The sequence below is a fragment of the Triticum aestivum genome, chromosome 4A (assembly GCF_018294505.1).
Source record: "Triticum aestivum cultivar Chinese Spring chromosome 4A, IWGSC CS RefSeq v2.1, whole genome shotgun sequence".
NCBI classification, from domain to species: Eukaryota; Viridiplantae; Streptophyta; class Magnoliopsida; order Poales; family Poaceae; genus Triticum; species Triticum aestivum.
In genome coordinates, this window is record NC_057803.1 from 143,051,382 (window position 1) to 143,123,470 (window position 72,089).

The following is a 72,089-nucleotide window of genomic DNA, read 5'->3' on the forward strand; positions in this document are numbered from 1 at the left end:
AAAACATCATGTCCCCTGCCTCCCGTTACCATCCGCCTTAGATGCACAGTTCGGGACCCCCTACCCGAGATCCGCCGGTTTTGACACCGACATGGGCGATGGCCATGGTGGGATAGACAAGGTTGCTTCTTCGTGGACCCTTCGTGGGTGGAGCCCTCCATGGACTCGTGTAACCGTTACTGTCGGTGTCAAAACCGGCGGATCTCAGGTAGGGGGTCCCGAACTGTGTGTCTAAGGCGGATGGTAACAGGAGGCAGGGGACACGATGTTTACCCAGGTTCGGGCCCTCTTGATGGAGGTAATACCCTACGTCCTGCTTGATTGTTCTTGATGATATGAGTATTACAAGAGTTGATCTACCACGAGATCATAGAGGCTAAACCCTAGAAGCTAGCCTATGGTATGATTGTATGTTGTCCTACGGACTAAACCCTCTGGTTTATATAGACACCGGAGGGGGCTAGGGTTACACATAGTCGGTTACAAGGGAGGAGATCTACATATCTGGATTGCCTAGCTTGCCTTCCACGCCAAGGAGAGTCCCATCCGGACACGGGACGAAGTCTTCAATCTTGTATCTTCATAGTCCAACAGTCCGGCCAAAGGATATAGTTCGGCTGTCCGGAGATCCCCTAATCTAGGACTCCCTTAGTAGCCCCTGAACCAGGCTTCAATGACGATGAGTCCGGCGTGCAGTATTGTCTTCGGCATTGCAAGGCGGGTTCCTCCTCCGAATACTCCATAGAAGATTTTGAACACCAAAATAGTGTCCGGCTCTGCAAAACAAGTTCCACATACTACCACAGAGAGAATAATATTTCCACAAATCTAATCTGCTGACGCGTTGTGACAGCACGACATCATGTCATGGCTCGGTCATTATTCGAACCCTTTTTCTCAACCAGCACCGCACATAACATGGGGCGGTTTTCTTGACACATCTTGTCAAAGCAGAGATCGTGTCCCCCTTATTACGAGATTCTCATCAATACGGACGTGGGTAACCCAACCGCGCCATCAATTACGACGCCTGGGGAATAAGCGGTTTTACCAGGCAAGTGGGGAGACGCATCGCCTCTTTCGCCCTTATAAAGGGACAAGGATTTACCCCCTTTTACCCACGCCTTCTACCTCCTCGCTTATCCATTCTCACGCACTTGAGCTCCAGCGCCCAAGCTCGCGTTCTTCTTCTCAAACCACTCCAAGCATGTCCGGAGCAGGAGGCAAGTGGATGGTTTCCTCCGTCACGGAGGAGAACATCACAAAGTTGCGGGCAGCCGGATACCTGGCCACGGATATCGTGCACCGGCTGCCAGACGCAGGGCAGATCGTCCCTACGCCCGAACCCCATGAGAGGGTAGTTTTTCTTACCCATTTTGTCCGCGGACTGGGATTTCCCCTCCACCCATTTGTCCGCGAGCTGATGTTTTACTATGGGCTGGATTTTCATGATCTGGCCCCCAATTTCATCCTCAACATCTCGGTGTTTATCGTCGTGTGCGAGGCCTTCCTCCGCATCAGGCCCCACTTCATCCTATGGTTGAAAACCATCAATGTTAAACCGAAGGTGGTGGGTGGCCAGCAAGCAGAGTGCGGAGGCGCCATGGTGGGCAAGATGCCTAACGTCACCTGGCTCAAGGGCACCTATGTGGATACCATAAAGGGGTGGCAATCGGGGTGGTTCTACATCACCGAGCCGCACGACTCCAACTGGGTGGCGGCCCCCAAATTTCGATCCGGAATCCCCATGCGGCTCACCTCCTAGAAAGAGAAGGGCCTGTCCTGGGGTTCTTCGGTAGAGTTGACCGGACCCCAGACCTGCATCAGGAACATGACAAGCAAGAAAATCAAGCTAGTCAACGTGGTCCAGGTCATGCTCTTCCACCGGATCCTCCCGTGTCAACGACGGGCATTTGATTTGTGGGAGTTCGACTCGGCCAAGCACTAGATGCTGCGAGAGGTCTATGACACGACGCACGAGGACCTCTGGAGGGTGCTGTTCAAGGGCGCCGAGGTACCTCCTTCCCTCACCGAGGACCGCGGACTCAGCGCAAAGTGCCGCGCCAATCCGGTAAGTTTTTATATTTCTCAGGGTATTTATTTGCCCCGGTTTAGTCATATGCAGGATCTAAGCTTCTATGTCAATAACAGGACTGGATAGAGACAGTAGAGCAGCTTGATTAACCAGCCCCTGTCAGGTGGTAGATGCGACATATGCCAACGGGTGGCTTATCATTGTGGGAGCCAGAAAGACATCGCCGGTGCCTGGAAACGGGATAAGGCGAAGACATGCACGCCGGCGGATCTTACCCAGCTTCGGGGCTCTTCGTGGAGATAACACCCCTACTGCTGCTCTGCGGGGTCTCCGCATGATCACTAGATGAACAAGTAACTACACAATGCTCCTTGAGCAGTTTGGTGGGAGGAGGTAGAAGGGCACGGCTAGCCTGCTTCCTCTCCTTCTGTGGTGTTTAAGACTAGCAGGGGGTCGAACCCTTTGCATGGGTGCCCCGAGGGATTTATATAGGCCTACCCCCCGGGGGTACAATGGTAATCCGACTGGGCCGACCGCTGGGGCCCGCCGGCTACCAACTCCTTGGCAGTAGACAGGCCCCACCGCCAAGGGTCTTGTCAATGGCTGGTCACTGTTGACTCATCCTGATGACGAGGGCTTCGTCGAGGTAGGCGTGGCTACAGTGCCGCCGTCCGGCAGGCGATTACTGTAGCCTCACCGCGTCTTGTCTCCTTAACGGGGCGTCTTCTTTGAGAGGGGAAGCGAGTCGGCTGCGGGGAGTCGGCCCCGTCTCGGGCCGACTGGGGGAGGCCAGGCCGCCTTCAGGCCGACTGGGGGAGGCCATGCCGCCTTCAGGTGTCTCTCTGCCCGAAGGGGCCCACCGCCCGTAGGCCGTACTGGTAGCCCATCGTGGATGACATCAGGGTCAACATGGCAACAGTGCCGCGCCGGACGGGTCATGACCACTCCGTACGGCGCACTGTGCCAGGCGTGCTTCGGGATTCGGGGGTGGCAGGCTTTACTGTAGCCACGCCCCATCACACCGCCGTTAGGTGGGTGCAAACTTTGAGGGTACGGCCTCGACCACTTTATGGGAGCCGGCTTCTTGGAGTCGGCCTTCTCATGGCTGGCTTCTTGGAGTCGGCCTTCTCATGAGGGCTAAAGTCGGACCGCCTTCCGAAAGCCGGCCTGGGTGGCAGCCAGCAAGGGGGAGTCGGCTCCATGTCTTGGATTCTTGAGAGCCGGACGGGCTCATGATTTTTTCAGAAGGGCCAGGGGAAGCCGGCTAGGCTACCCATGGCTATTTACTCCGACAGTAGTCCCCGAAGCTGATCAAGCTCCGAGGTGAGCAGGGGGACGAGAAGCTTGGTCAGCTTCCCATCCTGAAGAGCCGGCTTTGCGGGCGTATGCCGACTTCAGAGAGCCCCGCGTCTTGTAGGCGGGAGGGGGGGGACCTGCATGCTGACCGCGGGCCCTCCCGCGGCCCCGTGGCAGCGAGATCCTGCGAGCGCACGCGTGCGACGGGACACCGCCGCAGGCCCGGGCCCGCCACTCACGAGCCTTGGTCCGGGCGCGCATCTTCCATGGCCCACAGGGGCCGCTCGCCTTCCCGAGGCAGTTTTGTTTCGCCGTTAAGGCTCAATAATCGCGGGAAGTGGGGAGTGGGCACGATCGATCCCCACGCTGTGCCTCCTCCGCTCCGCCACGCGAGCCTATAAGTAGGGGGAGGAGGGAGAGCGACAGAGGTTCGCACGCTCTCTCTCGCTCCGCCCCTCCTAATCCTTGTTTCTTCCTCTTGTTACCACCGCAGCCTCCCGTCTCAGCGCCGCCGCGTCTCCACATCGCCTCCCTCCCATGGCGTTGTCAAGCTCGTGGGATGGCTCCAACGTCCACGAAGACCATGTGGAGTTCCTCCGACAGACTCGGCGCCAACCTCGTGCAGGTCCGCCTGGCGCCGGAGTCAGAGATCTCGCCGGCGCCGGAGGAGGGCGAGCGGGTCGTCTTTCGTTCGCACTGCCTGCGCGGCTTTGGCCTTCCGGCGAGCGGATTTCTGCGCTCCTTCCTCGAGTTCTACAACCTCCAGCCGCATCACCTCACGCCCAATGCGGTTATGCTGCTATCGGCCTTCGTCTCCCTCTGCGAAGGCTTCTTGGGGCTGCTCCCCACGCTGGAGCTCTGGGGAGAGTTCCTCCAGAGCAAACTCGACACCGTCGTCGCCGGCGTGCCCGCACCCTGCGGGGCCTTCATCGCTATGAGGAGGGCGAGCGAGAACAATCCGTTCCCATCCATCCCCCTAATCCAGTCGGTGAAGGTCTGGCAAAAATTGTACTTCTACGTGAGGACCGTCACCGAGCAAGGAGACTACATCAACCTGCCGGCTTACGTAGCCGGCCCGCCGGCCGGGAGGCAGCCCTCGTGGGGTTTCCGGTCCCGGTCACTGTCTCCGGCCGGGAACGCCGCCGTCTCCCGGCTTCGGGTGATGATCCAGTCGGAAGGCCTGCGCGGGGCTGACTTGGTAGTCGCCTTCGTGGAGCGCCGGATTCTTCCTCTCCAAAGCCAGCCCCATATGATGTGTCAGATGAGCGGCCGCTTCGACCCAAGCCGGCTGAGCACATGGGAAATGCCCCACACGGAGGTGGCGCTCATGGTTAATTACATCGCCAACTGCAAGCTCGCCGGGGACTGGCAATACGGCAAGGCGCCGTATTCTCGCGCCAATCCTCCGCCCGTGGTAAGCTTCTCTCTCTATCTTCTTTTTGTCGTCAGCCGGCTTAGTGACGGACGGCTTCTGACCAGTCGGTTCTTTTGAGCAGAACCCTCTTCTTCCGCCACCGGCCGGGGCGGCAGGGATTGAATGCCAGTATGCCCCTGACCGCATAGTGGACGATGTTGACGACCCGGACTTGGGGGCGGCCGCCATGGAGGACGCCATTGTGGGGGACAATGCCGAGCCCGGAGGCTCAAGGTTCACCGCGAGCTTCGAGGACTGGCCGGACGATGCTGAAGCCGAAGTCGCCCCGCGTCGCCAGCCGGCGGCCGACTATCAGGGCGCGGGCTCGTCCATCGCACCGGCCGCCGGCGGCACGCAGAAGCGCCGGGCCGCTTCAGGCCTCTTCGGCAGTCGGCCGAAGAAGTCCAAGCCCTGCACCACGGCGACAAAACGAGACGAGGCGGCCGCGAAGGCGGCCCGCTTCCGCAAGGCGGTGAAGCAGCCTCAGGCGGTTTCAGCGTAAGTCGCTGATTGCCTGGTCGCATGCCCTTCATCATTCTCTTTTTCTTCGGATATTCTTCTTAACTTTTTCTCGCTTGCTGGACAGGGCGCCGTTTTCCCTTGAGCAGGGTCCGGGCGGCTCCGTCGTGGGGCTGGCTGGAGGGTCTTCGAGCTCCCGCCGCGTGGACCCCCGCACCGATCTCAGGGAGGCCACAGAGCGGAACACCCGCGAAGCGCGGGAGGAGCGCGAGGCGGCGGAGAAGGCGGCCGCCCAGGCGGCGAGGGAGTAGGCCGATGCGGCAGCCAAGGCCCAGACGGAGGCGGCTACCGCAGAGACGGAGGCAGAAAGCTCGCGCAACCAGCCTCCGCTGCTCGCCATTCCTCTCCGAGCTGTAGCCCCCGACACCCCATTGCCCTTGGCGGAGGAGATCGTCCAAGACCCGCCGCTGATGGAGAGGGGGGAGGACCCCGTGGTCTTCGCGAGGAGGGCGCCGCCAGCAGCGCTAACCGGAGAGGGCCAAGGCGGCCAATCGTCAGCGGTGCTAGAGGGGCCGACAGCCGGAGAACAGAGCCGGCCTCGAGGTGCAACCGGCGACGAGCCGGCGCGCAGGGGGAGGCGCCGCTCCGCCAGAGTTGCGCCGAGTCGCAGGCGCAGGCCAGTCGGCGGAAGATCTGGAGGCGGCCAGCACTGCCACGTCCGAGTGGACTCCCAGCGGGGGGACTGGCGAGCTGAATGTGGCGGCCCAAGGGGTCCGGAGCCGGCTGCAAGCTCAGGCCGCCCTGCTGCAACAGTTCACCCAGGAGTTCTTGTCGACGCGAGCCACCATCCGGGTGAGTCCTTCATTCTTGGCCGCTTTTGACTTCTTGATTTCTTCCGTGGGGGCGCGTCAGCGCACCCACTGGGTGTAGTCCCCGAGATTCGGGCCGACTGCTGCGCAGTCGGGTCGGATCTTTCTCGACGACTATCTTACTTTGCTTTGGGTCTGAACTTTCAGGAATATCACAACCTCCGTGCTGCCGCCTACAACTCCCAGGCTCGGGAGTTGAGCCGGAGGACCGACGACCTGGCCGACAGCCGAAGTAAGTACTCGATCTTGTCTGTCTCCTGTGGGGGCGCGTCAGCGCACCCACTGGGTGTAGTCCCCGAGATTCGGGCCGACTGCTGCGCAGTCGGGTCGGATCTTTCTTGACGACTCTTTCCTTATTGGTTTTTCTTTTTCTTTGTCTTCAGGGGCCAACGCCGACTTGAGGAAGGAGCTCGGCGAAGCGAAGGCCGCCCTTCACACCAAGGAGGCCGAGTACGCCGCCTTGGTCCAGGAACGGGATCGCCTAGCCAAGGAGCTGGCCGACCAAGAGGAGGGCCACAAGGCGGCCCTGCAGGCGGCGCAGGATAGCGAAGCCGCCTTGAAGGCGGAGTATGAGACCGAGGCGGCGAGCTGGTCTGAGACCCGGCGAGCCCTGGATGAAGGCTTCGGCCGGATCGAGGATTTGATCGACGGTAGGCCGCCTTCCTCGCCCCTCTCCTGCCCCTTGCCGCCTGGGTTTTTGGCTTATCTTGAGCTACTGCTTGTTTTTTGGTGCAGACTACTTCCCCGGCTACTCCGCCTTCGCCGCCCAAAGCATTGAGGCCCATCGCGAGGCGCGTCGTCAGGCGGGGGCCAACATCGCGCCGGATGCGAACCGGACACTTGAGGAGCAGCTCCTGGCTGTCCAGGCGCGGTTGCAGCCGGCTCATCGGATGCTTCGCCGGCTCCAACGTGCCGGGGCGCAAGTGTTGGCCGCCCTCTGGCCCGGCGAGACGATCCCCCGCACCCCAAGCCGAACTGCCGACTGGCTGGAGGTCGCAGTTGGTCGCTTTGAGGCTTGGAAGGCGTCGGCGGCCCGCCTCGGAGCCGGGCGGGCGTTGGAGTTCGTTCGGGCTTGGTACCCAGGGCTGAGCCTGGACCAGCTGCGCACTTGGCGGATGGAGGCCGACGCGGAGCTGGAGGAGGTGAGGCCGGCTATCGCCCAGCGAGCTTCGACGATCGCCGAGTGCACCGACATCAGCGTTTTCGCACCCGAAATCGATGATGACGGTGTTGCTCAGCCGGAGGAGTGGTTCGGGCTGAACCCGGCGGTGGGCGAGGACTCGGCGGAGGAGATTGCCTCCAGCGACGAGGCGAGGATGACGAAGAGGAGGACGGTGAAGACGTCGAGCCGGCTGGTGGAACAACCGGCCGACCTCAGGCCGACCGTGCCTCCAGCAACGAGGCGCGTGGAAGCGCGCCCTCTGCGGGAGGCGGCGACCAAGCCGAAGTTCGCCAGCCGGCCGCTCCTTCAGCCGGCACGACCGTCTCCGCCAACCAGTCCGGCTCGTCGGCCACTCCGCCAGCTTGACCTGCCGTCTTTATCTTTCCTGCTTGTTGTCTTTTGAACAATCTTCATTAAGTTTTCGCAGTTCCACCCACTGGGGGTGTATCCAAACTATGTTGAATGCTGGCCTCTCGGAGGTCTTTTATGTAAATATTATTATGTGCATGTTTGGTTTCCATTCGCGTATGCTTTTTATCCTTAGGCTTTTTCCTTTGCCGCCTTCCCTCTTTGGGGAGGCAAGTACTTGAGCTTTCTTGGATTGAAGTGAAGTGAATGGAAACCGGCCGGCCGGCTACTCTGGTAGCCAGTCGGCGGTGGGAGAAAAAACCGGCTTTCGTTATATTAGTTCGTTAGTCCCTAGCCGTTTTTCGTGTGGGCGCCCGTTCCTGCCTTTAACTCTTGCCAGCCGGACAGCCGGTTCTTCGAACTGCGACTTTTGGCAAGAGAAGGCTTGGGAGCCGGCACACTACTTGTCTGACTGCGGGTAGGACTTCTAATATAACTCCAGTCGGCCAGTCCCCGAGCCGACTAGTCGAACCCGGTGCCGGACGGAACAAGTAAATGAAATGACGAGGTCATAAGCATGATACTTTTCATTCATAAATAAGGGATGGCAGTCCCCGAGCCCTCCTCGGGGGGCCTATTGTCTTGTACTTAATACAAAAGTTAGCGTGATACATACTGCCTTTCAACTGTAAAATCTTCGAAGGAGGTTGGCGTTCCATGGTCGTTCCGACTCCTTGCCGGAGTCGTCTCTCTTGCGTGCCTTCGGCTTCTGTGCGTCGATCAGGTAGTAGGAGTCGTTGCCTAGAGCTCTACTGATGACGAAGGGGCCTTCCCAAGGGGCTGAGAGCTTGTGCTGGCCGGCTGTTCGCTGGATCAGCCGGAGCACAAGATCGCCTTCTTGGAAAGATCTTGGCCTGACCTTCCGGCTGTGGTAGCGGCGCAAACCCTGCTGGTAGATGGCAGACCGGCTGAGGGCTAACAGCCGGCTCTCTTCCAGCAGGTCAACACCGTCTTCTCGTGCTTCCTTGGCCTCCGCTTCCGTGTACATGGTTACTCGAGGCGAGTCGAACTCGATGTCAGTTGGGATGACCGCTCGGCACCATATACAAGGAAGAAAGGGGTGAAGCCGGTTGACTTGTTTGGTGTAGTGCGCAGACTCCAGAGGACAGCCGGCAGCTCATCGAGCCAACAGCCGGCTGAGCGCTCCAGAGGTACGACCAGTCGAGGCTTGATGCCGGAGAGGATGAGGCCATTGGCTCGCTCGACCTGGCCGTTTGACTGCGGGTGGGCAACAGATGCTAAGTCCAGTCTGATACCTTGGGCTGCGCAGAAACTTGCCAAGGCTCCTTTGGCAAAATTCGTGCCATTGTCGGTGATGATGCTGTGTGGCACGCCGTACCGAGTTGTTATGTCTGCGATGAACGTCACAGCAGTCGGCCCATTCAGCTTCTTGATCGGCTTTGCCTCAATCCACTTGGTGAATTTGTCCACGGCGACGAGCAAATGCGTCATGCCGCCGCGCGCCGTCTTGAATGGGCCCACCATGTCCAGTCCCCAAACGGCGAAGGGCCAAGTGAGGGGAATGGTCTTGAGTGCCGAAGCCGGCATGTGTTGCTTGGAGCTGAAGAGTTGGCATCCCTTGCAATGCTTGACTAATTCTTTGGCGTCATCCAAAGCAGTCGGCCAGAAGAAACCATGGCGGAAGGCTTTGGCGACAAGTGACCTTGAGGCCGCATGGTGGCCGCATTCTCCTTGGTGAATGTCTCTGAGGATTGCAATGCCCTTATCTTGCTCGACGCACCGTTGGAGGATTCCAGTGACACTGCGCTTGACCAGTTCTCTGTTGACGATTGTGTATGCTCCGGCTCGACGTTGGACTTGTCTTGCTTCTGTTTCGTCGGCCGGCAGGTCTTGGTTTACTAGGAAGTTGAGGATGGACTGAGCCCATGATGGAGCCGCGACTTCTTCTACTGCCAATGTGGCTATTGCCACCAGGGTGGGCGGGCTGGGTGGTGAAATGCTGGAGTCGGCCGCCGGCTGTTGTGCTGGTGCAGTCCCCGGGCCGGCTACCGCAGTCCCCGAGCCGGTTGCCGAAGTCCCCGAGCCGGGTGTGGCAGTCCCCGAGCCGGTTGCGGGAGTCTCGGGGTCGCCTGCTTGGTTCTTCGAGCCGGACCCGGCCGCATCGGGGTTAGGCGGCACGAAGATGGAGTCGGATTCTGGAGACGGCTTGATAGACGGCTTGAGGAGGCGTTGTAGAGCGACGCCGGTTGGAATTGCTTGCCGAGTAGAGCCTATTCGAGCCAGGGCATCGGCTGGCTCGTTGTCGGCTCGCGGTACGTGGAGGAACTCGCATCCTTCAAAGTATCCGCTAAGTTGTTGGACCAGGAAGCGGTAGCTCGCCATATTTGCGTCCTTGGCGTCCCAGTCGCCGGATGATTGCTGGACCACCAGGTCCGAGTCGCCATAACATAGGATCCGGCGAATGCCAAGTTCTTTGGCAAGCCGGAGCCCGTGTATGAGCGCCTCGTACTCGGCCACGTTGTTGGAGGCGGCAAAGTGGATCTGTAGCGTGTATCTGAGCTTGTCGCCTTTAGGGGAGGTAAGGACGATGCCGGCTCCCAAGCCGGTGCGCATCTTGGACCCGTCGAAGTGCATGCGCCAATGGGTGGAGTCGGGAGCCGGCGGCAGGTACTGGGTCTCGGCCCAGTCGACGAGGAAGTCGGCCAGTGCTTGGGACTTGATGGCGGTGCGGGGCTGGTAGAAGATTGTGTAAGGGGCCAGCTCGATGGCCCATTTCGCCACCCGGCCGGATGCGTCCCGGCTGCCTATGATCTCGGCCAGCGGGGCGGTGCATACGACCGTGACGGGATGCTCTTGAAAGTAGGGCTTCAGCTTCTTGGCGGTGAAGTACACGCCGTAACACATCTTCTGGTAGTGCGGGTAGTTCTGCTTTGAGGCGGACAACACCTCGCTCAAATAATACACCGGCCTTTGGACCGGCTGGGCTCGGCCTTCTTCTGGGCGTTGGACTACGATGACGGTGCTGACCACCCGGCTGGTTGCGGCGATGTAAAGGAGCATGGGCTCTTTCTCAGTCGGCGCCGCGAGGACAGGCGGCGTGGCCAGCATCTTCTTCAGCTCGTGAAAAGCTTGGTCGGCCTGGTCGTTCCATTCGAAGTGAGTGCTCTTCTTCATGAGGCGGTAGAGGGGGAGAGCTTTCTCTCCGAGCCGGCTGATGAAGCGGTTCAAGGAGGCCAAGCACCCGGTGAACTTCTGAATGTCTCGAAGCTTGGTGGGGATCGCCATTCTCTCGATGGCCTTGATCTTCACCGGGTTGCATTCGATGCCGCGTTCGGAGACCAGGAAGCCTAGGAGCTGGCCGGCTGGCACTCCGAACACGCATTTCTCGGGGTTGAGCTTGATTTGAAATCGGCGCAGGTTCTCAAACGTTTCCTTGAGGTCTCCCAGCAAGGTGCCGCGCTTCTCCGTCTTCACCACGATGTCATCCACGTAAACGTGAGCGTTTCTGCCGAGCTGCTTGAGGAGGCACTTCTGCATGCAACGCTGAAAAGTGGCACCGGCATTTCTCAAGCCGAATGTCATAGTCAGGTAACAGAAGGCTCCAAATGGCGTGATGAAGGCGGTCTTCAGGCGGTCGTCCGGATCAAGCTTTATCTGGTGATATCCGGAGTAAGCATCCAAGAAACTCAACAGCTCGCATCCGGCTGTGGAGTCTATCACTTGGTCTATCCTTGGCAGGGCAAAGGGATCTTTGGGGCAGGCCTTGTTGAGGCTTGTGTAGTCTATGCACATGCGCCACTTGTTGTTCTTCTTTAGCACGAGGACCGGGTTGGCGAGCCACTCCGGAAAGAAAACTTCCATAATGAAGCCGGCTGCCAAAAGCCGGGCTATCTCCTCCCCTACAATCCTGCGTTTCTCCTCCGACAGTCGGCGAAGGGGTTGTTTGACTGGCCTTGCGTCTTCTCGAACGTGTAGTTTGTGCTCGGCGAATTTCCTCGGAACACCCGGCATGTCCTTGGGGGACCATGCAAAGATGTCCCGATTCTCACGGAGGAAATCGGCGAGCTCGCCTTCCTATTTGCTGTTCAGGCTTGCCCCGATGACGGCGAACCTCTCTGGATGCTCGGGGTCAAGAGGCACCTTCTTCGTCTCCTTGGCCGGCTGGAAAGACCCTTGAGCATCATGCTCCTTGGGGTCGGGGGACACGGCCAACTGCTTGCCGGCTATGGCCACGACTCGGTCCAGCATCTTCTTTTCTTCGGCAATCACAAGGGACTCGGCCAGCCGGCTGCTGGCTGCTGCGCACTCAGAGGACTTCTTGTAATCGCCGGCTATGGTGATGACGCCTTTGGTGCTTGGTATCTTCATCTTGAGGTATGCATAGTGGGGAACTGCCATGAATTTGGCCAAAGCAGGTCGGCCAAGCAATGCATGGTAAGGGCTCTCCAGGTCCACCACTTCAAACCAGATCGCTTCCCGGCGGAAATGCTCCTTGTCCCCAAAAAGTACATCGATCTTGATCTTGCCAATGGGGGCGCAGGATAAGCCGGGTACGATGCCATGAAACACTGTCCGAGTAGGCATGAGCTGCTTCGTCTTGACGTTCAGCTTCTCCAGGGTGTCACGATACAGGATGTTGATGCTGCTCCCGCCGTCTATCAACACACGGGAGAAGCGGGCGGCGCGTCTGTCCGTCGCAAGGGTGGCTTCCAGGACCAAAGCATAAGAGCCGGGAGACGGCATCACCTCTGGATGGTCGGCCCGGCTCCAGCTGATGGGCTTTTCTGACCAATGCATGTGTCCGGCAGGGTTGGCAGCGACCACGCTAACTTCCTGGTGCTCTCGGCGTTTGCTGTGCCGGTCTTCGGGCTGGCTTGTAAAGATGATGTAGGTTGCTTGCTCGTCAGGGAATTCGTCGTGCACGGCTCCGACTGCGGGCCGAGCTGCCGGAGGCGGCGGGGCGGAGGCGGCGGGCCGGCAGGCGGAGGCGCCGAGCCCCTCGCCTTTGGAGATTCGGGTGAGCCAATGGCACTTCCGGGTCGTGTGGTTGGACGGCTTCGCGCCGCTGTGGAACTTGCACGGGGCGTCGAGAGTTTGCTCGTAGGAGAAAGCCGGCTGCCAAGCCGGCCTGCCGCCCTTGGGTTTCTTGGGCGCCGGACGTTCTTCAGGCGGCGCGTCTTCAACAGTGGCCACCTGTTGACTGGCGGAGGCGGCGCGGGGCCCTTGCGCTTGTGGTCGTTCGAGTGGGGGTGTCCGCCGGAATCCCCAGCCGGCGTCTTGGGCACCGGGTTGAGTACCTTTTCGGACGCGTCTACCCGAAGCTCGGTCTTCATCGAGGAGTCGGCGGTGGCGTACTTGTCCGCTATGTCTAGAAGCTCGTCAAGGGTAGCCGGCTTGTCGCAGAGGAGCTTGTGCTTGAGGAGGGTGCCTTCTCGGCATCCGGCTGTAAAGTACTCGATGGCTTGCACCTCGTGCACCCCCTCGCAAGAATTGTGGAGCTCGGCCCAACGCGTGAGGTAGTCGCGAGTGGACTCGGCGGGGCCTTGTACGCACAAGGAGAGCTGTCTGGGCTTAGGAGCCCGCTTGTAGGTGCTGGTGAAGTTGCGGATGAAGGCTTCTGTGAAGTCCAACCAGCTGTTGGTGCTGCGCGGCTTGAGGCTGTTGAGCCAGGTCCGCGCCGTGCCTTGCAGCATGAGGGGCACGTACTTCACGGCAACGCGCCGGTTGCCGTTGGCTATGTTGACCGCCGTGGAGTAGTCGATTAGCCAATCTTCCGGCTTCACGGAGCCGTTGTACTTGGGCATGTCTCTTGGGAGCGAGTACCCTTTGGGGAAGGGCTCGTCGCGGATGCGGGGGCCGAAACAAGGCGGGCCGACATCGTCTTCTTCCAACGCCAGGGATTGCGCCAGGCGGTCGATCCGATGGCGGGCATCGTTCTTGCCGACTCCTTCACGGCGACCTAGTCGGCCGCTGAGAGTCGCGTGTGCCACTGGCGGCGGGGTGGGATATCTCTCTCCATGGGGTCGAGGCGGAGGCAGGTTGCCCCGCCATTCCATGGCTCGGGGACGGCCGTCCGCGTCTCGCTCGATGGAGATTCGGGTCTGGCTACGGCTGGCAGCCGGCTCTTTCTCGCGCCGCGCGCGGGTGTTGCTCGTAGCCGGCGTCCGGGGCGTCGCGCCGTGGTCTCGGCGCGGGGGAGGGCTTCCCGCGCGGGCGTCTACTTCATGTCGCTGCGCGGCTGCGTCAATCAGTTGCTGGATGGGCCAGGTCATGTGGGGGAGGTCTTCGGCCTCCAAGCCGTCCAACTCGTCTACGGCCGCCTGGGCGGCACGCAAGTTCTCGAGCGGAGTGGCATAGACCGGGCGGTCGACTCCCAGCGTGTCGGCGATGATGGCGCCGCGTTGCTTGACAAGGCCGGCCCGACTTGGCCCGCCCGGGGCCGGCGTGCCGAAGGCGGCGCGGTCAGCTTCACACTGGTAGGCCTCTGTGAGGCGTCTCACGGAAGCCAGCCTCCGGCCCTCTGCAAGGAGGGCGAGGCGGCGTGCCTCCAGTGCTTCGTCGTCGGCGTTAGCCGGGAGTGGGGTGGACAAGTCGTGGGCCGCCACGTGCGGGACGCCGTGGGCGCTTTCGCCGGCCGGGCCGCCGTGGCCGATGACCATCACTTCGGTGGTGACAGCATCGCAGCCGTCGGCTCGGGGAAGCGGGTCGTAGCAGATCGTGACGCTGGTGGGGAAGGTGTCGTAGGAGGCCGTATCGGAGTCGACAGGCACCGGGTCGGAGGAGCAAACCGACTCCAGGTCCGCAGCGGGCTCGCTGGAGACATGGAGCTGACCGAGAAGGTTGGCAAGGTGGTCGGTGCCCGCATCGGAGGCGAGCTCGTCGGAGATGAGGGTTTCGTCGAGGGGATCGGCGAGGCTGCTCGCCGCGCAGATGCTGGTGACGCCTTGCAGCGCGTCATGGCAAGCGCCATCGGGCGTGCCGGGCTGGCTACGCTCGCTGGGGAGGAAGAGGGTTCCCGTCCAGAATAGGTCTCCGGACGATGGTGCACCTGGCCCCACGGTGGGCGCCAAATGTCGGGTGGTAGGTGCGACATATGCCAACGGGTGGCTTATCATTGTGGGAGCCAGAAAGACATCGCCGGTGCCTGGAAACGGGATAAGGCAAGGACATGCACGCCGGCGGATCTTACCCAACTTCGAGGCTCTCCATGGAGATAACACCCCTACTGCTGCTCTGCGGGGTCTCCGCATGATCACTAGATGAACAAGTAACTACACAATGCTCCTTGAGCGGTTTGGTGGGAGGAGGTAGAAGGGCACGACTAGCCTGCTTCCTCTCCTTCTGTGGTGTTTAAGACTAGCAGGGGGTCGAACCCTTTGCATGGGTGCCCCGGGGGGTTTATATAGGCCTACCCCCCGGGGGTACAATGGTAATCTGACTTGGCGCGGGGCCCAGCCGTCTGTGATCGCGCTCGCCGGCTTCTGCGCCGACTGCTAGGGCCCGCCGGCTGGTGGGTCCCACCGGCTACCAACTCCTTGGCAGTAGACAGGCCCACCGCCAAGGGTCTTGTCAATGGCTGGTCACTGTTGACTCATCCTGATGACGAGGGCTTCGTCGAGGTAGGTGTGGCTACAGTGCTGCCGTCCGGCGGGCGATTACTGTAGCCTCACCGTGTCTTGTCTCCTTAACGGGGCATCTTCTTCAAGAGGGGAAGCGAGCCGGCTGCGGGGAGCCGACCCCGTCTCGGGCCGACTGGAGGAGGCCAGGCCGCCTTCAGGCCGACTGGGGGAGGCCAGTCCGCCTTCGGGTGTCTCTCTGCCAGAAGGGGCCCACCGCCCGTAGGCCGTACTGGTAGCCCGTCGTGGATGACATCAGGGTCAACATGGCAACAGTGTCGCGCCGGACGGGTCATGGCCACTCCGTACGGCGCACTATGCCAGGCATGCTCCGGGATTTGGGGGTGGCAGGCTTCACTGTAGCCATGCCCCGTCGCACCACCGTTAGGTGGGTGCGAACTTTGAGGGTACGGTCTCGACCGCTTTAGGGGAGCCGGCTTCTTGGAGTCGGCATCTTGGAGCCGGCTTCTTCGAGTCGGCCTCCCATGGTTTTCTTCATGAGGGGTAAAGTCGGGCCGCCTTCCGAAAGCCGGCCTGGGTGGCAGCCAGCAACGGGGAGTCGGCTCCATGTCTTGGATTCTTGAGAGCCAGACGGGCTCATGATTTTTTCAGAAGGGCCAGGGGAAGCCGGCTAGGCTACCCATGGCTATTTACTCCGACAGCCCCCCTGCCCGAAGATCCTGCAGATGCTCTCCTAACGAAGATGCTGACTCCGGCACCTTACGAGGTGCCGGTGAAGAAGACCAAGAAGAAGGCCACGGGGACTGGTCTCCGGCGCAAGGTTGTATCGGACTCATCGTCCGATGGCTCCGACGCGCACTCCTCCCACGAAGACGAGGAGGAGGAAGAGGAAAGTTCTCCCCCAGCCGGGGGAGACCAGAAAAGGAAGGCTGACCCAACCGGGGAGGCCGAAGGGTCCAAGAAGGGAAGGACCCTCCATCCGGACTGCTCCACTACGGCTGCCCACAGCGACGATGAGTGGTTCCCCAGGGACAAGCCCCTGGCGAAGTCGTAAGTATCAGGATACCATAGTAATTGGTATGTTTTGTTGCACTGCTTCTACTTATGCCGAATATGATTATGTAGCCCGTCCCGAGCCCGTATCGACGTATCTTCGTCGGACGGTTCTTTGGACTCGTTGGATATGAACAACAATTCACTTCTAACCGCCTCCACCACTTGTCCTGCGGACAACGTCGAAATGTTGTCTCAACAGGCACTGGGCCAAGGGGAGGTAGTCCTGGGGGCACCTCGAGGCGACCTTCCGGACCCTGGGCGCAAAGGGAGCAAAATCTCCACGGGCTCCAAGTTCAGCCCCCAGCCAAACACTGCGCCGGAACCTTTGATGGTTCCGGACTCCGGCAGGCAACCCCTCGTTAAGAGGGGCAAGCCGCCCGTGCCGGTGGCCTCTGTCCAGCCAGATGCGCCGGAAAACTTGCTGGAAGCGCTTCGCGGTGCTTCCATCGAGGAAGAGCACCGCACTGTCATGAGTGCGGTGATCGAGAAAGTTCAGTCCACCAAGAACGGATTGACCGAAGCTTGCACCAGCCTCCTAACAGGCTTTGAGGTAAGCAATGAAGATATAGGAAAATATGACCGCATGGGCACTAGCCCCTGATGCTCTATTCGGCGTTCAGAAAGAAAGGCCGAATAGGGGATCAAATGATAACTCAGGAGTCTAATCAAAAAAATGTCTATGTGTATGTGCAGGCCTCACTGCTGGCCAGTGCCGCACGTACTGCAGAGGTCTCTGCGCTGAAGCAGGACCTGGAGCGGTCCGAGGACGAGCTCGGCCTTACCAAGAGGCAGCTCGAGGAGAGCAAAGGTAAGCAATACCCTTGTCTATATATTTAAAAAGAAGATCGGGTGTAAAGTAATAGGATCATCATGGATTTTGCCAGGGCCCACGACCAAAGTGGCAACCCTGAGGAAGGCGCTGTCTGAGGCCGAAGACAAAGCGGCCAAGGAGCACATTGAGCGGGAGAAGCAAGAAGCCCAAGTAGGCGAGGTGCAGCAAGAGCTCGAGGCTCTCGCCAAAAAGCACGAGCGCTTGGAGCTTGACTTGAAGAGGCGAGAGTCCGAGCTCGCGCAGGCGCTTGAAAGCACCCGGAGCGCCAAGGCAGAAGCCCACAAGGCCCTCCAGGAGATTGATGCGGTGAAGAAGATAGCAGAGGGTAAGGCATTCATTATGCAAAGCAAGCATGTGAAGGAAACTTTCCTTTTTCTTACCCGAGTTCGGAGCTCTCCAGGAGCATTTGTAGATCTTCCCCATAGTGTACTAGATGCCGTGGAGTTTTACCGAGCTGACGAGCTTTCCTTTGTGAAGCTCGACGGAGAAGTTGTTTTGGTCTCAGTATACTGGGACCGAACACCCCATGCCCTCGAGCGACCAACTGAAGTAGTTTGTCGAGCTTCACAAGGCGGCCGAACAAGCCATGAGGGGCCTTATAGTCCGGATGTGGCCTGGCGAGCCCCTGCCCGGCAGCTACTTCGGTCTGGTGAGGTGGCTGGTGGATGCCTGCCCATGGCTTGAAGTTATAAAGCAGTCCGTCTGCATCGAGGGTGCGCGCGGGGCTTTTGCCCGGGTGAAGGTGCACTGGGCGAAGCTGGACGCCATGAAGCTGGTGAAGGAGGGGCCGCCGGAGGGCAAGGAGCATCGCTGCCCCGAAATGTATTATGAGAGTGTCCTGAAGGGTTCCCTCCTTGTGGCGGATGAGTGTGCCAGGGATGTAATTTTTGAATGAACATGCTCATGTGTTCCTATAATATGAAACGAGTTCATTTGCGCCATGCGACGCTTTTTAATTTAAAATATTACCTTTTGTGCGGCCGTTTACAAAATTTGAGAGTTGGCCAGTCGTCGGCTTCTGCCCCCATGTAACTAGTACTGGGGTGTTCGGGATAAACCTGAGCACTCTTTACCCCAATTTTGGGTCCTTCAAGGGAGGTGTTCAGCGCAACGAACTGGGTAATCAGACTATAAGGCTTTATCACTCTCACTTAGCCATAGAAGTCTACAATTTTAAATTTTGGCGAAGCTCCTAGTATTCGGATAGCCAAATTTGGGGCGCTATACACGCCTAAGCCGGACAAGGCCGACTCCTTGCCCGAAGCGGGAAAGTCTTTAAGGACTTGAGACCTCTCGAACAGTGACCAATCTCTCGCCTTATCATGATAGTCAGTTTTCGGCTTTCTCTACTGAGGTGCTCGTCCGGAAGAACCGGGACACAGTCGCAGTAGTTCTCCCACCGCTACCTTAGCCGATATAGCGGAACGTAAGGTACCAAAGCATGGGAGCCGAGCAAACCCAACTATTGACCCAAGACATGATTCGGAGTTGATGCATATAATGCTATAAGTTCGGGGTGCCGCACTGTCGAAAGTGTTCGGACTTCTCGCGCCGTATTATGGGGTAAACGAAAGCCCCTGGCATACTGACCGTGCCTGAATTTACGGGTGCGGATTGCTGTAAATGGACAAAAAGGAAAAAAAGAATGAATAATGCAATAATAGACTAATGCTATGCATTGTTATTTAAATAATACATTGAAGCGTACTGGTACAGGTAGTGCAATAAGAAGAAAGTAGGACTATTCGAAATGTCCTATCCAAGGGCAAGCTGCATATGGATAGTAGAAAGCGGGTATTATTATTAGAGACCACCTGGGGGTTCCCGTGTACATCTTAGCTTCTTGCCGCCTTGGTTGTTCCTTCCGGTAATGTGTCCGGCAATCGTACTGCCAGAAAGGGCTTCCAGAGAGTTAGGCCCGGAAAGAGAAAAGAAATGATAAAGGTATACACCCCCTAGGGCAGTTAAGCCGCATTGCGGGACGTGCCCTAATCGTGCCCCCGCCTATGTCCATGGTATTTTCAGTGCGTAATTATGTACGTGCGACACGGATTTCGTCGCTTGACTGGGACTGGGATGGGGGCCGAATTGCTAGGCGAGCTCTGAACGTGCTAGGTGATCCTGTTGCAGTTTACTCCGGACATGCTTGAAGGTGTTCGGGGGCTGTATCGCCGAATTAGTGGTTTTCCTTAAAAGGATGCTTTGTGCTTCTGCTGCGAGGGCCCCAGTGTGCTCTTCCGTGAGGAGTGAGCATTATGTGTTTCCATTCACTGTTATGACCCCCCAAGGTCCTGGCATCTTGAGCTTGAGGTATGCGTAACACGGTACTGCATTGAATTTTGCAAATGCAATTCGTCCGAGCAGTGCATGATAGCCACTACAAAACGGGACGATGTCGAAGATTAACTCCTCGCTTCGGAAGTTGTCCGGTGATCCAAAGACTACTTCCAGTGTGATTGAGCCCATGCAATGCGCCTCTACACCTGGGATGGCGCCCTTAAAGGTGGTTTTGGTGGGTTTGATCCTCAAGGGATCAATACCCATTTTTCGCACTGTATCCTGATAGAGCAGGTTCAGGCTGCTGCCGCCATCCATAAGGACTCGAGTGAGATGAAATCCGTCGATGATGGGGTCTAGGACCAGTGCGGCGGATCCACCATGACGGATACTAGTGGGGTGATCCCCGCAATCAAAGGTGATCAGGCAAGCAGACCATGGGTTGAACTCTGGGGCGGCGGGCTCCATCGCATAGACGTCCCTTAGTGCACGCTTCCGCTCCCTCTTGGGAATGTGGGTTGCGTATATCATGTTTACCGTCTTCACTTGTGGGGGAACCCCTTCTGTCCTCCCGTGTTCAGTGGTCGGGGCTCCTCCTCGTCATCACTATGCAACCCCTTGTCCTTGTTTTCGGCATTTGACTTGCCGGCCTGCTTGAACACCCAGCATTCTCTGTTGGTGTGATTGGCTGGCTTGTCGGGGGTGCCGTGGATTTGACACGAGCGATCCAGTATGCGATCCAAACTGGACGGAGCCGGAGTACTTCTTTTAAATGGCTTTTTCCGCTGACCGGATCTAGAGCCTCTGAATCTGGCATTGACTGCCGTATCCTCGGTGTTATCGCTGTTATTGGGGCACTTTGGTCTGTTACGACGTTGTCTGCCGTTGGCATCTTTGGTATCTGAAGTGCCTGGATTCCTCGATATGTTATTGCTGCGAGCCAGCCAGCTATCCTCACCCGCGCAAAAGCGGGTCATGAGTGTCGTGAGGGCTGCCATAGACTTCGGCTTCTCCTGGCCAAGGTGGCGGGCAAGCCACTTGTTATGGATGTTGTGCTTGAATGCTGCGAGGGCCTCTGCGTCCGGACAGTCAACAATTTGGTTTTTCTTAGTCAGGAACCGAGTCCAGAATTGTCTGGCCAATTCCCCTGGCTACTAAGTTATATAGCTCACGTCATCAGCATCCGGTGGTCGCACATAAGTGCCCTGGAAGTTGTCAAGGAATGCGTCTTCCAGATCCTCCCAACTACCGACGGAGTCTGCTGGCAAACTATTCAACCAATGCCGACCTGTCCTTTGAGTTTTAGTGGGAGGTACTTGATGGCATGTAGATCATCACCGCGAGCCATGTGGATGTGAAGGAGGAAATCCTCAATCCATACAGCGGGATCTGTTGTACAATCATATGATTCGATATTTACGGGTTTGAAACCCTCTGGGAATTCATGATCCATAACTTCATCAGTGATGCATAGGGGGTGTGCGGCGCCTGCCGGGCTATATCACGACGCAGTTCATATGAGTCTTGTCTGCTGTATTCGGCCTGACCGGATTTTCTTTTGGTGTATCCGGCGCGACGATCATCGTCCCGTGTTGGCGCGCGTGCCCGTGACTCGTATATTGACCTTGCAAGTTTTACCTTACTATCCAATACGTCTCACAGGTCCCGTGTGTTGCCCCGGGCCTTGGTATTTTTGATTGAGTGGCGGCGGGGTGTAGGCTGAACTTCAGGCTGAAACGCCTCTCTGGCTCGGCCACGTAGTGGCCGGTCAGCTGCATCGTACACTGGTGAATGAGGTTTCGATGCTTCCTCCTCGGGGTGAGGTAGCAACCTGCGTTTTGGGTAACTCTTGGAGGGGCGCTCGAGTTCGTATTCCTCGGCCGCAAGGACTTCGGTCCATCTGTCTGCTAGCAAGTCTTGATTAGCTTGAAGCTGTTGTTGCTTTTTCTTCAGACTATTTGCTGTGGCCATAAGCCGACACTTGAAGCGCTCCTGCTCGACGGGGTCCTCAGGCACGATAAATTCTTCATCGCCGAGGCTCGCCTCGTCTTCAGAGAGAGGCATGTAATTGTCCTCCTCCGGTTCTCCATTTGTTGCCTGCTTTGGAGGGCTAGCTTGTTCATCCTCTGGCTCTACATCGTGCTGGAGGGGATTGTGGTTGTCTTCGGCACTATCCGGAGTGTTATTATCTCCTGTGCCGGTATCACTACTTTTGCTATGGTGGGACTTAGAGTGGCGCCGCTCACGTCGGCGCTTGGGTTGCTTCTTGGAGGGGTCATCCTCCGCTGTCTCGTCACCATTGCCTTCTTTAGGGGTGTCCACCATATATATGTCGTATGATGAGGTAGCGGTCCAGCGCCCTGTGGGCGGTGGTTCCTGCTCATCTCCTGCATCATCGTCCATACCGTCGATGTCTTCGGAGTGGAAGTCGAGCATGTTGGTTAAATCGTCAACAGTGGCTACTAAGTGGGTGGTGGGTGGGCAGCGAATTTCTTCGCCGTCTGTATCCCATTCTAGCCGGACATAGTTCGGCCAAGGTTCTCCTGACAAGGAGAGAGACTTTAATGAATTTAGCACATCGCTGAAAGGCGGGTGCTGAAAGATATCCGCGGAGGTGAACTCCATGATCGGCGCCCAGTCGGATTCGATGGGCACGGATGCAGGCGGTTCGGAGTCCGTGGCTGGAGACGAATCTAGTGGTTTGGCGACATGGCTCTCGTAAGGGGTGAAGTCAGTATCCTGCTCCATCGCCACTGAGAGTGTGGCCTCCATGGCGGGGTCTATCCCTCCGTCCTTGGATGGCGCAATTTGCTCCGGATTGAAGGCCGGAGTAGTTGCAGATGCAATCTCCCGAACACTGTCCGATGGCAGAGTTACATCATGCTCGTTGTGACTGTGCGGCGCACCTGACACGGGCTCGAATCCGTCGAAGATCATGTCTCCGCGGATGTCGGCAGTGTAGTTTAAGTTTCCGAATCTGACCTGATGGCCAGGGGCGTAGCTCTCGATCTGCTCCAGATGGCCAAGTGAATTGGCCCGTAGTGCAAAGCCACCGAATACAAAGATCTGACCGGGGAAGAAAACCTCACCCTGGACCGCATCACTACCGATGATCGAAGGAGCCATCAAACCTTATGGCGACGGCACAGTGGAACTCTCAATGAAAGCACCAATGTCGGTGTCAAAACCGGCGGATCTCAGGTAGGGGGTCCCGAACTGTGCGTCTAAGGAGGATGGTAACAGGAGGCAGGGGACACGATGTTTACCCAGGTTCCGGCCCTCTTGATGGAGGTAATAGCCTACGTCCTACTTGATTGTTCTTGATGATATGAGTATTACAAGAGTTGATCTACCACAAGATCATAGAGGCTAAACCCTAGAAGCTAGCCTATGGTATGATTGTATGTTGTCCTACGGACTAAACCCTCCGGTTTATATAGACACCAGAGGGGGCTAGGGTTACACATAGTCGGTTACAAGGGAGGAGATCTACATATCCGTATTTCCTAGCTTGCCTTCCATGCCAAGGAGAGTCCCATCCGGACACGGGACGAAGTCTTCAATCTTGTATCTTCATAGTCCAACAGTCCGGCCAAAGGATATAGTCCGACTGTCCGGAGACCCCCTAATCCAGGACTCCCCCAGTTACCCTTCGTGGGTTGTAGTATCCATCAACGTGGATGTATGATAGCACCACCTATCAGAACCACACCAAAAATCTCCATGTCTACATTGCGTTTGCTCCCCCCAAACTCCTCCCTTTACCTTCATATGCAATTGTTTTACATTCCGCTGCTATACTCTTAGAATTGCATGTGTAGGTTGATTACTTGATTTGTGCTAAGTTGCTAAAATCTGCTAAGACTTAAAATTGGGAAAAGGCTAGATTTTTATTTGGTCAAGTAGTCTAATCACCCTCTAGACATACTTTCGATCCTACAAGTGGTATCAAAGCTTTGGTCTCCATTTGCTTTGATTTCCATAGATTTTGGTGATCATAGCCTTGGTCTCACAACCTAGGAGAGTATGGCATCTAGTGAGGGAAATTACCACCGTAGAGGTCCTTACTTTGATGGTACTAATTTTGCTAGTTGGAAGCATAAGATGAAAATGCATATTCTTGGACATAACCCCGCCGTTTGGGATGTTGTCTGTATTGGCTTGCAAGGTGAATTCTTTGATGGGAGAGAACCGAACCGTGAAGCTACCGCGGAAGAGTTGAAGATGCCGCAATACAATGCTCAAGCTTGTGATATTCTCTTCAACGGATTGTGCCCCGAAGAATTCAACAAAATCAGCCGTCTTGAGAATGCAAAGGAAATTTGGGATACTTTGATTGATATGCACGAAGGTACCGACTCCGTCAAGGAATCCAAATTGGATGTGCTTCAAAGTCAACTTTACAAGTTCAAAATGAAGGATGGTGAAGGTGTCGCTGAAATGTACTCTAGGCTTGCTCTCATCACAAATGAGATTGCTGGCTTAGGAAGTGAAGAGATGACCGATAGATTCATCATCAAGAAGATCCTAAGAGCCTTGAATGGAAAATATGATACCGTGTGCACATTGATCCAAATGGTGCCCAATTACAAAGATCTCAAGCCAACGAAAGTCATTGGAAGAATTGTTGCTCATGATATGTCACTCAAGGATATGGAAGAGCTTCACAACAAGTCAAGTGGTGCCTACAAAGTCTCATGTGATGCTCCCACATCATCAAGTGAAAAACAAACCTTGAACGAAGAATTGAGCCTAATGGTGAAGAACTTCAACAAGTTTTACAAAAGTAGAAGCAAGGAAAGAAGTTCCAAGTCAAGGTCCTACAATGATAAAAGATCTTCTAGTCGTGAGTGCAATTGCTACAATTGTGGAAGACCTGGACACTATTCCAATGAGTGTACGGCTCCCTACAAAAGAAGAAAAGATTTTCCTAAAAGAAGAAGTAGAAGAGATGACCGTTATGAAAGAAGAACATCACGAAGAAGCAAGGATTCGGGAAGGAAGGACAAGTCATCAAAGAGCTACACAAAACTAAGACATCAAGCTTATGTTGGTGAATGGATATCCAGCTCTGACTCCGACGATCACTCCGAGAGAAGTTATCACTCCGACTCCGAATATACTCAAGATGAAGGTGTTGCCGATCTAGCACTTGTTCAACCAACTCCTACGACATATTTGACTCACTAAATGAAGGGATTGGAAGATGCTTCATGGCTAAAGGCCCAAAGGTATCAAACCCCGAGTATGTTGATTTCAATAATGATGAAGATGATTTGCTAGGTGATGATTATTTACTTGTTGACAACTCTAGTTATGAAAACTATGATGAACTTGCTATTAATCATGCTAATCAAGATAAAACGAATGACAATGATAAGAAGGATATTGAGCATCTAACTAAAGAACTAAACACTCTTAAGTTAGCTCATGAAACTACCTTGGAAGATCATCGAGAACTTTTAAAGACTCATGAGAAACTACACTTTGAAAAGCTCAATCTTGATCAAGAGCATGAGTTCTTAAAAGCGACCAATGATGATATTCGCAAGAAAAGTTCTTATTACATTGCCAAGTGTTTACTCTTGTCTACTTACATGCCACAAGTTAAATCTAGCAACAAGAACAAGAAAGATTCTTCCCCTAGTAATAACAACAGTCATGCTAAATCCAATGTTATTGCTTCGAGTAGTTCTCTTGATTCCACTAATGATTCTCTTAGCCAAGTTACACTTGAGCAGGAAAATAGCTTATTGAAGGGAATTATAGAGAAAGGTGTTTACAAGAGCCTTGCCGGAAGTAAGCAATTTGAGGAAATTGTACGCAAGCAAGGAAGACACCGGAAGAATCAAGGTGTTGGCTTTGAACGAAAGTTCAATGCCAATGGAGTTGAGTGGGAAGAAGATCAATACCCCAAGACGAAGTTTGTTCCTCAACAAGAGAAGTATGATCCTACCTCTTTCCAAGGAACACAAGCTCAAGTTGATCTTCCACCACAAGACCACAAGCTAAAAGGAAGGGACAAGCTTCAAGAGGAGATTGATGCATTTGAATAAGCACCTAAGGCCTTGGTCAAGTGGGTTCCCAAGACTACATCAAGTTCCACTTCATCAAGTACGACTACAACTCCAAGGATTCCCATCAAGATGGTGTGGATCCCTAAGAAGAAGAACTAGAGAGTTCTTGAGGGTGACTCCGCCAACATACCTCACTCTTACCATCTTGGCAAGGACAAGTGCAAACAACTTCCATATCTTGCACTAGTTCAAGGAGTCACAAATCCTCTTGTTGGTAAGACAAGGGACAAGGTAACCTAATGCTTTCATGGACATCATCCTATGTGAACACCACTCTATGTCTATGGATATGCTTGTTTGTTCCTTGTGGGACTAACCCGTGTAGGTATTGAAAGTGCAACTCACTCCAAAGGATTGCTCCGAATGATCTACATCAACATTGAGCATCTACATCTTTAACACCTACATGAAGTCATCATGGACAAAAACCAACGTTAGTTCATCCCTCTTAGGGGGGATATCACATCTAGGGGGAGCTTTACTCTAATCAATTGAGCTAAAGCAACTCTAATGATGTGAGCACAACAATGCTTTATGTAAAAGTGGCAACCCCACTTGTGCTTAAACGATGAGTATGACCTATGATCAAATGTTCCCATTTGACTCCTAAGTCAATATACTCATATATAGATGACGTAGTCATCGCCAAATTGCTTGATAGATGCTAGAGTGATAGTGCATGCTTTGTCACATATTTCATTTTCTCATTTTATTGTGTGAGCATGTTGATTGCATATTTCACTCATTCGAGGACATCCATTTGTTTGTTTGATCGTTTGACCTTTTCTCTCTTGCTAAATGGATGGACAAGAATGGCTAAGAACTCCCTCTAGCTATCTATGCTTTTCTCATCTCAAACTCTATTCATGCTACATCAAGAAGTTTGATCAAGTCAGATTCGAACCACTCTGTGTGAGGAGCACTTGGAGTCCCCGATTCGTCATAGACTTCAACTTCCAAAACCTCTTTGTGCATTTCGGTATGACCGAGTCACCCATTTTGGTCACATCGAGATCACTAACTCGATCTAGGTTTTCAATCTCGGTGCAACCGATTAGAACTTTTTGGTCACACCGAGTTGCAGCAACCGCTTGCAATTCTGCATCTCGGTGCCACCGAGTTGTTCCACTCGGTCACACTGATAGGGTCGGGATATATAAACCCACGGGTGAGATTTTGGAAATTTCTTCGAAACCTCTCAACCCGCGCGTATCCTACTCTGCTGCCTCGGGTCTCCAGATCGTCCTCTCGCTGCCAGCGACCTCTCGCCGCTGGTTTCCATTGTCGTCAATGAATTTCTGCCCCTCAGTTGCCGCCGTAGCGAACTCCGCCGAATTAGGGTATGAGTTTGATCCTTTGTGCTATTCTTCCGATTCGTAGCACATTACTTTGCCATGATCATGACCACGTATGCAATCAATCCCTATGCCTAGATTACCCCAATGTCACCTTAGGAATCCGCGAGTTGAGTGCCAAAACATATATCAAGTGAATCGATACAATACCCCATTGTAACCATGAGTATTCATATGCAAGACATATATCAAGTGCTATCAAATCCATAAAAGTATTCAATCCGATAACAATGAAATCTCAAAGGGAAAAACTCAATTCATCACAACAAGATAGAGAGGGAAAAACACCATATGATCCGACTATATTAACAAAGCCCGTGATACATCAAGATCGTGACATCTCAAGAACACGAGAGAGAGAGAGATTAAACACATAGCTACTGGTACAAACCCTCAGCCCCGAGGGTGGACTACTCCCTCCTCATCATGGTGGTCGCCGGGATGATGACCATGGCCACCGGAGATGATTCCCCCCTCCGGCAGGGTGCCGGAAAGGGTCTAGATTGGTTTTCGGTGGCTACAGAGCCTTGCGGTGGCGGAACTTCTGATCTAGGTTAACCCCGATGGTTTTTTAGAATATTTGGAAATTTATAGGGTAAAGAGGGGGTGCGGGAGGCCACTGAGGTGGGCACAACCCACCTGGGCGCGCCTAGGCCCCCAGGCGCACCCTGGTGGGTTGTGCCCCCCTCGGGGCACCCCCCAGGTGCTTCTTTGGCCCACTGGTGGTCTTCTGGTCCATAAAAAATCCACAAAAAGTTTCGCGGTGTTTGGACTCCGTTTGATATTGATTTCCTGCGATGTAAAAAACAAGCAAAAAACAACAACTGACACTAGGCACTGGGTCAATAGGTTAGTCCCAAAAAATGATATAAATTTGCTATAAAATGATTGTAAAACAGTCAAGAATGATAATAAAACTGCATGAATACTTCATAAATTATAGATACGTTGGAGACGTATCAGCATCCCCAAGCTTAATTCCTACTCGTCCACGAGTAGGTAAATGATAAAAGAAATAATTTATGAAGTGTGAATGCTAGCAAAGTGCACAAGTTTGATCAATGACAATTTCAATCACTTTTCCTAGCATCATAACAACAATTCTTTCTTATAAAACTTCTCATGTTAAAGTAGCAACCAATTCACATGTTAAGGTTCAAACAATGAACTCTCTTGAAACTCAACAACCTATGTTCTTAGTCACCAAGCAATTACATTTCAACTTATTCAACGGAGTTTAAGTAAGAGCTCCACATACTCAACCATCTTACAGTCTTCTATGATTGCTAACACTCACCGCGTACACATGAGCAAAACGTTTCAACCGCACACATAGAAAGATAGGGGCTTATTGTTTTACGTCCCAACGTATTCACCTCAAGGGTGATGTCAATAATAATAACTCATGCTACCCATATCCAACTGGATATATGTGCCTAGATATTTCCTCACCACATGATGCTTGCCAAAAGAGAAAAATAAAAAGGAATAGAGGGAAAAACTTTGACTCTTGCATGAAAGTAAATACATAAAAGTAAAAGATAGGCCCTTCGTAGAGGTTGCCATGCGCTTATTTGTTTTTATGCTCAACCCCTTAGTGCAAAAGAATGTCACGCTAAATTTCCCCTTATGATAGCAACCTTTATTATGCAGTCTGTCGCTTTTATTCTTTGCCATCACAAGTTCGTACAACACTCAATTTTCTATTACACTAAATGATCTAACACTTTTAGAAGCAATTTTTATTGCCTTATTGCACCGATGACAACTTACTTGAAGGATCTTGCTCAACCCTTAGGTAGGTATGGTGGACTCTTGAAAATAAGATTTGGGATTAAGGGTTTTTGGATGCACAAGTAGTATCTCTACTTGGTGCGGAATTTTTGGCTAGAAAATATGGGGGGCAAGCACCACATGTTGAAGGATCTATGACAATATAACTTCTATGTGAATATGAACAAACATAAACCATTACGTTGTCTTCCTTGTCCAACGTCAACAATTTTGGCATATAATATTTTGATGGGGGCTCACAATCACAAAGATTTCCAAGATAGTGTATTTGCATGTGAAAGTTCTCTTCCTTATACTAATTATTCGTGAATTGCTTGTATGACGAATATTGTGATTGTAAAGCCTCAAAAGATTTCACTTTCTAAACCCAATGTGAAGCTACCACTAGGCATGATATGATTTCAACTTCATGACATTCAATTTATTCAACAATTTACTCATAGGATATAAGTGAAGCACAAGAGTAAATGAAAAGATACTCCAAAAAGATATAAATGAAGATCATGAGCATAATATTTCTTTCTCTAAAATTAATTTAAGTGAAGAAAGAGAGAATTTCTTCAAAAATACTAAAGCACACTGTGCTCAAAAATATATAAGTGAAGCACTAGAGCAATTCCATACAAAAGAGCTTCGTTGACGGGATGTGAATGCCGCTTACCTAGCCTCCCTGGCAACTATGTGAGGACTCTATTTTATTTAAAAACTTTAAGATCTAAGTATTTTATTAAAACATCAATAAAAATGAAAATAAAATGACATTTCAAGGATAGCACACATCATGTGAAGAAGCACAAACTTAGGCTCAACCGACACTAACCGATAATTGTTGAAGAGGAAAGGTGGGATGCCTACCGAGGCATCCCCAAGCTTAAATGCCCGAGACTTCTTGAAATATTATCTTGGGGTGCCTTGGGCATCCCCAAGCTTGATCTTTTGTGTCTCCTTAATTCCTCTCATATCACGGTTTTTCTAAATCTCAAAAGCTTCATCCACACAAAACTCAACAAGAACTTGTTAGATAAGTTAGTATAAACCAATGCAAAACCTTATCATTCTCTACTTTAGAAAATCACTAAAATTATTATTCAACATTGCATACTAAATTCCTCTGCATATTTAATACTCCTATCCTCAAATAGAATCATTAAACAAGCAAACATATGCAAACAATGCAAACATAACAGCAATCTACCAAACAGTACAGTCTATAAAGAATGCAAGAGTATCAATACTTACCTAAATCCAAAAGCTATGAAAATTTACCACACTGTAGAAAATTTATCATAGATTTTTTTGCAAAATGTTTCAACATTTTATCGCATTCTGACTTTTCTAGGGAATTTTTGCAGCAGTGGTAAACTTTCTGTTTTCAAACAGCAACATGTAGACTTGTAAAATAAGCATAGTAAATGATATCAATGCCACTTTTATTGAAATAAAAGATGTAAAACATAATTCTAAATAACATCTAGCAAATTTTAACAAAATAAATTGACGCTCCAAGCAAAACACATATCATGTGACGAATGAAAACATAGCTCCAAGTGAGGTTACCGATAATGTTGGAGACGAAAGAGGGGATGCCTTCCGGGGCATACCCAAGCTTAGTTGCTTGGATATTCCTTGAATATTAACTTGGGGTTCCTTGGGAATCCCCAATCTTAGGGTCTTGTCACTCCTTATTCTCCTCATATCGACATCTCACCCTAAACATGAAAACTTCAATCACACAAAACTTAACGGAACTTCATGAGATAGGTTAGTATGATAAAGAGCAAACCGTTTCACTTTGGTACTGTCAAAGACAAGATTCATAATTGTTTCCACACAATGCCTAATGTAGCATATCATTTCCACAATTCATATTGAGCAATATAAGCCAGGGAAATTAGAAAACAAGCAAACTATGCGTTGAAAACAAAATATGTCAAAAACAGAAGAGTCTTTAGTAATCTGTACTCCAACAATACTTCTGCAACTCCAAAAATTCTGAAACATAGGAAAACCCGGGTAATTTGTCTATTAAACTCCTGAAAAAAGAATCAGCATTTTATCACTCTTCTGTTAAAAATTAGAATTGTTCTCCTGAGTGCAAAAGTTTTTGTTTTTCAGCAAGATAAAATCAACTATCACCAAACATAACCCCAAAGGCTTTACTTGGCACTTTATTGAAATGAAAGAAATAAAACATGATTACTAAACTAGCCTAATCATGTGAACACACAAAAACAGTAGGTAAAAGTGTTGGGCTGTCTCCCAACAAGCGCTTTTCTTTTATGCCTTTTAGCTAGGCATGATGATTTCAATGATGCTCACATAAAAGATAAGAATTGAAACACAAAGAGAGCATCACTAATCACATGGCAATCACATTTAAGCCTAACCCACTTCCTATGCATAGGGATTTTTGTGATCAAACAATTTATGGGAACAAGAATCAACTAGCATAGGAAGGCAAAACAAGCACAACTTCAAGATTTTCAACACATAGAGAGGAAACTTGATATTATTGCAATATGTGGAAGCATATGTTCCTCTCTCATAATAATTTTCAGTAGCATCATGAATGAATTCAACAATATAACTATCACATAAAGCACTCTTTTCATGATGCATAAGCATAGAAATTTTCTTACTCTCCACATAAGCAAATTTATTATCATGAATAGTAGTGGGAGCAAACTCAACAAAATAACTATCATGGGATTGAAAATTAAAATCATGATGACAAGTTTCATGGTTATTATTATTCTTTATAGCATACATGTCATCACCATAATCATCATAGATAGCAACTTTGTTCTCGTAGTCAATTGAAGCCTCATCCAAAATAGTGGATTCATCACTAAATAAAGTCACGACCTCTCCAAATCCACTTTCATCAATATAATCATCATAAATAGGAGGCATGCAGTCATCATAATAAATTTTCTCATCAAAACTTGGGGGACAAAAAATATCATATTCATTAAATATAGCATCCCCAAGCTTATGGCTTTGCATATCATTAGAATCATGGATATTCAAAGAATTCATACTAACAACATTGCAATCATGCTCATCATTCAAATATTTTGTGCCAAACATTGTATTGACTTCTTCTTCTAACAATTGAGCACAATTTTTCGAACCATCATTTTCAAGAAAGGTATTATAAATATGATCAATAATATGATGCAACCTCAATTCCAGTTTTATGTAGTTTTCTTTTATAAACCAAACTAGTGATAAAACAAGAAACTAAAAGATTCGATTTCAAGATCTAAATATATACCTTCATGCACTCACCTCCCAACGATGCCATAAAAGATCTTGATGTCTACAATGCAACTTTATTATTGTAGACTCGTGTTGGGCCTCCAAGCGCAGAGTTTTGTAGGATAGTAGCAATTTCCCCTCAAGTGGATGACCTAAGGTTTATCAATCTGTGGGAGGTGTAGGATGAAGATGGTCTCTCTCAAACGACCCTGAAATCAAATACAAGAAATCTCTTGTGTCCCCAACACACCCAACACAATAGCAAATTGTATAGGTGCACTAGTTCGGCGACGAGATGGTGATAAAAGTGTAATATGGATGGTAGAAATATATTTTTATAATCTGAATAAATAAAAATAGCAATGTAGCAAATAGTAAACGGGCACAAAACGGTATTGCAATGCTTGAAAATGAGGCCTAGGGTCCATACTTTCACTAGTGCAATCTCTCAACAATGCTAATATAATTGGATCATATAACCGTCCCTCAACGTGCAACAAAGAATCACTCCAAAGTTCCTATCTAGCAGAGAACATAAGACATAATTGTTTGTAGGGTACGAAACCACCTCAAAGCTATTCTTTCTGATCGATCTAACCAAGAGTTCATACTAAAATAACACCAAAGCAAATTCAGATTCATAATATTCAATCCGTCACAAAGAACTTCAAAGAGTGCCCCGATATTTCTACCGGAGAAACAAAGACAAGAACATGCATCAACCCCTATGCATATATTACCCCAATGTCACCTCAGGAATCCGCGAGTTGAGTGCCAAAACATATATCAAGTGAATCAATACGATACCCCATTGTCACCATGAGTATTCATATGCAAGACATATATCAAGTGCTCTCAAATCCATAAAAGTATTCAATCCAGTAACAATGAAATCTCAGAGGGAAAAACTCAATTCATCACAACAAGATAGAGAGGGAAAACACGATATGATCTGACTATATTAACAAAGCCCGCGATACATCAAGATCGTGACATCTCAAGAACACGAGATATATATATATAGAGAGAGAGAGAGTGGGAGAGGGAGAGAGAGAGAGATTAAACACATAGCTACTGGTACAGACCCTCAGCCCCGAGGGTGGACTACTCCCTCCTCATCGTGGTGGCCTCCGGGATGATGAAGATGGCCACCAGAGATGATTCCCCCCTTCGGTAGGGTGCCGGAAAGGGTCTAGATTGGTTTTCGATGGCTACAGAGCCTTGCGGCGGCGGAACTTATGATCTAGGTTAACCCCGAAGGTTTTCAAAATATTTGGGAAATTATATGGTAAAGAGGGGGTGCGGGAGGCCTCCGAGGTGGGCACAACCCACCTGGGCGCGCCTAGGCCCCCAGGAGCGCCCTGGTGGGTTGTGCCCCCCTCGGGGCACCCCCAGGTGCTTCTCTGGCCCACTAGTGGTCTACTGGTCCATAAAAAATCCACAAAAAGTTTCACGGTGTTTGGACTCTGTTTGATATTGATTTCATGCGATGTAAAAAATAAGCAAAAAACAGCAACTGGCACTAGGCAGTGGGTCAATAGGTTAGTCCCAAAAAATGATATAAAGTTGCTATAAATTGATTGTGAAACATCCAAGAATGTAATAAAACAGCATGAATACTTCATAACTTATAGATACGTTGGAGACGTATCAAGGGAGTACTTGAATAAGAATTTTTCAATGAAAGACCTCAGTGAAGCTACTTACGTATTGGGCATCAAGATCTATAGAGATAAATCAAGTGCTTAATAGGACTTTCACAAAACACATACCTTGACGAAGTTTTTGAAGAAGTTCAAAATGCATGGATCAGTCAAAGAAAGGGTTCTTGCCTATATTGCAAGGTATGAAGTTGAGTAAGACTCAAAACCCGACCACGACAGAAGATAGAGAGAGAATGAAAGTCATTCCCTATGTCTCAGCCATAGGTTCTATAAAGTATGCCATGCTATGTACCAGACCTATTGTGTACCTTGCCATGAGTTTGGCAAGGGGGTACAATAGTGATCTAGGAGTAGATCACTGGATGGCATTCCAAATTTATCCTTAGTTACCTAAGAGGGCTATGGAGATATTTCTCGGTTATGGAGATGATAAAGAGTTCGTCGTAAAGGGTTATGCAAATGCAAGCTTTGACACCGATTCGGATGACTTAGAGTCTCAATCTAGATACATATCGATAGTGGGAGAAATTAGCTAGAGTAGCACCATGCAGAGCATTGTAGACATAGAAATTTGCAAGATACATACGGATCTTAATGTGACAGACCCGTTGACTAAACTTCTCTCACAAGCAAAACATGATCACACCTTAGTACTCTTTGGGTGTTAATCACATGGCGATGTGAACTAGATTATTGACTCTAGTAAACCCTTTGGGTGTTGGTCACATGGCGATGTGAACTATGGGTGTTAATCACATGACGATATGAACTATTGGTGTTAAATCACATGGCGATGTGAACTAGATTATTGACTCTAGTGCAAGTGGGAGACTGAAGGAAATATGCCCTAGAGGCAATAATAAAGTTGTTATTTTATATTTCCTTATTCATGATAAAGGTTTATTATTCATGCTAGAATTGTATTGATCGGAAACTTAAATACATGTGTGAATACATAAAAAAATACCGTGTCCCTAGTAAGCCTCTACTAGACTAGCTTGTTGATCAAAGATGGTTAAGGTTTCCTAACCATGGACATGTGTTGTCATTTGATAATGGGGTCACATCATTAGGAGAATGATGTGATGGACAAGACCCACCTGTTAGCTTAGCATAATAATTGTTTCGTTTATTGCTATTGCTTTCTTCATGTCAAATACTTATTCCTTTGACTATGAGATTATGCAACTCCTGGATACCGGAGGAATACCTTGTGTGCTATCAAACATCGCAATGTAACTGGGTGATCATAAAGATGCTCCACAGGTATCTCTGAAGGTGTTTGTTGAGTTCGCATAGATCGAGATTAGGATTTGTCACTCCGAGTATCGGAGAGGTATCTCTGGGCCCTCTCGGTAATACACATCATAAGCTTGCAAGCAAGTGACTAAGGAGTTAGTTACAAGGGGATGTATTACGGAACGAGTAAACAGACTTGCCGGTAATGAGATTGAACTAGGTATAGAGATACCGACGATCGAATCTCGGGAAAGTAACATACTGGTGGACAAAGGGAATTATGTATGTTGTCATAACGGTTCAACCGATAAAGATCTTCATAGAATATGTAGGAGCCAATATGGGCATCCAGGTTCTGCTATTGGTTATTGACCGGAGAGGTGTCTCGGTCATGTCTACATAGTTCTCAAACCCGTAGGGTCTGCACGCTTGACGTTCGATGGCGATATAGTATTATGTGAGTTATGTGATTTGGAGACCGAGTGTTGTTCGGAGTCCCAGATGAGATCACAGAGGAGTCTCTAAATGGTCGAGAGGTAAATATTGATATATAGGACGATGGTATTCGGGCACCAGAAGTGTTTCAGAGAGTACCGGGTACTTATCGGGTCACCGGAAACGAGTTTCGGGCACCCCCGGCAAAGATATGGGCCTAATGGGCCATAGGGGGAACATACCAGCACCTGGTGCGCCCCTTCTTTGGACAGCAGGCCCTAAGGGAAGGAAAGGGGGAAGGGCTAGCCCCTCATGCCTTTCCCTCTCATGGCAGAAAGGAAAGGGGATGGGCGCCACCCTCCCCTGCCTTTCCCCCGCACCTATATAAGGCAGGGGAGCGCGGCTTGGGAGGGACAACAAGCCTCCTTTGGCTGCTCCCCTCTCCCTCCCACCGGGGCGCCTAGCACATCCCAGACAATTGCTTAGCCGTGTGCGGCACCCCCCCTCCACCGTTTACACCCTCGGTCATATTTTCGTAGTGCTTAGGCGACGCCTCGCGGAGATAACTCTACCGTCACCGTCACTACGCCGTCGTGCTACCGGAACTCATCCACTACCTCGTTGTCTTGCTGGATCAAGAAGGCAGAGGACGTCACCGAGCTGAACGTGTGTTGAACGCGGAGGTGATGTATGTTTGGTACTTGATCAGTTGGAGTGCGAAGAAGTTCGACTTTGGCTGCAGCACGCCGACTGCGACGCCCCGGTGACTGGAGCGGAGGTTGAAGTCGTCTCCCCAGGCAAGATCTTCATGACCCGTGGCTGGGGTGAGGTTGCTCGAGTATGCCGTGCGGAAGGCGCCCTCGCCATCCACTTCGAGTACGACGGCGCCTCATGATGTTCTTCAAGGTCTTCAACGAGGAAGGCTGCCGCTTGGAGTGCTGTCCTGAAGGGGGGCATCGGGACGGCGCAGTGGCCAATGCCGAGCCTGCCGCTAGCTTCACCAGCAGTTCTTCCAGTAGTAGCGGTGGCGCTTGGGAGTCCAGCGACTTTCCTGAGCCCTACGAGACTCCAGAGACGAGCGATGATAGCTACGTGCCCCCGAGCTCCCACCGTGCCCAGAGCAAGGACACAGTGTCCGGCCGCCGCTGTCGGTGACCTGGATGGGGTTGGCGCCAGCCTCCCGTGGCCCACTATTGATGATTTCTTCGGCCACGCTGGCGCATGTAGATAGGGCCCCTAGAAACTTCCTTCTTTTGCTCCCTGCGAGGAATCAAGATGGACCCCGTGGGGGCGTGTAAATGGTTTGTAATGATTTTTGTTCATATTATCCTCATTATGAAGATTTGCGAATGCATGTACTGCTTCGGCTCGGTCTCCCCTTTCCAACCCCGCGGCAGCTTGGTGCTCTACGCCGACAGGTCCCGGTCCCCAGGTAGGCTGCAACCATCGCTGGTATGCCAGGTTGCAATGCTGTGGTCAAGGCGAGGAGGTGAGCGGCCCGAGTTCCAGTAAGAGCTCCTGAGGTGCGATGCTCAAGAGGTCCCCTTTAGCGCACAAGTAGCTACCTAAAGGTGGGAAAGGGAGGCGATGTCGCCATAGCAGGGCTGCGAGAGGTGGGAATCTTATGCCATAGCGCTCTGTCGACCCGGGCGCGAAACTTATCTTGGCAGCCCAGAGTCGGTTCCTTGTGCTGCGCCAGACTCGTGTGTCGATGGTCGTAGTGTAGCTAGGTTAGGCCTGTGCGAGCCTCCCCTCTTCTCCATTCTCTTCTATGTGCTCTACGTCCTTAGGTCGCGGCCCTTGAGCGAGCTCAGCCGCCGCTGGTATGCCAGGTCGCGGTGCCGTGGTCAAGGCCAGGGGGTGAGGGCTGGAGAGCTAGTAAGAGCTCTTGAGTCGCGATGCTCAGGAGCCCCCTTTTAACGTGCAAGCGAATTACATGGGAGAAGAGGGAGCCCGTGGTACTGCCTGCTGTTGTCCTCAAGAGGTTCCTGCAGGTTAGCATGAGGTGGGACACAAATTGCCACTACGATTGCTGATCTGCCACTGGTCGCTCCGTAAGAAGATGAAGGCACTGAGTGTCTGGTGAGGTTACGTGCGCGGGCATGCCGCAAGCCAGAGCTCGACCGCTCATATTTGTCAGCGTTACAGGGACAAACCCGAGCACAAGCATCATTCCAGCACGAATGGCTCCCATGGTGGGTGGCAATCAAGCAGGTGATGACTATAAATAACTCATGCATGGGAACCAGATAGCTTAGATAGATGCGAGAACGATACATGCCGCTGGGATGGACCCGAGCGGCCTGGGGATGAGGCATCCCGAGGGGCGCCCCCAATAAAGTAAGCTAAAGACGTAAAAGGATACATGCCGCAAGGACAGGCCCACACGACCTGGGAATAATGCAGCCCGAGGGGCGCTCCCAGCTGAATGAACTTGGAAAATGTCACCTGGTTTTGTTGTCAAAGGAGCGTTGGGGTAGCTAAAGGTGCGCGCTGACGAAGTCGCTCCTCACGAGCCGCCGAGACCCTGAGCCTCGGGAGGCTCTGGGGGCTCAGGTGGCTCCCTGAGGACCGTCTCCATCTCTGTTAGGACCGCGCGATGCCTGGCCTCCTGGGTTGCCAGGATGCTCCGTAGGTTGCACTAGAAGGCGACTGCCACGCTCGGCAGGCTAAATAGCATGCGAACATAACTGTGAGGTGGACCCTCGCACTGGCCAGCACACGAAGGCCAGAAGCGCTCCTGAGATGCGGCCCTGTTGAGTCCTAGGATGTCGATGCAGACGCACATCTCACCACCCTCGCCTGGATGGGGAGCTGCACTAGGTGGGCGGTGGTTGCTGCTTATCGCCCTTGCTTCCTGAAACTCCTCGGTGGCCTTGATGATGAACTCCTGAGCACCGGGTGCTCCTCGCCCAATGCCCTCCTGAGGGAAACGTGCCGCAAAGCACGCCTCCACATGGTGCCCGAGAGCCTCCCTCGTGATGTTGGCCAGGTCTGAGGCCCTCCAGAAGAGAGCCCCTAAGCTCTGCCCGAGGAGGGCGTCGGGCACGCCTCCTATGCGAGGGAGGGAGGCGCCCCACGCGCAGGCGCCGATCCTAATGTGGCATCACTAGAGGCGCCGCCCCCTTGAGGCCCTGTGCGGAGTAGCTGCTTCTTCTTCTTGGGGGTGGCCTTAGGAGGGTACTGTGTGCCCTCGCTGTCAGGGTCTTCGTTTGCTGCAGCTTGGAAGGCGCGCTCGAGGGAGCACACCGCATCTCTTTCTTCTCAGGGGACTGTGATGATCCCGCCGCTTCCTGGCATCTTGAGGACGTTCTAGCCGTGGTGGGTCACTGCCATGAACTTGGCTAATGCTGGGTACCCGAGGATGGCATTGTACGGCAGACGGATGTGGGCGACATCGAAGTTGACGAGCTCAGTGTGGTAGTTGTCGCGCTGACCGAAGTTGACAGGGAGAAGACTTGCCCTATCTGGGTGGTGGAGCCGTCAGTCACTCCTGAGAAAGGCTTGGTGGGTTGAAGCTGATCGTATGGCACTTGGAGGCTGTCGAATGTCTCGACGGACAGGACACTGAGCCCCGCGCCGTTGTCGATGAGGGTCTTGGTGACTTGGACATTGCTGATGACGGGTGAACAGAGCATCGGGAGGACGCTGGCGGTCGCCGCGCATTTGAGTTGGTCCACCGAGCTGAAGGTGATGGCGTACTTGGACCACCTGAGCGGGCGCGTGGCCTCGAGCCTGGGGAGGGCTGCATTCACCTCGCGAGAGAACTGCTTGAAGATGTGGTGGCAAGCTGGGGCCTGAGCATCACCCAAGATGCAAGCGATGGCGCGTGGCTCCTAGAAGCCCCCAGCCCCCTCGCCCTGATGGTGGTCGTCATTCCTTCTTGGTGGTGGTGGAAGTGGAGGAAGACTAGGATTTCCCTGAGGACGCTCCTCACGAGGCTGGTCGCGCCAAGTGCCCTCACGAGACTGCTCTTGCCAGTGGTCCTCACGAGGCCGGTCGCGCCACTCCTGGCGGGGGCCGCGGTTGTCCCAGCGTCCTCCGCCTCGTCCTCGTCCTCGGTCGTAGCCCCGATCGTTGCGCTCAGGGCGTCGACCGAAGCGTCCATCACGGATGGCCCTGAGCTCTTGACAATCATTGGTGTTGTGGCTGTGTACATTGTGGAAGGTGCAGAACGGACGACTCCCCTTGGATGAGTCGGGGTGGTCCCGGCCGCGCTTCATGTCTGGCTCTGCCACGAGTACGGCTACTCCCTTGTGCTTCACGTCCTTGACCTTGGCCTTCTTCTCCTCTTGGTCGGAAGCAGGGAGCTCGAGGAGGGAGAGACGCCCTTCCTTAGCTCTTGCGCACTTTGTCGCTATGTTGAATAGCTCCAGAGTCATGCACAACTCCTCGTGGATGGCGAGCTCCTCCTTCATCTTGACGTAGCGGACGCCATCGGAAAATGCTGAGATGATGGCTTCGTCTGTCACCTTTGGGATCTTGAGGCGGACGCTGTTGAAGCGCTGGATGTACTTCTGTAGGGTCTCTCCCGGCTGTTGCTTGATGCAGCACAGGTCACCCGCGGCCGGGAGACGGTCGCGAGTACCTTGGAAGTTGGCGATAAAGCGGTTGCGCATCTCACCCCAGGAGGAGATTGATCCCGCAGGCAAGTTCAGGAGCCATGAGCGGGCGCCATCCTTGAGAGCCATGGGAAACCAGTTCACCGTTGGCCGCCTCGATGCTCAGCTCGTAGAGCTGCAGGAACTCCGTGGGGTCGAGGGTGCCGTCGTAGAGCAGAGGCAAATCTGGCTTGAACTTGCCTGGCCAAACGATGGTGCACAGCTCGAGAGCGAAGGCGCGGCAGCCTGCGGTGGCCACCGGGGCACTCGGCAGGGCGGAGCTTGCCCTTGATGTCCGCGCACCGCCGCCGCAGGCGGCACGCGGTCTTGTCGTTGTGGGGCTAGGAGCGCTGGAGTGTTTTCTTGCGACCGGGGAACCTCTTGGCAGCTCCCTTCTTCGTGCGCGGGCACACGGCATGGCGGATCACGCCACGGGACCGTGCACCTTGGGGCGAGGACACCGTCTTGACACGGAGGGGGCGGTGGCGCTCCGTGAGCTGCGCGTCTCGGTGCAAGGGTGCCATCTTGATGCGGAGGCGGCGGAGGCGCTCCATGAGCTACATCGCCCGCGGCTAGAGGTGGGCGAGGCAGCAAGAGGGATGGTGCAGGGGTGCCCCCAGCGGCGTTGGCGAGCTCGGCGATGCGGTCTAACCAGTCCTCGTAGAGGTCGTCGATCGAGCGGTAGCGCAGGAGCTCGTGTGCCATGAGCAACGCAGCCTGCGCGTCCGTGGGTGCACGGCGAGCGTGAGACGATGAGCCCTCCGGAGTCAGCGACGGGGTGGCGGTGCGGCCATCTCGCCGCACGGAGGGGTGCAGTGATGAAGCTTGCTACTCGTTTGCTGCCGGGCCGGTAGCGGCGTTGGCAACAGGAGACGGAGAACAACAGGGAGGCCCGCCGACAGGGGTTGTCTGAGCGACACGGGCGGCCCGGCGCTCGGCGCGGGCTTGACGCGCGTTTGACATGGATGCGGTGGAGCGGTGGAACGCGGGTCAATGGAAGGAAAGCTTCAGCGCACCCCTACCTGGTGCGCCGAATGTTGGATTTCGGGTTCCGGCCAAACCCTTGAGGTTCGAACACTGGGGTGCGCATGAAGATCTCTCCTCCCTCTAGCTCATGCCCTCACCGCAATCTCAAGGTTCAGCATGTCGAACTCGCAGAACAAAGGGACACAAGATTTCTACTAGTTCGGGCCACCGATGTGGTGTAATACCCTACTCCAGTGTGGTGTGGTGGATTGCCTATTGGGCTGAGGATGAACAGTTACAAGGGAAGAACAACCTCCTGAGGAGAGGTGCTCTTGTTCTTGGTGAGTGTGGTGGCCTTGGTGGAATGGATCTGGTCCAAGATGAGATGCCTCCCTACGGTGGTGGCTAGTCCTATATATAGAGGCCCGGGTCCTCTTCCCAAATATTAGGCGGGAAGGGATCCCACAACGGCCAGTTTGAAGGGGGACAGCTAGTACAAGCTATCCTGACAAAAGATGGTCTTCGTCTGCCAAAGGCTCTGGTGGTGGCGCCGTCCTGGGCTCCATGGTGACCTCCGTCCTGCCGTCCTGCTGGTCTTGGTCTCGTTGCATCGATAAGGGAACCTTTGCCTGATCCATCGGGACTCCTCGCCTGCGCCTGTCCCTTTAGTACCAAAGAGGAAACAAGGACACTGCACGCGCTGGCGCCCGCCTGGTGCCCGCCTGGCCTTGGTCGTCATGGGTTGCATCACAGGAACCTCACAAGGTGCCCCTTGCCTTGATCTCTTCGCCCCTCGCGAGCCAGCCTGGCGAGGCCGCCCCCGAGGAGGTCTTGCGTCAGCTGCCTCGCGAAGCTCGGCCCCTTGTGAGGGTCTTGTGTGTTTGCTGGTGAAGATGGGTCGTACGGGGCCGCTGGCGGAGCCACGCCGTGGGCCACAGGCAGGCAAGTTTGGGGACCCCCGTTCCGAGGATGCTGACAGTATTCCCAGAGAAACTACCAGGCATGCCACCAGACCGAGACATAGAGGTTTTGATCGAGTTGTTGCCAGGCACCAGACCAATATCCAAGAGACCGTATCGGATGCCCACGAATGATCTGGAGGAAATTAAGAAGCAGATTAAGGAGTTATTGGAAAAAGGTTATATTCGACCAAGTTCATCGCCATGGGGAGCCCCAGTGCTTCTAGTTGCGAAGAAGGATGGATCCTTGAGAATGGTTGTTGATTATCGTGTGTTGAATGAGGTGACGATCAAGAACAAATATCCTCTATCGATGATCAATGATTTGTTTGACCAGCTGCAGGGAGCTAAAGTTTTCTCCAAGATCGATCTTCGACCAGGATATCACTAGCTGAAGATCCGAGAACAGGATATACCTAAGACAACTTTTATCACAAGGTATGGGCTATATGAGTATATAGTCATGTCTTTTGGTTTGACTAACGCCCCTGCCTATTTTATGAGTATGATGAATAAGGTGTTCATGGAGTTCTTGGATAAGTTTGTTGTGGTGTTCATTGATGATATATTGGTGTACTTGAAGAATGAAGAAGAACACAAGGAACATTTGCGCTTGGTTCTCGAGAAGCTCAGGGAACATCAGTTGTATGCCAAGTTCAGTAGATGTGAGTTTTGGTTGAAGGAAGTCGGATTTCTCGGACATGTTATATCAGGAGAAGGAATAGCAGTCGACCCTTCCAAGGTTAAATCCGTCACCGAATGGATAGCACCCACCTTAGTTGGAGAGATACGCAGTTTCCTTGGACTTGCAGTATATTATCGGAGATTTATTGAGAATTTCTCCAAGATCGCGAAGCCCATGACAGAGTTATTGAAGAAGGACACCAAGTTTAATTGGACCGAGGATCGTGAGGCCAGTTTTTAGGAGTTGAAGAAACGTTTGGTTACAGCCCCAGTGCTAATTGTTCCGAATATACGCAAGGATTTCCAAGTATATTGCGACGCTTCTCTTCAGGGACTTGGAGGTGTTCTTATACAAGAAGGAAGAGTTATTTCATATGCCTCATGTCAACTTCGACCTCACGAGTTGAATTATGCTATGCATGATTTGCTAGCAACCGTAGTGCATGCGCTCAAGACCTGGAGACACTTTCTTATCGAAAATCGTTGTGATTTTTACACGGATCATAACAGTTTGAAGTACATCTTCACTCAGAAGGAGTTGAACCTCAGGCAGAGGAGATGGTTGGAGCTTATAAAGGATTATAACATGAGACTACATTATCACCCAGGAAAGGCCAATGTTGTGGCAGATGCTTTGAGCCGCAAGAGTTATGTCAATACTCTCATAACCGGACGATTACCTCAGGAATTAGCCGATGATCTCCGAGAACTTCGCTTGTAGATAGTTTCGAGAGGTTTTGTTGCGGCATTGGAAATTCAGTCCACTTTGTTGTGAAAGATCTGAGAAGCCCAGAAGACAGACAAGGAAATTGCAGAGATAAAAGAAAAGATGAGTAAAGGAAAGGTTAAAGGTTTTCATGAGGATGAACACGGAACTTTATGGTTTGAGGATCGCATCTATGTGCCCAATGACCCAGAGATCAGGAAGTTAATTCTTCAGGAGACTCATGATTCGCCTTACTCGATTCACCCAGGCAACACCAAGATGTATCTGGACTTGAAGGAATGTTTCTGGTGGACAGGTATGAAGAAGGATATCGCCGAGTATGTAGCAGTATGTGACATATGTCAGAGAGTTAAGGCCGAGCATCAGAAACCAGCAGGATTACTGCAGCCTTTACCGATACCCGAATGGAAGTGGGATAAGCTTGGCATGGATTTCATCACCGGATTACCCAGGACTCGTTCAGGATATGACTCCATCTGGGTTGTAGCTGATCGCTTGACCAAGGTGGCCCACTTTATCCTCGTGAGAACCACCTATACAAGCGCTAAGTTGGCCAAAATATATATGACCAAGATCGTGTGTTTGCATGGAGTTCCGACGACCATCGTATCAGATAGAGGAACACAGTTTACTTCGAAGTTTTGGAATCAGTTATACCAAACATTGGGTACCAGGCTAGAGTTCAGTACAGCCTTTCATCCGCAGACAGATAGGCAGACCGAGCGAGTCAATCAGATTCTGGAGGACATGTTGAGAGCTTGTGCGCTAGACTATGGGTCTAGTTGGGATGATAATTTGCCTTACGCAGAGTTCTCATATAACAACAGCTATCAGGCTAGTTTGAAGATGGCCCCTTTCTAAGCTTTGTACGGAATGAGGTGCAGGACACCATTGATGTGGGATGAAGTTGGAGATCGACAACTGTTCGGACCATACTTAATCAGAGATTCTGAGGAGAAGGTCAAGTTGATCCGTGATAGACTCAAGATAGCCCAGTCTAGGCAGAAGAGTTATGCCGATACTAAACGCAAGGAGGTAACCTATGAAGTTGGAGGTAGAGCATATCTTCGTGTGTCGCCACTTCGAGGAGTTAAACACTTTGGAGTCAAAGAAAAGTTAGCGCCACGATTTGTGGGGCCATACAGAGTCTTGGAACGTATGGGTGAAGTTGCCTACAAGTTGGAATTACCCAAAGGTTTGTCAGGAGTTCATGATGTGTTTCACGTTTCCTAGTTGAAGAAATGCCATGCAGAGATGGCCGATATTCCTCTGAGAGACACAGTGCCCCTGGAAGCAATTCAGTTGGAGAATGACCTGACTTATGAGGCCAAACCCGTTAAGATTCTTGAGTTCGCCAATCGAGTTATTCGCAGCAAGGTCATCAAGTTTGCAAAGTTCAGTGGAGTCACCATACCGAGGAGGAAGCCACCTCGGAACGAGAAGAAGACCTCCGGAAGGACCACCCACACCTTTTTGCTAGCCAACCCAAATCTCGAGGGCGAGATTCATCTTAAGGGGGGTTAGGTTTGTAACATCCCAATTTTCAATTTGGATGTTACCATTTAGATCATTCATATGCATCCATGATTTATACATTTTTGCCCATTTGTTTTATTAGAAAATTTTGATCCTATAAACCTTAAGCAACTCAAGGACCAATTGAGAGAGTTGGAGGTTTTCTCAAAAATCCATTTTTAAATTTTCAAATTTGGCAAATTGGATCAAAGTGATTTATTTAAAATATTTTTCCAATTATTTCAAATAAATAAAATAAAGAGAGAAGATAAAAGGACTTCTTCAAAAACACCAAAGAAATATTGGGAATTGAATTTTGAATATAAAATATATTTATTTGATTTTATTTGCAATAATATTTATTTTATTTCGAAGTTTATTTGCCCAAAAATGTTTGTTTTTATTTTAGGCATTTAGGCCCAGAAAAATGTTCACGAGGTCATTAATAAGGCCATATAGCTACGTGAGTTTTTCTGGATTTTTAAAAAAATTATTTATGTTTTTCATGTATTTCTTATTTCTGGAAAATGATTTTTAAAAAAACTTTTGGACCGACCGAGCTGGGCCGCGGCCAGCCCAGCCGGCCCAAGTAGCCGCGCGCCTCATCTCCGAGCTCGGAACGAAGTCCCGAGCCAGCATGCGCCGTACTGCTGCCGGACTCCGCCGCCACCTCGGTTTGCCCCTCTCGCAAGCTGCCTCGCCCCCTCCCCTCTTTAAATACCCGGCCCCGACCCCCTCTTCACCTAAACAGCAGCAGCAACAAGCCGCAGGACTTCGCCACCACCGCTGCAAGCCACCGCCGCCGACGCCGCTGCCCCGCCGCCCCGCTTAGCCACCGCTGCCGCCACTCCACCCGCCACCGCCGCCGCCACCCGAGGCCGAAGCCATCACCGCCGCCATCCGCCGTTCGCCTCGCCGCCGTCCCCGGTAACCACCGGTGAACCGCCTGGTTCTTTTTGTTTTTTTTCAAGTTTTTCTCTAAAACCCGATTGGTTAGCTATTTTAGTTGTTTAGCGAACGTTTGTTCGTTTAGGTTCCGTAGTGAACAGATTCATTATACTAGTTTCAGTAGCGAATGTTCGTTCGGTAGATTTTGCTTTTTCTTTTAGTTTTCTGCCATGAACCTAGTTGTTAGGTTTATTTTACAGATTAGTCCCTATTTTTTCAAATGGTCATAACTTTTTTACTCGTCTGTCCAAACTCGATGAAAGCAACGTCAATTTCTTCATTATGACCCCCTCTATCCAGTAAACCAACTCAAACATATTTTTGAAAGATTAAAATTTGAATTCAAACATATTTGATTTTGAACTTCTTTTGATCATAACTTTAGTTTCGTAACTTCGATTTAGTTGATTCTTTTTGCAAATTGAAGCTCTTGACCTAAACTTTCTATTAAGACCTAATCCACATAATTTAGGTATTGTTGAAAATTGTTTTTTGTTTGCAACAGTTATTTGCTTGTTTTCGAAGTTTTCCGAGATCTTTTGTTTGCATCTTCGTGCTTGAGTGCTTATGTATGCTATTGTTTATCTACGATAGATTTTCTGGAGTGCGAAGCTTGGTACTATGAATCTCTAAAGTTTACCGATCGTGAGCAAGGCAAGTTACACTTTGATCATACTTTTTCATACCTAGTTTTATTATGCATTAGTTACACCCTCAAAGATTGCATGAGTAGGATTGGGAACATGTGGTTATTGCTATGTAGTTCATAAGGTAGGAACCTATTACCTTTGATCACCCCGGGAATATACGTTATGCTCATATTGCTTAGCCATGCTCGTAGACGGGGATTGGTATGTGAGAATCATGCAAGTTGCGAGAGTTGATAACTAAGGATAACTTAAGGTGGCAACTTTAATACACATCTGGGTGGAGTGGTTGCGGGCACCTGGAGAATCCAGTGTTGTCCTAGGAGATCCTGGAGTACTCGTGTGATCATCCTATGGAATGCCACCCAGGCTCAAAGGGATCATATAATTATTCATGCCTAGAAACTTCTGTGTGCAGCCACACGCCATTGTGGGCTCTCGCATAGTTGAGTAAGTTGTGTGACCTCTTTCAGTGGTGGACTAGCAGATGTAGGGGAAAGTAGGTGTACCGGTCTACCCAGAGTAAAGAGTTAATGCTTCAGAAAGACTATGTCTCGATCTTCCGATCATGGAGGTGGTCGAGTCTTGTGGGGAAAAGTGCGCAACCTCCGCAGAGTGTACAAACTAATCATGATTAGCCATGTCCCCGGTTATGGACATCTTGAGTATGTAGAAGTGAATTATTTGTTGATCTCATCATTTTGTTTAATGAAATTGTTGGGTTAATATTTATACTTGGTAATTTGGGATTGAGTTGGAGGAACCTTCTCAATTTGGTATAAACTTGGTAGTAAATAAAATGTATTCCTTTGTTGTAGGGAAAAATTAGCTTTATGCAAAATTAAACTTAGAGCCTCCACCAGCCAATATGCATGCAGTGATAGATGTTGTTCATTATTGCTCTATAGTGTGATCTTGCCAGCATATTACATGTGCTGACCTACACGGCTGCAACGTCTCATGTTGCAAACATTTTAGGCGAGGATTAAGGTGTGATAGGTCGTTGTCGTGAACTCAGAGTTGTCGTTGGGTTGGATGGACTCATTTATCTTCGACGTTGTTGAGGAAATCGTTAACTCGTAGCTGCTCGGTCGGCTGGTGAGTAGGGGATTAATAGGCTAATTGGCAAGTTAATCGGCCATTTAATCAATTAATTGGATGATTTATCGGGTAATCGGCTACTCGGGGATCCTATGAGTAGGGATTAATCGGCAAGTTAACTGGTTAATCAGATGAATTCTTGAACAGGGATCTTCGAAGCTTCCACGATTATTTTATTTAGTTGGCCTTCAGCCATATTTATGTAATAAATACTCTTTATGACGACCTTGATGTAATAAGTGTGATATTGTACTCTGTTATAAATCCTCGAGTACTGTGTGTGTCAGCATACCGATCCAGGGATGACACTTAAGCACAGAGACTTCGAAGATCATAAGGGGGGAGTCCTAGTAGGATTCGCCCCCCCCCTCTTATTCCTTCTCATGGATGGGGAAATGGGGGAAGGAGAGGGAGGAGGAGAAGGAAAGGGGGGCGCCGCCCCTCCCCTAGTCCAATTTGGACTCCCATGGGGGACGCCCACCCCTTGTGGGCTGCCTCCTCTCTCCCCTAAGGCCCATAGTGGCCCATTACTTTCCCCGGGGGGTTCCGGTAACCTCCCGATACTCCGACAAATACTCGAAACGATCCGGAATCGTTCCGGTGTCCGAATACTATCGTCCAATATATCAATCTTTACCTCTCGACCATTTCTACACTCCTCGTCATGTCCGTGATCTCATCCGGGACTCCGGACAATATTCAGTCACCAAAACACATAACTCATAATACAAATCGTCATCGAACGTTAAGCGTGCGGACCGTATGAGTTCGAGAACTATGTAGACATGGCCGAGACACATCTCCAGTCAATAACCAACATCGGAACCTGAATTCTCATATTGCTTCCTACATATTCTACGTAGATCTTTATCGGTCAAACCGCAATGACAACATACGTCATTCCCTTTGTCATCGGTATGTTACTTGCCCGAGATTCGATCATCGGTATCCTCATACCTAGTTCAATCTCGTTACTGGTAAGTCTCTTTACTCGTTCTGTAATGCATCATCCCACAACTAACTCATTAGTCACATTACTTGCAAGGCTTATCATGATGTGCATTATCGAGAGGGCCCAGAGATACCTCTCCAATACTCGGAGTGTCAAATCCTAATCTCGATCTATGCCAACCCAACAAACACCTACGGAGATACCTGTAGAGCATCTTTATAATCACCCAGTTACATTGTGACGTTTGATAGCACACAAGGTATTCCTCCATGAAAGTGCAACTATCCCTGGGTGGTTTTGGTAATTCCTAACAACATATAGCTCATTGAGCTAATGCTATTTGAAGATAAATATTTCAGGAAAGCACAATGATTGGCATGGCATGGATTAGAAAGTGGACCCCTCAAAATGCTAAGGACAAAAGATTGGCTCAAGCTCAAAGCACAAGACTCTACATCTTACTTTTAGTGATCCAAGATCACATTGAGTCCATAGGAAAAGCCAATACTATTAAAAGGGGGTGAGGTGTTGCTTAATGAGTTACTTGCTCAAAATGCTTAGTGATATGCTCCAAAAACTCTCAACTTCTTTCTCATATCCACATATGTCCCAAACCAAAAGTCAAACTCGGCCCTACTGAAATCTTCTATCGGGCGCCACCGATTTCACTTGACATAGCCACTGCCAGAAACCCTAGTCACTTTGGTCTCACCGATAGGGATCTCGGTCTCACCGAGATGGGATTGCAAACTCTCTATTTCCCTTCATAACATTTTGGTCCAACCGAGATGAGCGATCGGTCCCACCGAGATCGCAATGCAAACTCTCTGTTTCCCCTTCGTAATGTTTCAGTCTAACCGAGATGAGCGAATCGGTACCACCAATTTTGCCTGACCAACTCTCTATTTGTCCATTACCAAAATCGGTCCCACTGAGTTTGTGTAATCGGTCTCACCGAGATTACGTTATGTCGTAACCCTAATGGAATCGGTCCCACCGAGTTGACACGTTGGTCCCACCGAAATGCCTAACAGTCACGTTATGAACCAAATCGGTCTGACCGAGTTATACGATTCGGTCCAACCGAGTTTGGTGATTTGTGTGTAATGGTTAGATTTTGTGTGGAGGCTATATATACCCCTCCACCCACTCTTCATTCATGGAGAGAGCCATCAGAATAGGCCTACACTTCCAACATACATTTTCAGAGAGAGAACCATCTACACTTGTGTTGAGGTCAAGATATTCCATTCCAACCACATAAATCTTGATCTCTAGCCTTCCCCAAGTTGCTTTCCACTCAAATCATCTTTCTACCAAATCCAATCCTATGAGAGAGAGTTGAGTGTTGGGAAGACTATCATTTGAAGCACAAGAGCAAGGAGTTCATCATCAACACACCATCTATTACCTTTTGGAGAGTGGTGTCTCCTAGATTGGTTAGGTGTCACTTGGGAGCCTCCGTCAAGATTGTGGATTTGAACCAAGGAGTTTGTATGAGCAAGGAGATTGCCTACTTCGTGAAGATCTATCCTAGTGAGGAAAGTTCTTCGTGGGCTGAGGGATTCCTGGGTTAGGGGGTATCCGGACAGCCGGACTATATCCTTTGGCCGGACTGTTGGACTATGAAGATACAAGATTGAAGACTTCGTCTCGTGTCCGGATAGGACTCTACTTGGCTTGGAAGGCAAGCTAGGCAATACGGATATGTATATCTCCTCCTTTGTAACCGACCTTGTGTAACCCTAGCCCCCTTCGGTGTCTATATAAACCGGAGGGTTTTAGTCCATAGGACAAGATACAATCATACCATAGGCTAGCTTCTAGGGTTTAGCCTCTCCGATCTCGTGGTAGATCAACTCTTGTAATACTCATATCATTAAGAATAAATCAAGCAGGACGTAGGGTTTTACCTCCATCAAGAGGGCCCGAACCTGGGTAAAACATCGTGTCCCCTGCCTCCTGTTACCATCCGCCTTAGACTCACAGTTCGGGACCCCCTACCCGAGATCCGCCGGTTTTGACACCGACATTGGTGCTTTCATTGAGAGTTCCTCTGTGTCATCGCCGTTAGGCTTGATGGCTCCTACTATCATCGATAGCGATGCAGTCTAGGGTGAGACTTTTCTCCCCGGACAGATCTTTGTGTTTGGCGGCTTCGCACTGCGGGCCAACTCGCTTGGCCATGTGGAGCAGATCAAAAGTTACGCCCCTGGCCACCAGGTCAGGTTTGGAAGCTTAAATTACACGGCCGATATCAGCGGAGACTTGACCTTCGATGGATTCGAGCCCCTGCCTTGTGCGCCACGCGGTCACGATGAGTACGATTTAGCTCTACCATCGGACCATATTCAGGAGATCGCCCCGGCAGCCGCTCCGAGCCTCAATTCGGAGCCAGTTGCTCCATCCATGGACGGGTGGATAGACCCCGTCACGGAGGCCGTATCCTCAACGGCGATCGAGCCAAATATCGACCTTACCCTTCACGAGAGCCGTGTTGCCAAACAGCCGGATCCTTCTCCGGCCACGGACTCCAAACCGCATGCGCTCGTTCCTATCGAATCCGATTGGGCACTGATCATGGAGTTTACCTCCGCGGATATTTTTCAGCACTCGCCCTTCGGTGACATACTGGACTCATTAAGGTCTCTCTCCTTGCCAGGAGGATCCTGGCCGAACTATGTCCGGCAGGATTGGGATGCGGATGACGAAGAAATTCGCCGCCCACCCACCACCCACTTAATAGCCACTGTCAACGACTTAACCGACATGCTCGACTTCGACTCTGATGACATCGACGGTATGGACGACGATGAGGGAGACGAAGAGGAACCACTGCCCACAGGGCACTGGACAGCCACCTCATCATACGATATATACATGGTGGACACACCCAAAGAAGGGAATGGCGACGAGACAACGGAGGATGACCCATCCAAGAAGCAACCCAAGCGCCGGCGTCAGCGGTGCCGCTCTAAGTTCCGCCAAGGCAAAAGTGGTGATACCGACACAGGAGATAATAGCACTCTGGACAGTGCCGAAGACGGCAACAATCCCCTCTAGCAAGATTTAGGGCAGGAGGATGGAGAAGCCAGCCCTCCAGAGAGAGCGGCAGATGGAGAGGCGGAGGATGACAATTACATGCCTCCCTCCGAAGACGAGGCAAGCCTCGACGATGATGAATTCGTCGTGCCAGAAGATCCCATCAAACAAGAGTACTTCAAACGCCGGCTTATAGCCACGGCAAATAACCTAAAGAAAAAGCAACAGCTTCAAGCTGATCAAGGTTTGCTAGCTGACAGATGGACTGAGGTCCTGGCGGTCGAGGAATATAAACTCGAACGCCCCTCCAAGAGTTACCCAATGCAGGTTGCTACCCCGACTGGATGAAGAAGCACCATCCCCGGCGTATGACGCGGCTGATCGCCACCTCGCGGCCGCGACAGAGAGGCATTCTAGCCAAAAGCTCGGCCCGCACCCCGACGCCATTCAAATAAAAAGGCAAGGGGAAATACGCCAGACCTGCGAGACGTATTGGAGGACAAAGCAAAACACACAAGATCGATCTACGGATCACGAGGGCGCGCCACTATGCGAGATGATAATCGTCACGCCGGATACAGTAAAAGTAAGTCCGGCCGGGCCGAACACAGCGGACAAGACTCATTTGAGCTGCGTCGCGATATAGCCCTGTACAGAGGCGCCGCACACCCCTTATGCTTCACAGACGAAGTAATGGATCATCAAATCCCAGAGGGTTTCAAAACCGTAAATATAGAATCATACAACGGCACAACAGATCCTGTGGTATGTATCGAGGATTTCCTCCTGCACATCCACATGGCCCGCGGCGATGACCTACACGCCATCAAATACCTCCCACTCAAACTCAAAGGACCAGCTCGGCATTGGCTCAATAGCTTGCCAGCAGAGTCCATTGGCTGTTGGGAAGACCTGGAAGCCGCATTCCTCGAGAACTTTCAGGGCACTTATGTTTGACCACCAGATGCCGATGACTTGAGCCACATAATTCAACAGCCAGAGGAATCGGCCAGGCAATTCTAGACAAAGTTCCTAACAAATAAAAATCAAATCGTCGACTGTCCGGATCCAGAGGCCCTAGTAGCTTTCAAGCACAACATCCGTGACGAGTGGCTCGCCCGGCACCTTGGTCAGGAAAAGCCGAAATCTATGGCAGCCGTCACGACACTCATGACCCGCTTTTGTGCGGGAGAAGACAGCTGGCTGGCTCGCAGTAATAACATATCAAAGAACCGTGGTACTTAGGATACCAAGGACGGCAATGGCAGGTCACGTCGCCACAAACATAAGCGTCACATTAATAGCAACAATACCGAGGATACAGCAGTCAATGCCGGATTCAAAGGCTCTAAACCCGATCAGCGGAAAAAGCCATTCAAAAGAAGCACTCCGGGCCCGTCCAGTTTGGACGGTATACTGGATCGCTCGTGCCAAATACACGGCACCCCCGACAAGCCAGCCAACCACAGAAACAGGGATTGTTGGGTGTTCAAGCAGGCCGGCAAGATAAATGCTGAAAACAAAGATAAGGGGTCACATAGCGATGACGAGGAGGAGCCCCGGCAGCCGAGCACCGGAGGACAGAAGAGGTTCCCCCCACAAGTGCAGACGGTGAACATGATATACGCAACCCACATCCCCAAGAGGGAGCGGAAGCGTGCGCTCAGGGACGTATATGCGTTGGAGCCAGTCGCCTCAAAGTTGAACCCATGGTCTTCCTGTCCGATCACCTTCGACCGCAGGGACCACCCCATTAGTATCCATCATGGCGGATTCGCTGCATTGGTCCTAGACCCAATCATTGACGGATTTCACCTCACTGAGTCCTTATGGATGGCGGCAACAGCTTGAACCTGCTTTATCAGGACATAGTGTGCAAAATGGGTATAGACCCCTCAAGGATCAAACCCACAAAAACGACCGTTAAAGGCGTCATACCAGGTGTAGATGCCCATTGCACAGGCTCGGTAAAACTGGAAGTGGTCATCTACGGATAACTTCCGAAGCGAAGAGTTAATCTTCGACATAGTCCTGTTCCGCAGTGGCTACCATGCACTGCTCGGGCAAACCGCATTTGCGAGATTCAATGCGGTACCGCATTATGCATATCTCAAGCTCAAGATGCCAGGACCTCGGGGGGTCATCACAGTCAATGAAAACACAGAGCGCTCTCTCCGCACAGAGGAGCACACTGCGGCCCTCGCAGTAGAAGCGCAAAGCAGCCTCTTAAGGCAATCCACTAGTTCGGCGATTAAGGACCCGGACACCTTCAAGCGCGCCCGGAGTAATCGGCAACAGGACCGCCTAGGACGTTCTGAGCTCGCATAGCAATGCGGCCCCCACCCCGGTCCCAGCCAAACGGCGAAATATGTGCCACGCGTACATAATTACACATTAAAAATACCATGGGCACAGGCGGGGAGGGGGGCACGACTGCGGCACGCTCCAAGTCGCGGCTTAAACCGCACTAGGGGCTTCCCGCCTTGTTATTTTTCTCTTTCAGGACTTTAATCTCTGGAAACCCTGTCTGGCAGCATGATTGCCGAACACATGATGCAGCGACCAAGGAGGCAGAAAGCTACGTCACACCACGGAACTCCCAGGTGGATTACGATAACGAGTGAAATATTTGCTTTAATACTATTCCTCAGCTTGCCCTTGGAAGGGACATGTCACACAGTCCTACTTTTTGCTTATCGCACTACTTGTATCATTCTGCTTTAACGCACCTTTTTGAATAAAACAATGCATAGCATTAAGACTATTATTGCATTCTTCCTTTACATATATATATGTTCATTCATGACATCTAGCACCCGTACACTCTGGTACGGCCAATACGCCAGGGGCTTAAGCATACCCCATAATGCGGCGTGAGAAGTCCGAACACTTTCGATGGTGCGGCACCCGAACTTATAGCATTATATGCATCAGCTCTGAATCATGTCTTGGGTCAATAGTTGGGTTTGCCCGGCTCCCATGTTTTGGTACCTTACGTTCCGCTATATAGGCTAAGGTGGCACTGGGAGAACTACTGCGATTGTGCCCCGGTTCTGCTGGGCTAAGCACCTCCGTGGAGAAAGCTAAAACTGACTGTCATGATAAGGCGAGAGACTGGTCGCTGTTCGAGAGGTTTCAAGTCCCTAAAGACTTATGCCGCTTAGAGCGAGGAGTCGGCCCTGTCCGGCTTAAGGCGTGTATCGCGCCCCGAATTCGGCCTTCCGAATACTAGGGGCTTCGCCGAAATTTAAAATTATAGAATTATATGGCTAAGTGAGAGTGATAACGCATTATAGTCCGATTGCCTTGTTCGTTGTGCTGAGCACCTCCCTCGAAGGACCCAACAATGGGAACAAGAGTGCTGAGGTTTATCCCGAACACCCCAGCACTCGTGGCGTGGGGGCAGAAGCCGACGACTAGCCATCTCTCAGATTTGATAAACAACCGAACATAAGGCAATATTTTAAATTCAAACAAGCGTCGCATAGCGCATATGAACAAGTTTTCATAATACAGGATTACACGAGCAAGTTTACTCAAATATTACATCTTTTGCACACTCGTCCGCTACAAGACGGGCACCCTTCCGGACACCCTCATAGTACATCTCGGGGTGGTGATGCTCCTTGCCCTGCGACGGCCCTTCCTTCACCAGCTTCATGGCGTCCATCTTGGCCCAGTGCACCTTCGCACGGGCGAAAGCCCGGCGTGCACCTTCAATGTAGATGGACCGCTTGATGACTTCCAGCCGTGGGCAAGCATCCACAAGCCGCATCACCAGGCCGAAGTAGCTATTGGGAAGGGCATCACCAGGCCACATCCGGACTATAAAGCCCTTCATGCCCTGTTCGGCCGCCTTGTGTAGCTCGACCAGTTGCTTCAACTGGTCGCTCAGAGGCATCATGTGTTCGGTCTCAGTATACTGAGACCAGAACAGCTTCTCTGTTGAGCTTCTCTCCTCGGCCTGGTAAAACTGTGCGGCATCCGACACGCTGCGGGGCAAATCTGCGAATGCTCCTGGAGAGCTCCAGATTTGGGTAAGTGACAAGTAATTTACTTTCACATGCTTGCTTTGCATATAGAATGCCTTACCCGCCGCTATCTGCTTCATCGCATCAATCTCCTAGAGAGCCTTTTGGGCTTTAGCCTTGGCACTCTTTGCACTCTCAAGGGCCGCGGCAAGCTCGGACTCTCGCGTCTTCAAGTCAAGCTCCAACGCCTCGTGCTTTGTCACGAGAGTGTGGAGCTCTTGCTGCACCTTGCCCACCCGTGCCTCTTGTATTTCCCGCTCGGTGCGCTCCTGGGCCGCTTTGTTTTCAGCCTCGGATAGCACTTGCTTCAAGGTTGCCACTTCGGTCGTCGCCCCTGGCAGATTAAAGATGATCCTGTCATTTTGTAATTGCATTCTTTTTATATATATCCATAGACTAGGTACTACTTACCTTTGTTCTCCTCGAGCTGCCTTTTGGCAAGGCCGAGCTCTTTCTTGGACCCTTTGAGGTCCTGCTTCAGTATGGCGACCTCCGCAGTCAGTGCGACAGAGGTCAACAGCGAAGCCTGCATATGCATATTGACATACTTATATTAGACTCCTGCAGATATTAGTTGATCCTCTATTCGGTTTTTCTTTTTGAACACCAAGCAGAGCATCAGGGGCTACTATCCATGCGGTAATATTTTTCCTATATTTCAAATACTTACCTCAAAGCCAGAAGGCTGGCACATGCTTTAGTCAGTCCGCTCTTGGCGGACTGAACCTTCTAGATCACTTCGTCGATGGAAGCGTTGTGAAGCGCTCCCAGCAGATTGTCCGGTGCCTCTGGATGGACAGAGCTCACCGGCACAGGCGTCTTGCCCCTTTTGGAAGGAGGCCGCCTGCCTGAGTCCGGAACCACTGGAGGTTCCGGCGCGGTGTTCGGCTAAGGGCCAAACTCGGAGCCCTCGGGAGCCTCCCTTCCTCTGCTCCTGGAGTCTGGAAGGTCGCCTTGAGGCACCTCCGGGATTGTCTCCCCTCGACCTGGTGCCTCTTGAGACAATACCTCGGCATTGTCCGTAGGGCAAGGGGAGGTGGCGGTCGGAAGTGGATCGCTATCCATATCCGACGAGTCCAAGGAGCCGCCCGATGAAGATACGTCGATACGGGCTTGGGACGGTCTGCATAATCATATTCGGGCGTTAGGAGAAGCAGTGTGACAAAGGTATGCTATGAGTTACTCTGGTGTCCGAATACTTACGACTTCGCCAGGGGCTTGGCCCTGAGCAGCCACTCGTCTCCACCTTCGGCGGCGGTGGTGGAGTAGTCTGGAAGGAGGGTCCTCCCCTTCGTGGACCCTTCGGCCCCCCGGTCGGGGCGGCCTTCCTTTTCTTGTCTCCCTCGACTGAAGGAGGAGCATCTTCATCTTCCTCCTCGTCTTCGGGGGAGGAGTGCGTCGCGGAGTTATCAGACGATGAGTCTGATACCACCTGGCGCCGGGAATTCTTTCGGGTTCCCTTGGCCTTCTTGGTCTTCTCTGGCACCTTGTAAGGAGCCGGAGTCAGCATCTCCGTCAGGAAAGCGTCCGGAGTGTCTTCGGGCAGAGGGGTCAGACAGTTAATCTGCCCCGACGTCTCCACCCAGTCATGTCAAAGGCATGGAGCTCAGACCCCGCACATGGTTAAGCTAGGGGAAATAAATATCCTACCGGATGTATAGAACTCACCGAATGCGCTAGGTGCTTCGCGCTTAGCCCGCGGTCCTCGGTAAGAGAAGGAGGGACCTCGGCGCCCTTGAACAGCACCCTCCAGACATCCTTGTGCATCGTGTCGAAGAGCTCGCTTAGAGTCTGGTGCTGGGCCGGGTCGAACTCCCACAAGTTGAAATCCCATTGTTGACACGGGGGATCCAGCGGAAGAGCATGACCTGGACTATGTTGACAAGCTTGAGCTTCTTGCTTGCCATATTCCGGATACATTTCTGGAGTCCATCCAGCTCCACCGATGAACCCCAGGATAGGCCCTTCTCTTTCCAGGAGGTGAGCCGCGTGGGGATTCCGGATCGAAACTCGGGGACCACCACCCAGTTGGTGTCGCGTGGCTCGGTGATGTAGAACCCCGCCGATTGCCACCCCTTTATGGTCTCCACGAAGGAGCCTTCAAGCCATGTAACCTTGGGCATCTTGCCTACCATGGTTCCGCCGCATTCCGCTTGTTGGCCTCCCACCACCTTCGGCTTGATATTGAAGGTCTTTAACCACAGGCCGAAGTGGGGCCGGATGCGGAGGAAAGCCTCACACATGATGATGAACGCCGAAATGTTGAGGATGAAGTTCGGGGCCAGATCATGGAAGTTTAGCCCGTAGTAGAACATGAGACCGCGAACGAATGGATGGAGGGTAAACCCCAGTCCACGGAGGAAGTGGTGGAGGAAAACTACCCTCTCGTGAGGTTCCGGGGTAGGAACGATCTACCCCGCAGCGGGCAGCTGATGCGCGATATTCGCGGCTAAGTATCCGGCTCCGTGCAGCTTTTTGATGTGGCCCTCCGTGACGGAGGAGGCCATCCACTTGCCTCCTGCTCCGGACATGATCTCTGCTTTGACAAGACGTGTCAAGAAACTGCATCGCGTTATGTGCGGGGCTGGTTAAAGAAAAACGGTTCGAATAATCACCGAGCCATGGCATGATGTCATGTTGCCAAAACGTGTCAGCAGATTAGATTTGTGGAAATATTATTCTCTCTACGGTGGTATGTGGAACTTATTTTGTAGGGTCGGACACTATCATGTTATTCAAACTCTTCTGTGGTGTATCCGGAGGAGGAACCCGCCTTGCAATGCCGAAGACAACACTGCGTGCCGGACTCATCGTCATTGAAGCCTGGTTCAGGGGCTACTGAGGGAGTCCTGGGTTAGGGGGTATCCGGACAGCCGGACTATATCCTTTGGCCGGACTGTTGGACTATGAAGATACAAGATTGAAGACTTCGTCTCGTCTCCGGATAGGACTCTACTTGGCGTGGAAGGCAAGCTTGGCAATACGGATATGTATATCTCCTCCTTTGTAACCGGCCTTGTGTAACCCTAGCCCCCTTCGGTGTCTATATAAACCGGAGGGTTTTAGTCCATAGGACAAGATACAATCATACCATAGGCTAGCTTCTATGGTTTAGCCTCTCCAATCTCATGGTAGATCAACTCTTGTAATATTCTCATCAAGAATAAATCAAGCAGGACGTAGGGTTTTACCTCCATCAAGAGGGCCTGAACCTGGGTAAAACATCGTGTCCCCTGCCTCCTGTTACCATCCGCCTTAGAAGCACAGTTCGGGACCCCCTACCCGAGATCCGCCGGTTTTGACACCGACATGGGCGATGGCCATGGTGGGATAGACAAGGTTGCTTCTTCGTGGACCCTTCATGGGTGGAGCCCTCCATGGACTCGTGTAACCGTTACTGTCGGTGACAAAACCGGCGGATCTCGGGTAGGGGGTCCCGAACTGTGCATCTAAGGTGGATGGTAACAGGAGGCAGGGGACACGATGTTTACCCAGGTTCGTGCCCTCTTGATGGAGGTAATACCCTACGTCCCGCTTGATTGTTCTTGATGATATGAGTATTACAAGAGTTGATCTACCACGAGATCGTAGAGGCTAAACCCTAGAAGCTAGCCTATGGTATGATTGTATGTTGTCCTACGGACTAAACCCTCCGGTTTATATAGACACCGGAGAGGGCTAGGGTTACACATAGTCGGTTACAAGGGAGGAGATCTACATATCCGTATTGCCTAGCTTGCCTTCCACGCCAAGGAGAGTCCCATCCGGACACGGGACGAAGTCTTCAATCTTGTATCTTCATAGTCCAACAGTCCGGCCAAAGGATATAGTCCGGCTGTCCGGAGACCCCCTAATCTAGGACTCCCTCAGTAGCCCCTGAACCAGGCTTCAATGACGATGAGTCCGGCGTGCAGTATTGTCTTCGGCATTACAAGGCAGGTTCCTCCTCTGAATACTCCATACAAGATTTTGAACACCAAAATAGTGTCTGACTCTGCAAAACGAGTTCCACATACTACCGCAGAGAGAATAATATTTCCACAAATCTAATCTGGTGACGCATTCTGACAGCACGATGTCATGTCATGGCTCGGTCATTATTCGAACCGTTTTTCTCAACCAGCACCGCACATAACATGGTGCGGTTTTCTTGACACGTCTTGTCAAAGTAGAGATCGTGTCCCCCTTATTACGGGATTCTCATCAATACGGACGTGGGTAACCCAACCGCGCCATCAATTACGGCGCCTGGGGAATAAGCGGTTTTACCAGGCAAGTGGGGAGACGCATCGCCTCTTTTGCCCTTATAAAGGGACAAGGATTTACCCCCTTTTACCCACGCCTTCTACCTCCTCGCTTATCCATTCTCACGCATTCGAGCTCCGGCGCCCAAGCTCGCGTTCTTCTTCTCAAACCACTCCAGGCATGTCCGGAGCAGGAGGCAAGTGGATGGTCTCCTCCATCACGGAGGAGAACATCGCAAAGTTGCGGGCAGCCGGATACCTGGCCACGGATATCGCGCACCGGCTGCCAGACGCAGGGCAGACCGTCCCTACGCCCGAACCCCATGAGAGGGTAGTTTTTCTTACCCATTTCGTCTATGGACTGGGATTTTCCCTCCACCCATTTGTCCGCAGGCTCATGTTTTACTATGGGCTGGATTTTCATGATCTGGCTCCCAATTTCATCCTCAACATCTCGGTGTTTATCGTCGTGTGCGAGGCCTTCCTCCGCATTAGGCCCCACTTCGGCCTATGGTTGAAAACCATCAATGTTAAACCGAAGGTGGTGGGTGGCCAGCAAGCAGAGTGCGAAGGCGCCATGGTGGGCAAGATGCCTAACGTCACCTGTCTCGAGGGCACCTATGTGGATACCATAAAGGGGTGGCAATCGGGGTGGTTCTACATCACCGAGCCGCACGACTCCAACTGGGTTGCGGCCCCCAAATTTTGATCCGGAATCCCCATGCGGCTCACCTCCTGGAAAGAGAAGGGCCTATCCTGGGGTTCTTCGATAGAGTTGACCAGACCCCAGACCTGCATCAGGAACATGACGAGCAAGAAAATCAAGCTAGTCAACGTGGTCCAGGTCATGCTCTTCCGCCGGATCCTCCCGTGTCAACGACGGGCATTCGATTTGTGGGAGTTCAACTCGGCCAAGCACCAGATGCTGCGAGAGCTCTATGACACGACACACGAGGACGTCTGGAGGGTGCTGTTCAAGGGCGCCGAGGTACCTCCTTCCCTCACCGAGGACCGCGGACTCAGCGCAAAGTGTCGCGCCAATCCGGTAAGTTTTTATATTTCTCAGGGTATTTATTTGCCCGGGTTTATTCATATGCAGGATCTAAGCTTCTATGTCATTAACCGGGCTGGATAAAGACAGCAGAGCAGCTTGATTGCCCAGCCCCCCTACCCGAAGATCCTGCAGATGCTCTCCTAACAAAGATGCTGACTCCGGCCCCTTATGAGGTGGCGATGAAGAAGACCAAGAAGAAGGCCGAGGGGACCCAAAAGGGTCTCCGGCGCAAGGTTGTATCGGACTCATCGTCCGATGACTCCAACGCGCACTCCTCCCACGAAGACGAGGAGGAGGAAGAGGAAAGTTCTCCCCCCAGCCGGGGGAGACAAGAAAAGGAAGGCCGACCCAACCGGGGAGGCCGAAGGGTCCAAGAAGGGAAGGACCCTCCATCCGGACTGCTCCACTACGGCTGCCCACAGTGACGATGAGTGGTTCCCCAGGGACAAGCCACTGGCGAAGTCGTAATTATCCGGATACCATAGTAATTGGTATGTTTTGTTGCACTACTTCTACTTATGCTGAATATTATTATGCAGCCCGTCCCGAGCCCGTATCGACGTATCTTCGTCGGACAGTTCTTTGGACTCGTCGGATATGAATAGCGATTCACTTCCGACCGCCTCCACCACTTGTCATGAGGACAACGTCAAAGTGTTGTCTCAACAGGCACCGGGCCAAGGGGAGGTAGTCCTGGGGGCGCCTCGAGGCGACCTTCCGGACCCTGGGCGCAAAGGAAGCAAAATCCCCATGGGCTCCAAGTTCAGCCCCCAGCCGAACACTGCGCCGGAACCTTTGATGGTTCCGGACTCCGGTAGGCGACCCCTCATTAAGAGGGGCAAGCCGCCCGTGCCGGTGGCCTCTGTCCAGCCAAAGGCGCCGGACAACTTGCTGGAAGCGCTTCGCGGCGCTTCCATCGACGAAGAGCACCGCACTATCATGAGTGCGGGATCGAGAAAGTTCAGTCCGCCAAGAACAGACTGACTGAAGCTTGCGCCAGCCTCCTAACAGGCTTTGAGGTAAGCTATGAAGATATAGGAAAATATGACCGCATGGGCACTAGCCCCTGATGCCGAATAGAGGATCAAATGATAACTCAGGAGTCTAATCAGAAAAATGTCTATTTGTATGTGCAGTCCTCACTGCTAGCCGCTTCCGCACGTACTGCGGTGGTCTCTGCGCTGAAGCAGGACCTAGAGCGGTCCGAGGATGAGCTCAGCCTTACCAAGAGGCAGCTCGAGGAGAGCAAAGGTAAGCAATACCCTTATCTATATATTTAAAAAGAAGATCGGGTGTAAAGTAATAGGATCATCATGGATTTGCCAGGGGCCACGATCGAAGTGGCAACCCTGAGGAAGGCGCTGTTCGAGGCTGAAGACAAAGCGGCCAAGGAGCGCATTGAGCCGGAGAAGCAAGAAGCCTGAGTAGGCGAGGTGCAGGAAGAGCTCGAGGCTCTCACCAAAAAGCATGAGTCCTTGGAGCTTGACTCGAAGATGCGAGAGTCCGAGCTCGCGCAGGCGCTTGAAAGTGTCCGGAGCGCCAAGGCCGAAGCCCACAAGGCCCTCCAGGAGATTGATGCGGTGAAGAAGATAGCAGCGGGTAAGGCATTCATTATGAAAAGTAAGCATGTGAAGGAAACTTTCCTTTTTCTTACTCGAGTTCGGAGCTCTCCAGGAGCGTTTGCAGATCTTCCCCGTAGTGTACTGGATGCCGCGCAGTTTTACCGAGCTGAGGAGGGGAGCTCGACGGAGAAGTTGTTCTGGTCTCAGTATACTAGGACCGAACACCCCGTGCCCTTGAGCGACCAGCTGAAGTAGTTGGTCGAGCTTCACAAGGCGGCCGAACAGGCCATGAGGGGCCTTATAGTCCAGATGTGGCCTGGCGAGCCCCTGCCCGGCAGCTACTTCGGTTTGGTGAGGCGGCTGGTGGATGCCTGCCCACGGCTTGAAGTTATAAAGTAGTCCGTCTGCATCGACGGTGCGCGCGGGGCTTTTGCGCGGGCGATGGTGCACTGGGCGAAGCTGGACGCCATGAAGCTGGTGAAGGAGGGGCCGCCGGAGGGCAAGGAGCATCGCTGCCCCGAAATGTATTATGAGAGTGTCCTGAAGGGTTCCCGCCTTGTGGCGGATGAGTGTGCCAGGGATGTAATTTTTGAATGAACATGCTCATGTGATCCTGTAATATGAAACGAGTTCATTTGCGCCATGCGACGCTTTTTAATTTAAAATATTACCTTCTGTGCGGCTGTTTACAAAATTTGAGAGCTGGCGAGTCGTCGGCTTCTGCCCCCATGTAACTAGTACTGGGGTGTTCGGGATAAACCTGAGCAATCTTTACCCCAATTTTGGGTCCTTCAAGGGAGGTGTTCAGCGCAACGAACTGGGCAATCGGACTATAAGGCTTTATCACTCTCACTTAGCCATAGAAGTCTACAATTTTAAATTTTGGCGAAGCCCCTAGTATTCGGATGGCCGAATTTGGGGCGCTATACACGCCTAAGCCGGACAAGGCCGACTCCTTGCCCGAAGCGGAAAAGTCTTTAAGGACTTGAGACCTCTCGAACAGCGACCAATCTCTCACCTTATCATGACAGTCAGTTTTCGGCTTTCTCTACTGAGGTGCTCGTCCGGAAGAACCGGGACACAATCACAGTAGTTCTCCCACCGCTACCTTAGCCGATATAGCAGAACGTAAGGTACCAAAGCATGGGAGCTGGGCAAACCCAACTATTGACCCAAGGCATGATTCGGAGCTGATGCATATAATGCTATAAGTTCGGGGTGCCGCACTGTCGAAAGTGTTCGGACTTCTCGCGCTGTATTATGGGGTAAACGAAAGCCCCTGGCGTACTGACGTGCCCGAATTTACGGGTGCGGATTGTCGTAAATGGACAAAAAGGAAAAAAAGAATGAATAATGCAATAATAGACTAATGCTATGCATTGTTATTTAAATAATACATCGAAGCGTACTGGTATAGGTAGTGACATAAGCAGAAAGTAGGACTATTCGAAATGTCCTATCCAAGGGCAAGCTGCGTATGGATAGTAGAAAGCGGGTATTATTATTAGAGACCACCTGGGGGTTCCCGTGTACATCTTAGCTTCTTGCCGCCTTGGTTGTTCCTTCCCGTAATGTGTCTGGCAATCGTACTGCCGGAAAGGGCTTCCAGAGAGTTAGGCCCGGAAAGAGAAAAGAAATGATAAAGGTATACAACCCCTAGGGCGGTTAAGCCGCATTGCGGGACATGCCCTGATCGTGCTCCCGCCTATGTCCATGGTATTTTCAGTGTGTAATTATGTACGTGCGACACGGATTTCGTCGCTTGACTGGGACTGGGACGGGGGCCGAATTGCTAGGCGAGCTCTGAATGTGCTAGGCGATCCTGTTGCAGTTTACTCCGGACACGCTTGAAGGTGTTCGGGGGCTGTATTGCCGAATTAGTGGTTTTCCTTAAAAGGCTGCTTTGTGCTTCTGCTGTGAGGGCTGCAGTGTGCTCTTCCGTGAGGAGCGAGCATTTTGTGTTTCCATTCACTGTTATGACCCCCTGAGGTCCTGGCATCTTGAGCTTGAGGTATGCGTAATGCGGTACTACATTGAATTTTGCAAATGCAGTTCGTTCGAGCAGTGCATGATAGCCACTGCGAAACGGGACGATGTCGAAGATTAACTCCTCACTTAGGAAGTTGTCGGGTGATCCGAAGACTACTTACAGTGTGATTGAGCCCATGCAATGTGCCTCTACACCTGGGATGGCGCCCTTAAAGGTGGTTTTGGTGGGTTTGATCCTCAAGGGATCGATACCCATTTTTCGCACTGTATCCTGATAGAGCAGGTTCAAGCTGCTGCCGTCGTCCATAAGGACTCGAGTGAGATGAAATACGTCGATGATGGGTTCTAGGACCAGTGCGGAGGATCCACCATGACGGATACTAGTGGGGTGATCCCCGCGATCAAAGGTGATCAGGCAAGCAGACCATGGGTTGAACTCTAGGGCGAGGGGCTCCATCGCATAGACGTCCCTTAGTGCACGCTTCCGCTCCCTCTTGGGAATGTGGGTTGCATATATCATGTTCACCGTCTTCACTTGTGGGGGGGAACCCCTTCTGTCCTCCCGTGTTCAGTGGCCGGGGCTCCTCCTCGTCAGCACTATGCAGCCCCTTGTCCTTGTTTTCGGCATTTAACTTGACGGCCTACTTGAACACCCAGCATTCTCTGTTGGTGTGATTGGCTGGCTTGTCGGGGGTGCCGTGGATTTGACACGAGCGATCCAGTATGCGATCCAAACTAGACGGAGCCGGAGTATTTCTTTTAAATGGCTTTTTTCGCTGACCGGATCTAGCGCCTCTGAATCCGGCATTGACTGCTGTATCCTCGGTGTTATCGCTGTTATTGTGGCGCTTTGGTCTGTTACGATGTTGTCTGCCGTTGGCATCTTTGGTATCCGAAGTGCCTGGATTCCTCGATGTGTTATTGCTGCGAGCCAGCCAGCTATCCTCGCCCGCGCAAAAGCGGGTCATTAGTGTCGTGAGGGCTTCCATAGACTTCGGCTTCTCCTGGCCAAGGTGGCGGGCAAGCCACTTGTCATGGATGTTGTGCTTGAATGCCACGAGGGCCTCTACGTCTGGACAGTCGACAATTTGGTTTTTCTTAGTCAGGAACTGAGTCCAGAATTGTCTGGCCGATTCCCCTGGCTACTGAGTTATATGGCTCACGTCATCAGCATCCGGTGGTCGCACATAAGTGCCCTGGAAGTTGTCAAGGAATGCGTCTTCCAGATCCTCCCAACTGCCGACGGAGTCTGCTGGCAAGCTATTCAACCAATGCCGACCTGGTCCTTTGAGTTTTAGTGGGAGGTACTTTATGGCATGTAGATCATCACCGCGAGCCATGTGGATGTGAAGGAGGAAATCCTCAATCCATACAGTGGGATCTGTTGTACCATCATATGATTTGATATTTATGGGTTTGAAACCCTCCGAGAATTCATGATCCATAACTTCATCAGTGATGCATAGGGGGTGTGCGGCGCCTCTGTGCCGGGCTATATCACGACGCAGTTCATATGAGGCTTGTCTGCTGTATTCGGCCTGAATGGATTAGCTATTGGTGTATCCGGCGCGACGATCATCGTCCCGTGTTGGCGCGCGTGCCTGTGACCCGTATATTGACCTTGCAAGTTTTGCCTTACTGTCCAATACGTCTCACAGGTCCCGTGTGTTGCCCCGGGCCTTGGTATTTTTGATTGAGTGGCGGCGGGGTGCAGGCTAAACTTCAAGCTGAAACGCCTCTCTGGCTCGGCCACGTAGTGGCCGGTCAGCTGCATCGTACACTAGTGAATGAGGTTTCGATGCTTCCTCCTCGGGGTGAGGGAGCAACCTGCGTTTTGGGTAACTCTTGGAGGGGCGCTCGACTTCGTATTCCTCGGCCGCAAGGACTTCGGTCCATCTGTCTGCTAGCAAGTCTTGATCAGCTTGAAGCTGTTGTTGCTTTTTCTTCAGGCTATTTGTTGTGGCCATAAGCTAGCGCTTGAAGCGCTCCTGCTCGACGGGGTCCTCAGGCACGATAAATTCTTCATCGCCGAGGCTCGCCTCGTCTTCGGAGAGAGGCATGTAATTGTCCTCCTCCGGCTCTCCATCTGCTGCCTGCTCTGGAGGGCTGGCTTGCTCATCCTCCGGCTCTACATCGTGCTAGAGGGGATTGTGGTTGTCTTCGGCACTATCCGGAGTGTTATTATCTCCTGTGCCGGTATCACTACTTTTGCTGTGGCGGGACTTAGAGCGGCGCCGCTCACGTCGGCGCTTGGGTTGCTTCTTGAAGGGGTCATCCTCCGCTGTCTTGTCACTATTGCCTTCTTTAGGGGTGTCCACCATATATATGTCGTATGATGAGGTAGCGGTCCAGCGCCCTGTGGGCGGCGGTTCCTGTTCGTCTCCTGCATCGTCGTCCATACCGTCGATGTCTTCGGAGTGGAAGTTGAGCATGTTGGTTAAATCGTCAACAGTGGCTACTAAGTGGGTGGTGGGTGGGCATCGAATTTCTTCGTCGTCCGTATCCCATTCTAGCCGGACATAGTTCGGCCAAGGTTCTCCTGACAAGGAGAGAGACTTTAATGAATTTAGCACATCGCCAAAAGGCGGGTGCTGAAAGATATCCGCGGAGGTGAACTCCATGATCGGCGCCCAGTCAGATTCGATGGGCATGGATGCAGGCGGTTCGGAGTCCGTGGCTGGAGACGAATCCAGTGGTTTGGCGACACGGCTCTCGTAAGGGGTGAAGTCAGTATCCGGCTCCATCGCCACTGAGAGTGCGGCCTCCATGGCGGGGTCTATCCCTCCGTCCTTGGATGGCGCAATTTGCTCCGGATTGAAGGCCGGAGTAGTTGCAGATGTGATCTCACGAACACTGTCCGATGGCAGAGTTACATCATGCTCGTCGTGACTATGCGGCGCACCTGACACGGGCTCGAATCCGTCGAAGATCAAGTCTCCGCGGATGTCGGCAGTGTAGTTTAAGTTTCCGAATCTGACCTAATGGTCAGGGGCGTAGCTCTCGATCTGCTCCAGATGGCCAAGCGAATTGGCCCGTAGTGCAAAGCCGCCGAATACAAAGATCTGTCCAGGGAGGAAAACCTCACCCTCGACCGCATCGTTACCGATGATAGAAGGAGCCATCAAACCTTATGGCGACGGCACAGTGGAACTCTCAATGAAAGCACCAATGTCGGTGTCAGAACCGGCGGATCTCGGGTAGGGGGTCCCGAACTGTGCGTCTAAGGTGGATGGTAACAGGAGGCAGGGGACACGCTTTTTACCCAGGTTCGGGCCCTCTTGATGGCGGTAATACCGTACGTCCTACTTGATTGTTCTTGATGATATGAGTATTACAAGAGTTGATCTACAACGAGATCGTAGAGGCTAAACCCTAGAAGCTAGCCTATGGTATGATTGTATTTTGTCCTACGGACTAAACCCTCCGGTTTATATAAACACCGGAGGGGGCTAGGGTTACACATAGTCGGTTACAAGGGAGGAGATCTACATATCCGTATTGCCTAGCTTGCCTTCCACGCCAAGGAGAGTCCCATCCGGACATGGGACGAAGTCTTCAATCTTGTATCTTCATAGTCCAACAGTCCGGCCAAAGGATATAGTCCGGCTGTCCGGAGACCCCCTAATCCAGGACTCCCCTAGTTACCCTTCATGGGTTGTAGTATCCATCAACGTGGATATATGATAGGACCGCCTATCTCGGAACCACGCCAAAAATCTCCGTGTCTACATTGTGTTTGCTCCCCCCCAAACTCCTCCCTTTACCTTCATATGCAATTGTTTTACATTCCGCTGCTATACTCTTAGAATTGCATGTGTAGGTTGATTACTTGATTTGTGCTAAGTTGCTAAAATCTGCTAAGACTTCAAATTGGGAAAGGCTAGATTTTTATTTGGTCAAGTAGCCTAATCACCCCCTCTAGACATACTTTCGATCCTACAAGTGGTATCAGAGCTTTGGTCTCCATTTGCTTTGATTTCCATAGATTTTGATGATCATAGCCTTGGTCTCACAACCTAGGAGAGTATGGCGTCTAGTGAGGGAAATTACCACCGTAGAGGTCCTTACTTTGATGGTACAAATTTTGCTAGTTGGAAGCATAAGATGAAAATGCATATTCTTGGACATAACCCCGTCGTTTGGGATATTGTGTGTATTGGCTTGCAAGGTGAATTCTTTGATGGGAGAGAACCGAATCATCAAGCTACCGCGGAAGAGTTGAAGATGCTGCAATACAATGCTCAAGCTTGTGATATTCTCTTCAACGGATTGTTCCCTGGAGAATTCAACAAAATCAGCCGTCTTGAGAATGCAAAGGAAATTTGGGATACTTTGATTGATATGCACGAAGGTACCGACTCCGTCAAGGAATCCAAATTGTATGTGCTTCAAAGTCAACTTTACAAGTTCAAAATGAAGGATGGTGAAGGCGTCGCTGAAATGTACTCTAGGCTTGCTCTTATCACAAATGAGATTGCTGGCTTAGGAAGTGAAGAGATGACCGATAGATTCATCATCAAGAAGATCCTAAGAACCTTGAATGGAAAATATGATACCATGTGCACAATGATCCAAATGATTGTGACACTCCAAAAATTTTATTTGGTTTTTCAGCAAAAACTTTGTTGGTTTTTGAAAAGAGGCCATTTAAATTTTTCCAGAAAACCTTCCTCTTAAAAACTTCTTTGGCAAGGATTTTATTTTTTGCATCTTCTTCAAACTATGGTGTTTGATCGTTTAAAACTCTTTATCTGATGGTTCCCTTCTCAAAGTATATTTTTGGAAATTATTCTTTTCTTATAAAAAGAACTCTATGAATTTTGAGATTTTTCTTATCTTGAAACCACCCACGGTTTTACCATGTCTCCTGCAGTAAATCTTCTCAAAGTCCCTCCCTCCACCTTTGAACAATCTAAATTCTCTGTCTCAACAAGTCCAAACAAGTTTTGGATTTTATTTCAATTATTTTATCTCTCAAATCATTTCTGCCAATTATTTTGAGCCTAAGTGATTTTCAAAGCAAGTACCACATTGCCTTTGAGTTTTCACCTCAAACCAACTCCCCTGGATTGTCTTTAGTACCCACAACCTAGAACCATCTTGATCCACTCTTCTTCTTCTCAAAAATTTCAAATTTCACTCACTGCAAGTTTGGACCAGATTTGCCAAATTTGGTGAAATTCATATCTACACTTCTCCAAAAATTCCACAAAAATTCAGGCAGTCTTCTGGTGCAATGAGAGGCCACTACACCAAAAATCAGCTCAAGCAGAGCCTCCGTCATACCAAAAACATTCTGTCGAACACCTGAGCTGCACTGTTCCTATGCACATTCAGAAAATTCAGAGAAACTTCAGGGTTCAGTGTCGTTTCTCTTCGTCAGATTTCAGTCACGCGGCCACAGTGCCCTTGGCACGTTGCTCGCCGCCTGGCCTGCTTGTCCGGAGGTCCACACACGCGCTTGGCGCCTTCCTGGCGTCGGTGGCACCCTGGCCCGCCTACGCCGGCGTGTCTTGCGGTGGCCGAACCACCGTAGCGGCCGACAGGGAGCAGAACGGCGGCTCAACGCCGTTCGGCGCCGCCCAATCCTCCTGGTAGCTCCGCGTGGCCTCATGCACGCCAGCACACCCCGTTGCACCGTCGCCGTGGCCCGACAAGCACTGGGCACGCTCTCTGTCGCCGACGGACCCGCACCGCCCCGTTTCGTCGAAACCCACCCCAAGCTCCTAATCCAAGTCCGTTTAGCGTCTGAATGGAACCAGCGGACCTCCATGTTGATGCCCAACCTCATAAACTCCCCGACCGAGCACTGCGCCGCCGTAATCCATCGCCGGAGAACCCCGTTCACGGCCATCGCCTCGGATAGCCTATAAAAGGGGACCCCGAGCTCGCCCTCGAGCACACACCCTCACTACACCCCACAAACACCCCGCCAGGCCACTAGGAGGACCTCGAGGAGGTCTCCTCCCCCAACTCCGGCCGCCTCGTTCCGCCTCGGCCACCAACTCGATTCACTCCGCTCTCTCTGACGAGGCCCACGACCGCTCGAACCACCGTCCGCCGGAGCAAGGGCCGCCGCCGACGTGGTGCTCGCCGGCGACCACCACCACCACCAACCGACGCGGAATGGCGCCCTGAACACGGAGGTACCCTCCGATCCCCCTGCCTCGCCGTGGATCGCCGCCGGCGACCACCACGGCTCTCGGGCACCGTCGAGCTCTGCCGCCCCGTTCGAAAATTCAAACCTGACGGGTGGGACCGCTCGTCAGCCTCCCAGTTCTTTTTAAACAAACCGTTTTCTGAAGGCGTCTTCTACCAAAGTACGTCACCCCTCTGGGCCGGCGTATTTTCAATCGAATCGTTTTCTGTTCTTATAAGTTAGCCCCTGGGAACTTTCTGTTTCATTACAGATGAGTCCCTGGACTAAAACCCTTATAACTTTTTAACAGAAAAGTGTTTTTGATTGATTCTTTTTCTGTTCTCCTTAAAATTTTGTATAGTTTTTTATCAGATTTATTTGAAAAATATTTGGAGAAATTTTTGTGCACCTCACGGTATTCACGATAGCACGTATATCTTCTTTATACCGTAGATACCGAAGGAGGTGACGGGACCGCAAACTTCACCGAGCTAGGCTCCGACTACTCTGAACCAGGCAAGCATGTTTGAACTTTTGATATGATGATTGTTTTGGCATGTTAGCATTAAGTAGTTTCATGGCATGTTGATGAGCATACCGACAGATGTCATGTTACATGCAACGATGAGGCAAGTGAGTTTCGAAAAGCCATGAGTGGATGGATGTGAGTATGCATGGCCATGTGTTGGCATGAGGATGGGTAAGATGGCAGTGTTGTAGCATGCCAGTCTTATGCCAGGCTATATGACTTCAGTGTCAACCCGTATCATTCCAGTTCCTTCCATTCTTTCTTCCCTGTACTACCACATGTTTTCCGCAAGGAATATGGCTTAGTAAGTTGTAAACCGGTTTCTTGGTACACACCAAAAAGGAGAGGCCGTGATGATGGTTCCATGGCCCTAGATTAAAGCCAGTCATCCGGTCAAGGGGCATGGGTGTTTCCGGTTGGGACCGAGAGGGGGCACCCCTTAGAGCGCGCGTATATAAATTTGATCCCATGCTATTCGAGGTTGTGATCTCCCCGTCTCAAAAGTTTTTCTTGGACGATGTCTAGGGTGATTCCTAGCATCGAGAGGTAGGATGGGTGTGTACTGGTTAGCTGTGTTTTCTTCCAAAATACCGTAAACGGAACTAGTCCTTCGTGACTACGGAAATCCGTTGGTTGTGGGAAAAATTTTCGTACAAACTCTGCAGAGTCATATATTCCTTTGAATCATCTATTCCATGTCCAAGTTCGGTATTATCTTATCCTGACCAAATGTCAGTTTTGATGACAGAGACTCCGGTGAATCACATGAGTGCTAAGTCCGGTTAAATGTTTATTCCTGTGGATGGACTAACCCATTTATTCTCATGAATTGAATATTTATTATGAGTATTATTTACTTGTAAATAAAAGCCCTTTTTGTGATGTCGCTCAGACGTCCGACTGTGGCAGTGTTATATTTTACTTTCAATGAAAGCCCTTTCTGCGATGTCGCTCAGACGTCCGACTGTGGCATTTCTTTTAAAGCCCTTTATGTGGCGTCGCTCAGACGCCCGACTGTGGCATTTCTTTTAAAGCCCTTTATGTGGCGTCGCTCAGACGCCCGACTGTGGCATTTCTTTTAAAGCCCTTTATGTGGCGTCGCTCAGACGCCCAACTGTGGCATTTCTTTTAAAGCCCTTTATGTGGCGTCGCTCAGACGCCCGACTGTGGCATTTCTTTTAAAGCCCTTTATGTGGCGTTGCTCAGACGCCCGACTGTGGCATTTCTT